This window comes from Mirounga leonina, unplaced genomic scaffold (genome assembly GCF_011800145.1).
Source record: "Mirounga leonina isolate KUSES-001 unplaced genomic scaffold, KU_Mleo_1.0 Mir_153, whole genome shotgun sequence".
Classification (NCBI taxonomy): Eukaryota; Metazoa; Chordata; class Mammalia; order Carnivora; family Phocidae; genus Mirounga; species Mirounga leonina.
In genome coordinates this window covers 19195757-19252096 of record NW_023270387.1, presented here as the reverse complement: position 1 = coordinate 19252096, position 56340 = coordinate 19195757, and the positions used below count along the sequence as shown (strand labels likewise).

The 56340-nt window shown below is 40.3% G+C and overlaps 4 protein-coding genes and 1 pseudogene across 4 annotated transcripts; 3 read left to right on the top strand and 2 right to left on the bottom strand.

The window, feature by feature from the left end:
* The first annotated feature begins 1057 nt into the window (after positions 1 to 1057).
* On the top strand, positions 1058 to 2004 carry LOC118013097 (olfactory receptor 10G7). Its single transcript, XM_035008746.1, has one exon. It carries the CDS (start codon positions 1069 to 1071, stop codon positions 2002 to 2004), a length of 936 nt encoding a protein of 311 aa, XP_034864637.1. The 5' UTR covers positions 1058 to 1068.
* Positions 2005 to 11659: 9655 nt separating this feature from the next.
* On the bottom strand, positions 11660 to 12595 carry LOC118013095 (olfactory receptor 10G9). The gene has a single exon (XM_035008745.1). It carries the CDS (start codon positions 12593 to 12595, stop codon positions 11660 to 11662), a length of 936 nt encoding a protein of 311 aa, XP_034864636.1.
* Positions 12596 to 25617: 13022 nt separating this feature from the next.
* On the top strand, positions 25618 to 26740 carry LOC118013094 (olfactory receptor 10G6). Its single transcript, XM_035008744.1, has one exon. The coding sequence runs from the start codon at positions 25748 to 25750 to the stop codon at positions 26738 to 26740; it is 993 nt and encodes a 330-aa protein (XP_034864635.1). The 5' UTR covers positions 25618 to 25747.
* Positions 26741 to 35518: 8778 nt separating this feature from the next.
* Positions 35519 to 36715, top strand: LOC118013093 (olfactory receptor 10S1). The gene has a single exon (XM_035008743.1). It carries the CDS (start codon positions 35554 to 35556, stop codon positions 36610 to 36612), a length of 1059 nt encoding a protein of 352 aa, XP_034864634.1. The 5' UTR covers positions 35519 to 35553; the 3' UTR covers positions 36613 to 36715.
* A 12746-nt stretch (positions 36716 to 49461) lies between these two features.
* On the bottom strand, positions 49462 to 50489 carry LOC118013091 (annotated as a pseudogene).
* Positions 50490 to 56340: the final 5851 nt, after the last annotated feature.

The window sequence follows — 56340 nt, the reverse complement described above, 5'->3', positions numbered from 1 at the left end:
AGGAAGGAAGGAAGGAAGGAAGGAAGGAAGGAAGGAAGGAAGGAAGGAAGGAAGGAAGGAAGGAAAGAAGGAAGGTGCTGTCTGAGCCCTGGAAAAATAGAAATCCTAGAAACAATAAAAATTATTTCGGACTACGTATTTTTCCTTTATTTTTAAAAGAACGTCGGTGTCTGTTTTATAGCAAATATAAATATTCGGTCTTGGAACTCAAAACTCAATCATGCAGTTTGGTCTTCTTTACTAACTGAGCAGATTGAATGCTTCACCGGCACCTCAAAATACATTCTGAGATGATCTGATGACACTTCAGAAGGAGTACAATTGATTGCTTAAAGTCCTGGAGGGAGAAATAATAAAAACTTAGAATAGAAATAAACAGGATGAGAGGAGGTGGGGAACATGATGGTACTCTGACCACTACTGCATCAGGTTGGGGTCAGATTTCACAACTGATTAGGGGGCTATGATCATGGCTTCCTGTAGAACAGACGAACCTGTGAGGCTAAATCCCTGCTAGGATTCTATCCTGACACATCTGCTGCTTCCCAGAGAGCTTTAGGAAGTCAGTTTTCTCAGCTATTATGGATGAAGCTTTCTTTAGAAATCTGTATTTATAGTGCAAATTCTCTGATGATGAGAGACTGCATCTATATATAGGGCAATGTGTGTGGACAATTGGCATGCTTGTTCTTGTGTGTATTTTGTGTGTTGGGGGTTTGTTAAAGAGGAAAAGAGAGAGAGAGAGAGAGAGAGAGATGTCTGGATAAAGACTTATCCATGGGAGAGCATGCCAATTCTGGAAAGTTGCTGGTTTGGGTATAACTTTTCTAATTCTACAGAAAACAGAATATACAATTTATCCCCCCCCCTTTATCTATTTGGCTGATTTGGGTACTGTAATAAGGAAGTGACCAATCTTCCTCAAAGCCCCATATAAAGCAAAAATGCCAATGACAATTACATCTTGTGTTTTACATCAGTGAAAATGCAGTTATCATGAAATATGATCTCAGTAAATGTTGAGTTTGCTTTCCTCCCATTAGGGACAGACTCCATAAATGAGAAGAAATGACAAACATGAGTGTAGTGACAACATTCTTCCTCATAGGGCTTCCGCATGCACCAGCACTGGACATCCCCCTCTTGGGAATCTTCTTGGTGATTTATGTACTCACTGTGGTGGGGAACCTCCTCATCTTGCTGGTGATCAAGGTGGATTCCCACCTCCACACCCCCATGTACTACTTCCTGACCAACCTGTCCTTCATTGACATGTGGTTCTCCACGGTCACCATGCCCAAAATGCTGATGACCTTGGTGTCCCCAGGAGGCAGGGCGATCTCCTTGCACAGCTGTGTGGCCCAGCTCTACTCCTTCCACTTTCTGGGGAGCACCGAGTGTTTCCTCTACACAGTCATGTCCTATGACCGCTACCTGGCCATCAGTCACCTGCTCAGGTACGCCAGCATGATGAGAGGGAGGACGTGTGCCCTCCTGGCCACCAGCACGTGGCTCAGTGGCTGTCTGCACTCTGCTGTCCAGACCACACTGACATTCCATTTGCCCTACTGTGGACCCAGCCAGATCCAGCATTACTTCTGTGATGCCCCTCCCATCCTCAAGCTGGCCTGTGCAGACACCTCCATGAACGAGATGGTGATCTTTGTCAATATTGGGGTTGTGGCCTTGGGTTGCTTTCTCCTGATAGTGCTGTCCTATGTGTCCATCACCTGTTCCATCCTGAAGATCCGCACCTCAGAGGGGAGACACAGAGCTTTTCAGACCTGCGTCTCCCACTGCATTGTGGTCCTTTGTTTCTTTGGCCCTGGTCTTTTCATTTACCTGAGGCCAGGCTCCCGGGATGCTGTGGATGGGGTTGTGGCAGTTTTCTACACGGTGCTGAAACCCCTTCTAAACCATGTGGTGTACACCCTGAGGAACAAGGAAGTGAAGAAAGCTCTGCTCAAGGTGAGGAGTAAGTCAGTATTCACTCAACATAAATAATAAAGAAAGGACAGATATGGTTAGCTTCTCTTTTATTTACTTAGAATTTAATTAAACCACCAACATGAACATTATACTTGTAAGGAACATTTCAATTATCCAATCTTAATTTTAATTAAAATTTAATGCATTTTTAATTTTTCCCTGTGCATTGCTTGCCAGAATCCCAGTATAAGCAGCCATTTTTCATGACAATCTAAGACGAAGGATGATGGCTTATTCTTCTCTTTCATGTTCTATCAAGTAACTCATCAGAAACGTAGTTTACTTTTACCCCCTATATAAATATTTTCCAGAATTGTTCTGCAGTATAATTCACTTATATTTTGTTTTGTGCAATTTAAATCAAACCTTACTAAAGATAGCTTTCTTTCCATTTTGAAACCTTTATATTGAAACACAACACGTATAATATTTGCAATTCATTATATAATATAGTATCTATATGATGAAATTTTTACATATCCAAATATCACACCAAAAATATTTGATTTTTATGAATGGCTTTATTCACATTTATGAGCTAATTAAAACTGTATAACTCTTGGGGTACTGGGTGGTACAGTTGGTTAAGCATCTGACTCTTGGTTTTGGCTCAAGTCATGATCTCATGGTCATGATTTCATCGTCATGGGATCAAGCCCTGCATCAGTCTCCACATTCAGTGCAAAATCTGCTTGAGATTCTCTCTCCCTCTCCTCTGCCCCTCCATTTTCTGATCTCTCTCTCTCTCTGAAATAAATCTTTAAAAAAACTGTATAGTTCTTTAATTTTTTCACTTTGACTTCCAAGATTTTTTAAAGTAAATATTTGTCTACCTTTGTGTTCTGTGCATTATTTCTACTGGATTGGTCACTGATACAACTAACTAGATTGTTGTTCTATATTTATAGAGTTCCTGACTTTTATCTTAAATGCAAAGCTTCTATTTTTAGCAATCTTAAAATTATTTCTATGAGTAAACACGGGACAAATAACAAATATATAAAAAAGAGAAAATAATCTTAGAACAAAAATTTACTGCCAATAAACATTGAAAGTATCTTCCAATTTTAGAACCAGATCCTAGTAACCAGACCCATGGAATTATATTGCCTGTAGTTCACACTAATATTCACTTCAATAAACCAGACTCATATGGCCTAATCTATAACCCTACTCAATTTTCAAAGGAGAAAACTGAAGACAAATTAGATCAAACTCTCTTAGCCATTGGGTTCACTTGGATACTTTCTAGTTTCTTGTAACGTCATACTATTTTACTTAACTCACAGTAGCACAAAACGTTATGGGACAGTTGCTGATAAGTCACGTGATAAGCAACAGCTACACCCAAAGAACTGACATAGTCTCCATATTAATGAAGCTCATCATCTGGTGAGGGGGAAAAACTAGTGTTTTTCATCCAGGGATTGTAATAAGTTTAATGGATACTCAAGGGAAACCCCATTAGTAGTCTTCACTTGGAAATATGCCAAAAGATTCAAAATTCCATTAAAAAATATCAAACAAAGCCATGTTGAAAGTAATTTAAATGTTCAATGATGATATATAAGATAAATATCAGTGTCATTTTTTAGTGGAAATCGTTATTGAAATAGGTGTAGAATCACATAAGTTGTATGCAATAAAGTGGAGAGATCCCTTCTACCACTTTCCTCAGTTTCCCCCAATGGCAACAATTTGTAAAACTGTAGCATAATATCCCAACCAGGATTTTGACATTGATCTAATCCACAGATCTTATTCACATTTGCCCTGTTTTATTTGTATGTGTGTCTGTGTGTGTGCATAGGTGTGTGCTAAGTAGTACACAATTGTAACACCTGTGTAGTTTTGGGTGTCCATCACCACAGTAAACATTCTGAACAGTTCCAAGACTGTAAGAATTTCTTGTGTGAGGATTTTTAGCTAATATAAATATTGACCACTGAATAAAGCTATCAAATATTAGTAATTAATTGTTAGAGGTTTGGATAAAACAACTTTGGATTTCTTTTATCCAACCTGCTAACATTTTTTACGTTCTCTTTTTCCTCTTTCCTGCCTAAATCCACCTACTTATCCATTCAATATGTAAATATGTATTAAGTGCTATGCACCATGAGCACAAAGATTAAAGAGACACAGACTTCCTTTTCAAGGAGCTTAGATCCCCAATATAAAAGAAGCATAAGGACATAAGAAGAGGGGTCAGAAAAAGTAGGCAAATCATGAAGGGACTTGTCTACAACATAAAGAAAAAGGACTTTCATCTTACACATTTTCGAAAGTTATTGAAATACAACAAATGTAACAGTAATATGATGGTATTTCCATTTAGAGATATAACTAATAGCAACATGAAAGATAGTTTGGAGGAAGGCAACTTGAGGGGAGCAAGGTCAACTAAAGAGCCTTTTCACCTGCATCTCAGAAAAGAAAGAAACACACACTGGTGACAACCCAGGTCAGGCAGTGGCAGCAGGCATTGAGCGTGGTGCAGTGGGTGGCAAATGGTAGCCAAGTGGGTGAGGAGGTCGGGTCAATAGAGAAGTTAGTATGCTTTGGCAGTTGTGACGACAAAGTAGAGAAAGTGCTAACAGTGAGTTCTGAGGGCATAATGAAGAGTCTAATTTTGGAACTGTTCCGGCTAAGTACCTGAAGAAGTTTCAGGTAAAATTATCTGGTTGACAGTGTAGCTTAGGAGACAAGGCAGGTGAAGCCTACAAGGTTAAGTAAGCAAGAGGACTGGCCACTACGTTCCTTGGTTTGTGCTGGACTTAAACATCCATTTCCTTCTCCCATTCAATGAGTAGCATAAGAAGGGGCCATAAAAGGAAAGGTAACCTCCACCCTTCTTACTTTTCCACACAAGCCCAAGAAACATAGTCTTTGGGAGATTTGTACAAGTCTGTTGTTGAACCTTACAGAATTATTTGTCACAATAACACCCAAAGAGCTTTACAGAGATTGTAAAGTCAAAGAGCCCCTGAGTTAGTGTTTGGAAGAGCAACTACTTCTCCATGGTATGGTCCTGGGAGATACCAAGGGATAGAAGGTCCCAAACTGCTGTTCTTCCAGGTCCCTAACGCTGTTGAACTATTCTGCTACAGAGAGTACATGTAAATAGCACCAGGAGCATATGTGAAGCAGAAGAGAAGAAAATGAAGTCAAAGAAGCACTAATGTGAATCATGAAGGGGGAGCTGGAGGGTTTGGGGAATGAAGGTGCACATAGTAGGCACACAGTGCACATAGTCACCATGGAAACATACAACCTGTGCATTTAAAGGCAGTGAAAACACTGTAACTCATACTAATCTAGACGGTGCACAATTGGCATGAGTATTGACGTATACATCAGTGGAGAAGAATACGAGTCCAGACCCACACATATCACTCAGTTGACTTTTAAATGCCAAAGCACTTCAAAGGGGGATATATGTGCCTTGAAGAAATGATGCTTAAGAAGCTGGCTGCCCATCAATAAAGACTGACTCTTGACTACCACTTCACTGCATACACAGCAGTTGTCTTAGATTGGATTACTAACCCAAATGTAAAATTGCTATTAGTAAGTTATTCTTCAGTGAAATAATATTTTAACTGCTGATAGAGCTTCAGCAGTGATACAGATCGACAAATATGGAAATAAAGTGCAAAGAGTGTGAGAAGATAACTGTCAAGCAAGGATGGTATCCTACTAAACGCAGAGAACAAACTGGTGGATGTCACAGGGGCGGGGCTGGGGGGAGGGTCCAAGAGGGTGAAGGGAAGCAGAAGGTACAGGCTTCCAGGTATGGAATGATCTAGTCACAGGGACGAAAGGCACAGCATAGGAAATACGGTCAGTGATATTGTAGCAGTGTTGTGTGGTAACAGATGGAAGCTCCGCTTGTGGTGAGCAGAGCATAATGGGCAGACTTATCCAATCACTGTGTTGTACACTTGAAACTAACGTAACATTGTGTGTCCACCATGTTCAATAAAAAATAAATACAACTGAATGCCGAGTAACTATCAAATATGACTGTGAAATAATGACACTTAGAGACATTAAAAAATGGAAAGTTTCTACCACTACTACAATCATATCAAGTAACTTAAAAATATACAACACAATAATAAAGCTTATCCTGAAACGAGCATTTGAGATACAGGAAGGAATAGAAAGTTAAAAAATCAAACCTATAAGTAAATCTGAATAACCATTGTATCATTAAAAATAATGTTCAGTTCTTGAGCTTAAAAAGTCATGATTTGTGACTTCTGGTTTCATCTCCAACATGTGAAGAGCTTGGAAGGTGTCCCTTGCCTTCTTAAAACAGGCAAATTGGGACACATTGAAAATCAAGGCTTTTCTTGGACCCATCAGAGAGCTGAGGTCACCGGGCAAATTGGCCTGGAAGAGTGACGTGTAATTACCATACAGCAGGCTGCCCACTGTGACCTTGCTCATCTGTGTTGATTTTAGAGTGTGGTCCACCTGTGAACAGTTTGTCACACTTCGTTACTGATTTCAAATACTCTCATATCACATTGTCACACATGTAAATGTGCAGGCAGCAGGCAGCCTTTGGAGGAGAACTAACTAGAAGGTCTCCCAAGTCTCACCCCTGAACAGCTCACTCCATGAGAGCCCTTGCCTTCTGTTTGTATCTAATAATCTGAAGTGCTAGCATTAGGGCATCTGACCCCCTGACACTTGTTGCACAAATTTAAATAATTTCAAAATTCTACTATGGCTTTCCACGGCCTGTGCTGACTGTGGGTGAACTGGAACAACAGAGTGATACCAAATCTGTAGGGTTTCACCAAGGCCTATTTGATCTAATATGTATGCCCCTGGTCACTTTGCTAGTATGGGTATCCAAACATGAGAACAAGGTCCCTGAAAATAGTTTGATAGAGATAACTTTGAATAAGGATATGACCCTAATACTTATTTTGAAAATGAGTTCTACCATTCTACCAAAGAGGAGGAGATATGCTATTGTCTTCATTTTACCCACAGTGAGAAAAATAGGGTCACATTGCAAACATTTGAGTTAGACCTTAGTCAGACTTAGTGCAGCCCACCTAATACTTCCTCATCTCTACCTCAGGGACATGGTAGGATTACACCTTCTTCTGGCCTTCTTGTGGTTGGGTGGGGGCAGGTCCTGGTCAACATGTATGCATGGTTTGGATACAGAGATTTTTCAGACAATAAAAAGAAATGTGAAAAGCCTTGGGTTTAGTCTCTTGTGTCCAAATGTTCTTCTTGTTAGAACTAAAAGATTCAACATGCAATATGCTTTGGCCTGGAAAACAGAAGCTCTGTGAATCACTGAAATCACCTTTGTATTATTCATACTCTATATGTACTAATTATTATGAGTTATGTGGTTGAAGCAAGTGTTTGTCATCTGGATATGTTATTTTCTTTATTTTCAGGTGGTAATTCACTCTACTACCTAATCTGTGTTAGATGTCATGTTGTTTACTGTAGCACCCCATATATACATTAGGACATTGTAAGATTCATTTGTCTACTTAGGTGTTTCCCATTGGACTCTGGAGTTCTGGAACACAGATACTGTCTTGATACCCTGTATTCCCTGTGGCTTAAATATAGGAGTCACCTAATTTAAATTGTTGAAGGAATTACTGCATTGATTAATTATTTGAGAAAGCACGAGTGAATGAACAAGCCTCAGCATTGGGATCATTATAAAAGTCACCCCATTCATTCTGGATTTGAGCCTGATTTTTTCTATATTAGTTATTTACCTCTTATAACTCAGCTACGACTTCTATAATATAGACAGTTCTCAACCACTAGTGAACTCAGAAAATTTAGCTTCAAGGAATCAATCAGACACATCATGCTATGACCAAGCCATATTTTCAAAATTCAAGTTAAAAGGGGAACAGCACCACTAATAACGAGCTTCAGTGGAGAAGTTCTTTTTTTTTTTTTTAAGATTTTTTATTTATTTATCTGAGAGAGAGAATGGGAGACAGAGAGCATGAGAGGGGAGGATCAGAGGGAGAAGCAGACTCCCCGCGGAGCAGGGAGCCCGATGCGGGACTCGATCCCGGGACTCCAGGATCATGACCTTAGTCGAAGGCAGTTGCTTAACCAACTGAGCCACCCAGGCGCCCCTTCAGTGGAGAAGTTCTATACTCCAGAGCTGCTATTTTGAGGAGAAACCCAGGAGAATACATTAAAATGTGGCACAATGTGATGAGACATTTGCTCAGATTTCATTGTTCCCCATGTGGAATGTAAACATCAATTCTCCAGTATTTTATTCTTTTTTATTTTCCCCTTTTGAAAACAGTACTAATAGCTCTTGGAGCATATTAACAACTCAATGAAGTATTTACAAAATAAGGTGTCCCAATTATTATTTGATAATGTAAAGGATTCATTATTGAAGTATTAAAATTATCCAACATTCTTCTTTATTTTCTGGAATTTCTTCATGCCATCCTACCTCTGTCCTCTTTCTCTATTTCTTCTTTTACCCCTTTTCCAATTACATGAAGAAGAAATGTGTGAGCAGAGACAATGGGAAGAACTTCCAAGTTTCAGGGTTACTTTTGTTGTGCCGATCATACCACAGAGAGACAAATGTTGAGGAAGAAGGAAAAAAGGTTTTGGTGTAGACATAGGAAGTTTGATGTGATCTCCAAATGGAAATACCAAAGAAACAAGTTATCAGGGACTTGAACTTGGAAATAGGAACAGCATGGAGGGAAAGGGGTGGCATCTGTTTAGGAATGATACCTAATATTATGAGTGTGGATCAGAAGTCGGGTGCCTCAAAAAGTAAATGTTTGGAAATAGAAAGGGTCTGTAGCAGGGAGAATATTCTAAAGAAATCACACCAAGATTGATGTCGGTGGACACTATGGGACTATGACAGTATTTTTCCCAGAGGAATCCACAGCTTCATGTGGAACACATAAGGAAACATCCCCATACCACGGGATGACACATTTGCAATCTCACTTCTGTGGAGGTAGAGTAGATCATGTGCTTTTCATAGTCTACGGGGGGAAATGTAGTTTCTAACAAAACCCCACATTTCTGTTATAAAATACACATAACTATTCAAAGATCTGTGTTTTGTTATTCCAATAATTACTGATGTTAATTGATATTGCTCTGCTCCCCCCAAAATGGAAAGTTTCTGAAATTAGTGATCATAATAATACAGTAGAATTTAACACCATGGGCTTTGATGCCAGATAGTCTGAAATTAAACCTTGACCATATTCCTTACTAGTGTGTGACTTTATCAGGCTATCTAACCGGCCTTCATTTTCTCATTTTTTATAGTAGGATAACCTATCTTGTAGGGTTCTTGTAATGATAAACTTATAAAGTGTCTAGCATATCCCAAGCTCAATAATGTTACTGTGTTTGCTTCTGAATTATTCTAGAATAACTTAATTCATTATAATTTTAATATTTCAGATACTTTCCTATAAATTCCTTAAAAACTAGTAAATATAGGGGTAGCAAATTTATTAAAATAGCTAATGAATCAGAATGATCACATTGTCCATAATTAGCTAGATTAAATTTATTATCTGTAAGGTGATTTAAAGAAAGCAACATTCATGTATTTTCAAAAACACTATTTTTGGGGCCCCTGGGTGGCTCAGTCGTTAAATGTCTGCCTTTGGCTCAGTTCATGATCCCAGAGTCCTGGGATTGAGCCCTGCATTGGGCTCTCTGCTCAGCGGGAAGCCTGCTTCTCCTTCTTCACTTCCCCTGCTTGTGTTCCCTCTCTCGCTGTGTCTCTCTCTGTCAAATAAATAAAATCTTAAAAAAATATACTATTTTGGTGTCTGGGATCATAGACAGAATTTATGAAGAGAATGATTCTGAGAATCAGGCTGTCTGACTGGTGGCCCCAGATTTGAACCTTAGATCTTTGAGAATTTACTGCCTGGGTGGCTCAGTACTTTAAGCGTCTGCCTTTGGCTCTGGTCATGGTCTTGGAGTCCTGGGATGGAGCCCCATGTTGGGCTCCCGGCTCAGTGGGGAGCCTGTTTCTCCCTCTCCCTCTGTTCCTCCCCATCCCGCTCATGCTCTCTCACCCTCTCTCTCTCTGAATGAATAAATTAAATCTTTAAAAAAGAATTTATTATGAATCAGTATCACTCAAACCACTTATAAACAATCATTTAATCTTCATAACAGTATTTTGAGAGAGGGTCATTTCTGAGATGGAAAATTGAAGTAAAGAGCATAAAATTATTTCCAAAGTTATTTGAGCCAAATTTGTTTTTGTTTGGGTGCAAGTATAGCATTTCATCCATTCTATGTGGATGCCCACAAGTATGGGCCATGTAGCTATTAAATGGGTATTTTCAGGGTCTTTTGTCCTCTTTAGACTTTTTTTCTGATTTATAAAAGAAATGTTGAAGTCCCATGAACAGGTTACTTAAAGATATTTTCATTTTTCTACCTTCTACATAGGAAACATCATTGGCCCCAGCCTGCAATGTGGGGTGTTCTGGTTCCAAAGCAGCTTATAATTTGGTGCAGCTAGACTTCCAAGACCCTAAGATGGTAGGTACAAGAGCTCCTTGGGCAGATGACCAGCCACCACCAGCTGTGGTAAAAGAATCCAATGTCAAATGGTTCGGTGCTTACTGTGGACATCTGGTCAGGTAGCTCTGGAAATCAAGGTCAGAATATGTGATGGAGACTAGTGGTTCCTGTCCTTACCTTCCTCCTGCTCTGCCTCACCCAGCCTGGGAAACAGCAGGGGTCTGGCAAGGAGGCGATTGTCAGTTCCTGAGAGGAGCATGTCAGCTCCATAGCCCATCCTGGCAGACCCACCGAGAGAGTTAAGGAGCTGCTCAGAGCTTAGAGAACTCTTTCAGAGGTGCCTGGCTGGCTCAGTCAGTTAAGTGTCTGCCTTCGGCTCAGGTCATGATCCAGGGTCCTGGGATTGAGCCTCACATTGGGCTCCCTGCTCAGCGGGGAGCCTGCTTCTCCCTCTCCCTCTGCTCTTCCTCCCACAACTTGGTCTCTCTCTCTCTCAAATAGATAAATAAAATCTTAAAAAAAAAGAACCCTTTCAATGTTGGAACAATTAACATGGTCACAATATGCCAGAAATATGCCAGAAAGAGGAGTGATCACACTGGGACCCACACACACACAGCCACTAACAGACTGAGAAGGCAGTCACACTGTAACCATGAGTAAGTGACTCTGATATTTGAGGCTCTCCTTGGACACTATGCCCAGGAGTGTAACTCCCAAGTTGTGTACATAAGCCTTCAGGAAAAAATTTTAAAAAGCATATTATAAACTTAGGTATATGAATAAAACAACCCTTGTGTCTGAGTTCCAAGCACAATACATAATTTTTAAGAAGGCAAAACAATATTATATGTGAACTGTAGCTCAGTAAAATGGAACAAAAAGATAAAAAAAAACACAGAGAAAAATTTGATAGACCAAAATTTAAGCAAGCTCATCATCAATAAAATTTAATTCCGATTTTAAAAATTCCTCAGAAAATCCATGAAACAAATATTTCTGAGTGGATGGTTTTGGAGAACACTTAACACTGAGAAACACACATGTAATATGTTGCATGTTGATGCGTAAGTTATATTAGTGTTTTTTTAGAAAAATGAGCATATCTACTTTCTAGTGTTTATTTGCTCCGGGAATATGTTACTATGTCTATAAGCTTCCACAGAGCTTTCTTCACTTCCTTGTTCCTCAGGGTGTACACCACAGGGTTTAGAAGGGGTGTCAGCACCGTGTAGAAAACTGCCACAACCCCATCCACAGCATCCCGGGAGCCTGGCCTCAGGTAAATGAGAACACAGGGAACAAAGAAACAAAGGACCGCAATGCAGTGGGAAGCACAGGTCTGAAAGGCTCTGTGTCTCCCCTCTGAGGTGCGGATCTTCAGGATGGAACAGGTGATGGACACATAGGACAGCACTATCGGGAGAAAGCAGCCCGAGGCTACAACCCCAATGTTGACGAAGATCACCATCTCGTTCATGGAGGTGTCCGCACAGGCCAGCTTGAGGATGGGAGGGGCATCACAGAAGTAATGCTGGATCTGGCTGGGTCCACAGTAGGGCAAATGGAATGTCAGTGTGGTCTGGACAGCAGAGTGCAGACAGCCACTGAGCCACGTGCTGGTGGCCAGGAGGGCACACGTCCTCCCTCTCATCATGCTGGCGTACCTGAGCGGGTGACTGATGGCCAGGTAGCGGTCATAGGACATGACTGTGTAGAGGAAACACTCGGTGCTCCCCAGAAAGTGGAAGGAGTAGAGCTGGGCCACACAGCTGTGCAAGGAGATCGCCCTGCCTCCTGGGGACACCAAGGTCATCAGCATTTTGGGCATGGTGACCGTGGAGAACCACATGTCAATGAAGGACAGGTTGGTCAGGAAGTAGTACATGGGGGTGTGGAGGTGGGAATCCACCTTGATCACCAGCAAGATGAGGAGGTTCCCCACCACAGTGAGTACATAAATCACCAAGAAGATTCCCAAGAGGGGGATGTCCAGTGCTGGTGCATGGGGAAGCCCCATGAGAAAGAACGTTGTGACGAGGCTCACGTTTGTCATTTTCCACGAGTTTCATGTGTCTCTCTCTGTGGGAATAGAGAGAGCACCCAGTAGTTAATTGAAAACTGAACACCATTTTCATGTGGCAACTGCATCATTCATGGTAGATAATTCTAGAGTTAAACTCAATTTTGCTTGTTATGAAACGTATTTGGTAAAGATGATAGAATGATTTCATCATCTTCTTCTTTGTTCCTCTCTCTCTCTTTCTCTCTCTCTCTCTCATGCCCACACAGAAACATATGCATGCACAAGTAGAGGAACACCCAGATATATGTAGGAGAAAGTCCTAGAAATCCATTGTATTAATAAATCTCTAGTTATATATCATAAATGACCACAGACTTAGCAGCATAAAACAATGCAAATTTCCATTCTTACAGTGTTTGAGTCAGGTGAGCTGAGTGTTTGGCTTAAGGTTGATATCAAGACATCAGCTCAGTCTGGAATCTCATCTGAGGCTTGGGTTTCTCTTCCAAGCCTATGGAGATTGTTGGCAAAATTCAGTTCCTTGCAGGACTGAGGTGTCCGTCTTTCTTGGTGGCTGTTAGCAGGGATCATCCCTCTCAGCTTTAGAGCCCACCCTCAGGTCCTAACCACCTCTGATAACGTGGCAGCTTAGTTTTTTAAAGCCAATAGGAGAATCTGTCTCCAGTTCGCTGTGACAAAGTTGATGTAACCGAATGCATCAAAGGAGATATCCCATCACAGTCACAAGTCTCACCCACACTCAAGGGGAGGCAATTCAGCAAGGAGTGTATACCAGGGGGGCAGCAGTTGGGGCAGGGGGTGCTTTTGGAATCCTATTCTCTCTCCAGAGTTTATGGGGTGACTTAAAGAACCAAGAATTTAATTGCTGATAGGGCTGCACACCAAAAGTCCTCAGTACCTGAATAATTCTCTGGGGTCCTCATATGTAACTTGGTAGTAGTAATACCAGCTAGAACTAACTACTAAATGAAGTCCATAGTAAAGTGTTTGACAGTTGAGAACTTCACAAGAAATGATAATGAATCATACAAAATTGTTATCTTGTGATACAGAATTGCCTATCTATCTATCTATCTATCTATCTATCTATCTATCTATCTATCTATCATCTATCTACCATCTATCTAACTATCTATCCATAGAGAGGGGGAATGGGTGGAGGAATAAATTCTCTTTGTGTTGTAGAGACTTCTCAGTTTCAAAGCTAGATCTTTGAGGAAGATTTCATCGCTGGTATTGGGACTGGTTCTCACTACAACCACCACCTGCTTATAATGGGAGTTCCCTCAGAGAAGGTGAGAATCTCACCTCTATGATATGAGACCAGTTATCTCCCATATCATTCAGAATACCAGCCTTGTACACTGCTGTCTCCATGCTTCTCTTACACTAGACTTACATATGTAAGCTTACATAATGGATTTTATGAGGCTCTAAGAACATAAAAGTCATACCTGTTCTCCCAAACAGAATCCACTGGCAGTTTTCTAACATATATCCTTCTATCCTAAATATCTAGATATTTAGGCTAATTTGGCTTTGTTAGAGATAATATCCCTCCCTCCATCTTCCACTCATACTCATAAATTCAGACAATGCCCTTATAAGAGAAGACATCTCCCTCAAGTGTATGGCTCTTATTTAAGACCTACTACCTGAGACAGGAAGAACAGAACCAACATCAGAGGAAAGGATATCACCAGCTTGATGTCAAGAAAAGTTGGGCTTCTGTACAATGAAAAGTGAGACAGAATTGAAGTTTTTTATTTAATCCAAATTAGTCTTGAGTTCATGATCATTATTAATTATTCTTTGAGGGAAGACTATTGAAACCGGCTCCACAATATGGGAGAAGCCAGGATCTCTGTTCTCAGCAAAGCTTAGACAAAATGTATCCTGTGTCTAGACAATGTGGCTTAAGCTACATCTAAGCTGTAATTTTCATGGGTAAAGGGGAGTGGGAGGTTCAGGCTTCAAGGTATGGAATGAATAAGCCATGGGCATGAAGGCACAGCATAGGAACTACAGTCGATGGTATTGTCACAGTGTTGTATAGTGACAGATGGTAGATGCACTTGCGGTGAGAGGGGCATAAAGTACAGAGAAGTTGAGTCACTATGTTGTACACTGGAACTAATGTAACATTGTGTGTCAATTATACAAACAAATATACAAAAAAATCTCAAGGTATATTTTTCAAAAGGAGAATAACAGAGACAGAATTATCGTAATCACCTGTATGGATATCAGAATTTAAAAAATAGTACAAATGTATCTGAAATTTCTACTTTACCAGCAGGATCTCATACCCAGGATATCTTCATATTCAGATTAGGTGAAATATGAACCTTTTCATCAGGGGAATTGCAAAGTAGCCTGAGATTTAAGGCAGGACTATTGATTAGAGGTGTCAATGTTCGACTTGTTTGCCCATGCTGCAGCAATTTGGTCCCTATTTGTAGGCCTTTAATTAATAATTGTGTGTGTGTGCAGAGAGAGACAGAGAGACAGAGAGAAAGAGAGAGAGGAGACAGACCGACAGAGATGGGAGACGGAGAGAGACAGAGAGACATAGACAGAGATAGTGAAAACATGAGACTGGATAATCCAATGTAGAAGGATGGCTAACAATGCCCAAGCATCTTATCTCTCAGTGGAAGTTCAAGAGGGAGAGCAGGAAGACTAAGAGAAATCTACCATTTTAAGAACTCACCTTACAGTATATGATTCATTTCAGTATAAAACTCATCTGGTTTTTTTCTTCAAATTTTTCACTATCTATGTTGAGGCAGTAGTTTGCAAGTTATTACTAAAAAAACAGTGATTCTTTGGTGAGAGTGGTTCATTTCTATCCAAGGACCCAACTATTTGAAATTCAGGGAATGGAAACATGGCTCTATGGGTAGGAAATTAACTTGATTTAGTGTCTCAGGGAATAGATTCCTCTTGGGTCTATAGGTTCCTTGATGAGCAGAAAAACAAGAAGAAACTAATGAAAGGTTTTTAATAATCATACATATATTTCCCACTGTGTTTGCTTTTTAAACCCTCCTGAGAGGAGTTCATGTCTTTCTGAAACTAGTATTTATACCTAAGAGGAAGAAAGGAGGACCCAGTTACCCTTTTCCCGCAATAGTGATGCACATAAACACACAACTGCTGTCTCTCAACTTAAAATTGTCCAGGATTCAGAAACGGTCACCACCTGTCCCCACTCTCCATCTCAATGCAACTCTCTTCCACCATCTTTTTAAGCTGTGTTTAAAACATCTAAATTTCCAAACTTTTTTTATTGTTTAGAGTTTCTTTGCTGAAGGAAATAGTTAAGTATACATAATTATTTCCCAGCTGTATACATAATAGATTGCAATGCTGTCATAACTTTTATGCTCTTATAAGCATGTGTAAACACTTAATATATTTAAGTAGTTCTTGATTTGTAAATAAGCTTTTCATGAACTGTATTGATTTCTTTGTTTTGAGGTAATAGTCTTCTCATTGGTTTGTCAGGACTTTTACAAATTAAGATAATTAATTCAAGTTATTAATATTAATATTAATATTGCTGGCTTGGATGAAAGAAAAAATTCATCCCCCATAGTGTTGGTACAAATCTGTATAGTTACAGTGCCTTCTTTAGGAAAGCAATATGACAGGAGTTATTGAATTTAAGATTATGTACACTCTTAATTCCAGTAATTCTGCTCCAGGAATCTATTCGTGATTATAAAAGCACCAGGGTATACTGTCTTCATTCAAACATGTGTGTTGATACATGGTTTCTAGTGGAAAAACAACTGAACCAAGTGAAAAACGCTAGAAAGAATAAATCCTGTTGTTGTTACATCATGAAATCTTAAGCAGCTGCTGAAAAATTGAATTACAACCACATCAGTTAACTCTGGGGGGCTTTCATGGGATATTTTCAATGGGGGAGGGAACATGATGCACAGAAATATGGTTAACATTGTCTCATTTGTGTAAAGCAAATCAACACAAACTGTATATTACAGGGACATAGAGAAAGGAGTAGAAGGATATAAATGAGGTTATTAATCTGGAGTTGAGAAGTGGTGGTGTGAAAAACAAACAAAAATTTTATAAAGATGAGAATAATAATATAACATATATTATATAGTCTCATTACATTATTGTATTTATAACAACCAGAATATGAAAGAATTGGATCTTGTTCTACTGACCTGTAGGGATGTCAACATTATAATTTTAAGTAAAAAAACAAGCTAAACAAAAATTTATATTTCAGTTGAAACACATTCTCCCCTCACAAAGGCACTCATGTAACCAACACTTAGAAAGCCAAAGAATCAAAGTTGGAAAAGGAACAGGAACAAGAAACTGGAAAGCCAGGCAGAATTATTGTAAAATCCTGCTAATGAATATGTAGTCATGTCCACTGATGTCTCCAAGGAGGGCTCCAGTCCACAACAGCTTACCACCACCCCAGGCATGAATCCTTTAACACACTGCAGGATGCTGTCACCCTGCCTTTCAAATCTCTGTGTTGTTAATCCTGTCATGGCCATCCTCTGAATCATCCTCTCTTACATGTGCCTTTTGTTGCCCTTGTTTCTGACCCAAAGTCTAAGTTGATATATCTTATTGGTCAAGTCTAGATCCCATGTCCATGTTCCACATTTGCTGGAGGGAATGGGAAAGCATCTGGTATTGTTTCTACAGCAAAATGCAGCCCCACTTACAGGAAGAGGGTTTAAATGATACACAGCCAAAATATATGAACAAATAAGTATGCCAGTAAAGATCCATGACTGTCCACCGCATTGACCACACACCATCTGTCTACATCCTTCCCTGCCTACTTACACACACACAATGTCAGCACCTACCACAGCACGACTGTATTCCTCGTGTTACTCCCTTCACACAGGGAGCCATTCTGATACATCACCATTTATTCCATCCAGATCCAAATCTATCATTGCTTCTGAGGCAAGTCTAACTCGACATCATGTGCCCTATGGACAAAACAGTAAAATTACCATGAATGCATCTTAGATATAATAATGGACTGAATGGGGGGGGGGGATAAAACATGGAAACACACACATATGAAAGTGATGTGGAAATACGCCTAGAAAATACAAGACTTATTCTGTAACTGGTTATGAGGGAATAGCTAACATTAAGGACTTCTGTCTTCTTCAACACATTTGTCTTATCAGGACACTCAGCATGTCAGTGTTGCCAATGGGGTGAATCACACCATTGTTTCTGCAAGACAAAACCATATTTTGGATCTTGCCAACATATGCTTCAGTCATTTATGATTCATTCTTTTTTTTTAATTTTTTTTTAATATTTTATTTATTCATTTGACACACAGAGATACAGAGAGGGAGAGAGAGAGCATGAGCAGGGAGAGAGGCAGAGGGAGAGGGAGATGCAGGCTCCCCGCTGAGCCAGGAGCCCGATGTGAGGCTCGATCCCAGGACCCTGGGATCATGACTTGAGCCGAAGGCAGACGCTTAACCATTTATGATTCATTCTTATGTCTGGATGTAGTCATATGCAGGGCTTCCCATGGAATTCCCTAGATTCACTGTCTGGGTAAGGAAGAGGGCAGAGTAGAAATATTACTGCCTTATGTGATAGTGCAAATATTTTTCAGCAGGGGATAAAAGCCAGTAATTCTACAGTTTTGTGTCATATGACAGGCCAGATATTTTTCATCACGTAGTGCGCCAAGAAAATGAAACCCTGGAGAGCCCTCCCCCCATGTGGAAATAGGACACTAGGGGACGTCGTGTCCTTCGTCCTATGTCAGTCTGTCACATAGATCCTCGGAATTACTTATTTGGTACTTCAGGAGTAAAATGAAATAAAAGAAACTTGAGCACAGTACAAGCTGACATTGCTGAACATTATCAAATTGGACCAGAGTTTGTGGACTAGCCTAACTCACCACAAGGCAACTAGATGACCGGAAATGTCACTGAGGTGGCAGTTTGTTTCCATAGGTTTTACTCCCATGGTACAGTACACATAGGAATTTGCAGGACACCTGGGCTATCTTCTATTTCCCACACACCAGCTCCTATTAGCATGAGGTCACCAGTATTGTTAACCAGCATAATATCCTGTGTGTTTGTGAGTGAACAAGTCACTACAATGAAATTGTTACACAAAAATCATGATCCAAAACTACACCTGTTACATATGTGATAAAAAATTAGCTTTCAGGGGCGCCTGGGTGGCTCAGTCGTTGAGCGTCTGCCTTTGGCTCAGGTCATGATCCCAGGGTCCTGGGATCAAGCCCCGCATCGGGCTCCCTGCTCCGCGGGAAGCCTGCTTCTCCCTCTTCCACTCCCCCTGCTTGTGTTCCCTCTCTCACTGTGTCTCTCTCTGTCAAATAAATAAATAAAATCTTTTAAAAAAAATTTAAAAAATTAGCTTTCAGTAAATCTATACAAAGTGTAGGGAAGGATTTCTCTTTAAAAGACACAAAAATAATTAAATAGAAATTCTCAATTTTGATGTGGTTGAATTATCAAAAGACATTATAAAGACAGAGAACAGCTAAGTTACACTTTGAGTATATTTACTACACATAAACTAAGTGGGAAACAAAAAGTACCTGTAGTTGTATTATGGAAAAATATATAAATCAAGAAATAAAGGAAACAAATAAATATAATAGGTAAAAGCATATGGGCTTTTCAGAGAAATGGGAAAAGAAGAAAGGTTGAAAAAGCAAAGAAACCATGCTCAACTTCCTTAGTAATCAGGGAAATGCATATTAACACTACAATAACATATAATTTCACGCTTTCAAGATTGGAAAAAAATCAACTCTGAACATAATATATACTAGCAAGAATGTGGACCCCACAAGCTCTCTTAGCTCCTAGTTAATGTGAATATTGGTGTGGACTCGAGATCTCCAACAAAGGTACAGATCTGCACTTTGCGTGGTCCAGCAGACCCTCTCCAGGGACCTACCTAGATTTTGTACATGTGTGCTTCCTACCATGTATAAACATATCCTTAGCAGCTCTGCTTACATGTAGCAAAAAAACGTGCACAACTCAAGAGTTTTTGGAAAGAGAACAATGTGAAAGGAGAGAGAGAAGAAAAATGTATTTTATTCATAAAACAGATACCACAGAGGTAAAAAAAAAAAAAAAAAGGTGAATTAACCACAGCCATGAAAATCGGTGAGTCTCAAAAACATAACTTTTAGGTAAGAATACTGCTGTATGATTCCATTTATTTGAAATACAAAATAGAAATGAATACATATTTGGTAAACTGACAAAAGAAAGTCAAGGGAAAAGGTAATAGAAATTCAGGACAGTTATTATCTCTCATGGGGAGAGCAGAGGATGCCATGGAAGAAAAGGACAAAGATGCTACAGTGGTTCTTGTAGCATTTTATTCCGAAATTGGATCATGGTTACATGTATTGTGTTTTATTATTATTTATATATGTGTGTGTGTGTGTATTTTGTATATGGAAATATTTTATGTACACCAGTTTGTATTTGGAAACTGTTCCAAATGCGATGTCTCTATGAGGTGGAGGTGCCGCTGTGCTGATTGGCTGTGTAGGTATATTCTAGCAAGACCACGTCTAGATCTGGAGCTGTGAGATTGGTCACCATTTCATTACGCTTGCACTATGCAGTCCAAGCCACTGTGCAGTCCAAGCATCAGTCAACCAATCAGTAAGGAAACGGTGTAAGGCTACCGTCATCTGACCAAGCTAGCACGATGCCTGCAGAACTTCTGGAAGGCTCATAGTGATAATTTATCCAAATGTTTAAGGGCAGTCTTTTCTCCTTGGTCAGATTCTTTTGGAATTCATTTTCACCTGACTGAAACTAATGCGGGGAAGGTGGTGGTGGCCTGGGAGGGAGAAAGGGCATTTGAGGTGTGAGACTGAGGAAAACTTCCTTCCTCTTAGAAGGAGAGGCTTTTAGATCTCCAAGCAAGGCAAGAACAGCCTCACCAGATGGAGCAGGAGGGATTTTTCTGGGTAGGGAGATTCAGTGTGGGGTTGGGGAGTCAGGTACTGCCCCATCCAAATCCTGCCACCATACCCACTCCATTTTTCTCAGAACTCTGTCCTTTCTCATTCCCTAATTTTACATGAGAGCACTAGCAAACTAGGACGTTCATCTGATATTATAGTTAATAATCCACAGTCAAAGTGTGTGGGGTTTGGTTTTTGTTTTTTACTGTTTCATCCCATTCTCCACAACAAAATAAGGCATTATTTTATCATCGTAATAGAAGGCCACTGGGCTTCAGTATCTTCTTTATTTAAACATATGAAGATTGGAGGTTCTCAGACCCTCCCTGTAAGTTGTTACTTACATTGAAATTGTCACCCCCTCCTGGAAGACCTTCCATGGCCCCATCAATAAGGAAAATCAAATGGGAAGCAAAGGGAGCTGTAGGGCAGAAAAACAGCCACTCAGGCTTCCTAATATAGATAAAAGGGCTTTCCTGACATTCCAAGGCCAAGGATCCACATCAGAATTTGGAACCAAAGCCCCAGTTTGTAATCAAGTGTTCCTTTGCCTGGTTTCTTTCTAAGTAAATATTTATTCCCATCAGAGATACCAGAGAACTTACAAGCTCCCTGTGACAGGGGAAGATGAGGTGTTTGGAGTCTTAACTTCCTTACATCTTCCTCTCTATATGTAGAATTCTCTCTCAGCAGAACCCTAAATCTCACTTTAAATCTGTATCATGAGGAAGTATAGAAAAACTAGGAATTCATGTCCTTAAAATAGGAAAATGTACTAATAAACTGATGTTGACTTTTTATAATTTCTTAAGTGGAGAATGGCTCATTCAAAAAATTGACCAAGTGCATAGCTGGGTCTCACAACGTGTTACATAAAAATTGTACACTAAAAATGGTTCAAGGTAAATAATTGACACATGCTAGAAAACAAAATGTTTTCAACAGATATTTATTGATCTATATTTTTCCAGCATTATTTCAGAATTACACGTTCCTCTATTCTCATACATGGGGGATTTCTTATCATATATTGATATAGACTTATAGATTTTATCCAATACCTAAGCAGTAGAATCTTTCACCTCGAAAAAGTCCTATTCTCTTTAGAATGCAGGGTTTTTTTTCAAGTTTAAAATGGGGGTGTGCTCTAGATTCTTTCTCTAAAGTGCCTTCTAGCTCTAAGTGTGTTTGACTTTTTTTTTTTTTAAAGTAGGCTCCACACCCAACGTGGGGCTTGAACTCACAATCCCGAGATCCAGAGTCACACGTTCTGCAGGCTAAGCCAGCCAGGTGCCCCCAAGTGTGTTTGATTTTTAAGGGATTGTCAAAATTACATACTCCATCTAGCTTAGTCTCTAATTTGCCTATTGGATGATCAAGATATTTCTGCCTGAAACAGTGTTGTTTGTCCTAGGAATTTACTCTTTCAAGCTGAGTGAAATTCAAAGGACACTTTTAGGTAATTAACATATGGCATTCATGTAGCATCTTTGGCTTTAAAGTTCTTTCAAATTCCCTCCCCACACTTCTATGGGATAAACAGATAAGGCAACATTATCTCCAATTTACAAGTGAGAAATAGGAGGCGTGATCCTTCCTGACTCCTGATCAGGTCCTGCTCTCAGCAGGATCCTATGCTTCAGGGACACCACTAGCAACTAAGTAGACTTCCTGGAAGAGCCCTGGCTCACATTTTGCTGTTAACAAAGCCCCACTGCACCTTATTTCATGCAAGTTAATTCCCCTGAAGGGGGAAGCAGAAGTGATGTCAGTGTTGGCCCCCACCCCATGGGGACTACAGGAAGGAAGAAGCTGCTTGCCAGAAAGTGAGATCCAGAGCTCAAAGCCCAGGGACATCGATGCCAACCCTTTGAACAAAGCTACAAAGAGGAGGGATGCGCCCAGAGAAGTGTACAGAAAGATCACAGGGATGAAGTCAAGCTGGGGCGTCTCAGAGAGCCCAGGGAACCCGTCCAGCTCAAGAAGGGGCTTCCACAAGAAACAGCACAAAGCAAGGAGCTGAAGCAAGCAGTAGGCCATGGCCTCATGGCAGAGTCACAGCCAGGTAGAAGCCGTAAGCAGAGAAGACTCCAGAAGGCAGGCAGAGGTGGAGTGATGGAAATTCTTCTGAGACACATACTTATTAGAAGTATGTGAGAGGTGTTGGGAACAGAGAGCACAGCTAATATCTCCTAACAGCCTGTGCTTTACAAATACATGGTGCGAGGGGAGGACTTTTATGCTCTGCTCACCGGATTGCCTTAGTTTTCTGACCCAGATGAGTTTCAGTCAGGGTCTAGCTTAAGCCTAGTTCAGCTCATCCAGGGTTTGAAATGGCCAGAGAACGCTAGTATATGGGTACTAACGTCTTTTTCCCCAGGACTGCGCCTGGAGACTCCTTCTTTTCCCATCACATAGATGAGTCTATCGATTGTTGATAATATCATGTGATCCTGACTAAATTGTATACACCATGTAACTGGAGCAGTTTTAGTTTCTAATGGGGGAAAGAGAGAATATTTTGGTTTTCCCAGGGGAGAAATTATTATTTCTATGTACAGAGAAGAAATTGTAAAAATGAATGAAGATGGAGATGGAGGACAGTGGGGAGACAAGAGAAAAAGTACAGAACAAAAGGGAATTGGGGCTCGCAGGAAAATTGATCTTGTATGTGTAAGAACTAAATTTAAAATGTGAATTGATACGGATGTGGGAGAGATTGCGATTTCTTTTTTTGGGTGGGAATCTACACCACCTCCTCTCTCTCTCTGTCTTTTGTGTGTGTGTGTGTGTGTGTGTGTGTTTTTAACAGAGGAGAAACTGAGACTAAGGATATTAAGAGATTTGTTCAAAATACTGTAACTAGTAAGTAGTGATAGTCGGTATTGGAATTCTTATGATTTCAGGAGCTACATTAAGACCTAAGTGATAAGGGTGCCTGGGTGGCTCAGATGGTTAAGCGTCTGCCTTCGGCTCAGGTCATGATCCCAGGGTCCTGGGATCGAGTCCCACATTGGGCTCCCGGCTCAGCGGGGAGCCTGCTTCTCCCTCTGACCCTCTCCCCTCTCATGCTGTTTCTCTCTCGCTCGCTCTCTAAAAAATAAATAAAATCTTTTAAAAAAAAATTAAAAAAAATAAAATAAAATAAAAAGACCTAAGTGATATTATCCTGGATTCCGTGTCTAGATAACAGGGACATCCAGACAGAAGAGAATGAATTTATTCAATAGGATTTAAGAATTTTTCAATTTTTCAGTGCAAGGGGAGCCTGGGTGGCACAGTCAGTTAACATCCAACTCTTGGTTTTGGCTCAGGTCGTGATCTCAGGGTCGTGGGATCAAGCCTGGTGTGGGGCTCTGGGCTCAGCGTGGAGCCTGCCTGGGTCTCTCTCTCCTTCTGCCCCTCCCTTCCACTCTCTCTCTTTCTCTTTCTAAAATAAATAAACATACCTTAAAAAAAATAGAATCTTCCAGTGCAAGATATGCCACAAATACAGGATGAGAAGAAAATGAGACAAAGTCCCTTTGGAGCTCACAGTCTAATGGGGGAAATCAGACGCTCAGAGGGTGAATTGCAGCATGCTTCGGGAGCCCAGGGAAACATGAAGGACTGTGGAGGCTACAAAGACTGAGTGACCATTTGGGGGAAAGGGAGAAAAGGCTTTCCTTAGTAGATCACACATGAATGAGATCTTGAAAGATGAGTAGAAAATTTTCAGGCATCAGCAGAACAAGTCCCTTCTAGATTAAAGGGACTGATGTCAAAGGAAACAGGAAAGAATGTCTGGCCATAGCACAAATTTGTGGGATGGAGCACAGAGAGGGGAGGCTGGAGAAATAAGTCCACACCATATTACAAAGCTCCTTGTTCTCTAGGCCATGCCAGTAATTTTACACCTTGCCCTTGGGTGCTCTGGTGCCAATAAGGTTGGTAAGCAAGGAAGAGTCTGGGAAATCTCTAAGAATTTTCTCTGAAATTCTTTCAGAATAGATTTGATAGCTCTATAGTGAGGGATTATTTAGTTTCTATGTGGTTTAGACCTTCCCGAGGGTGACCACCTGTCTCCGTTTGCCCTGGACGCTCCTAGGTTTAACAAGGGAAGTCTCATGACCAGGAAACTGCTCAATCCCCAGAAAGCTGGCACAAGGGCGATGACTGAATTTGCCTAATAATGAGGACCACACCACATAGCTGGTGGGAAATAACAGCTGATGTTGACTGAGTGCTGCTATGGACCAGGTGATTTTATTTAATCCTTACAACAATCCCATGAAATGGGCACAATGATTGTCCCCACTAATAGAATTCAGCAAGGAAAGGGGAAATGGCTTTTCCAAGTTTACCAACAAGTATAAGTGGAAAAGCTGGGATTGTTAATTCTGGTCTGACCTCTGAGGCCATGCTCTTAAGATACATGTTTCCTTAGTGAATGGACAGATGGATGGGTGGGTGGATGGATGGATGGATGGATGGATGGATGGATTGACAGATAGACTGCACTTATCCAGAAGCAGAGAGAAAAGATGACAACAGGTGCCTTGTGGATGAGATTTTGTATTGCTTCATTATCTTGAAAAATTTAAAATGGCATGTGTATTTTTGAGATGCAGTTGATGAAGATGGTTATTTCTACCTACAACTTCATTCAGTGTGTGGCCCAAGTAATGCATGCTTAAAAATCTATGCTGATTTTTATTGGGCACATCTACATTAGGAAATATAATTTCAACTCTCATGTTGTTAAATAAATAAGCTGTTACTTATGTCTCTGATATTATGCCATAGATCAGAGATCGAAGTGGAGGAAAACAATGGGATAGCCATTTCTTCATGGATTGATTTAGGCTTTATATGACTGTACTTCTTCCCGACATGAAGAGCTCTATGTATGGTCTTTCCTTCAGTCTCCTGAATTACATACACATAATCTGTCACAGAACCTTGGACAAAACAATCGCTCCCCAGAACCAAGCAGAACTCCAAAAATCAAGGGTTGGGCAGGTGGGTGGGGGTGAGGGGTGGTTGGGTGTGGGGATGACAGAATGATTAAGAACAAGAGCTGGAGCATGATCTGTCTCTTCCTGAGACCCTTTTGTGTCCATGCTCGGGAATGACACAGAATATGTGTTCCATGCCTACAGAATTTAATGGGCCTTGAGCTTTCCCTTCCGCTACTTCTTCTGGCAGATGTGAACAGCAAGGAAATGCACAGTGGAAACCAGACTGCTGTGTCTCACTTCATTTTGGTGGGCCTGCACCACCCACCACAGCTGGCGGTGCCACTCTTCCTGGCTTTCCTAGTCATCTATGCCCTCACCGTCTCTGGCAATGGGCTCATCATCCTCACCGTCTTGGTGGACACCCAGCTCCACCACCCCATGTACTGGTTCCTGTGTCACCTCTCCTTCTTGGACATGACCATCTCCTCTGCCATTGTCCCCAAGATGCTGGCTGGCTTTCTCTTGGATAGCAGGGTTATCTCCTTCAGAGGCTGTGTAATCCAACTTTTTTCTTTCCATTTCCTGGGCTGTACTGAATGCTTCCTCTACACGCTCATGGCTTATGATCGTTTCCTGGCCATTTGTAAGCCTTTACATTATGCCACCATTATGACCCGCAATGTCTGTAACTTCCTGGCTTTTGGCACCTGGCTGGGAGGCACCGTCCACTCACTCTTCCAAACAAGCTTCATATTCCGGCTGCCTTTCTGTGGTCCAAACCGGGTAGACTACTTCTTCTGTGACATTCCTGCCATGCTGCGTCTAGCCTGTGCTGACACCACCATCAATGAGCTGGTCACTTTTGTGGACATTGGGTTCCTGGCCCTCACCTGCTTTATGCTTATCCTCACTTCCTATGGGTATATAGTGGCCGCCATCCTGCGAATGCAGTCCATCGATGGGCGTCGCAACGCCTTCTCCACCTGTGCCGCCCACTTGACTGTTGTCATTGTTTACTATGTGCCCTGCACCTTCATTTACCTTCGTCCTGGTTCTCAGGAACCCCTGGATGGTGTGGTTGCTGTCTTCTACACGGTCATCACTCCCTTGCTCAACCCCATCATCTACACACTCCGTAACAAAGAGATGAAGACAGCATTGTGGAGGCTGGCAGGTGGCAGAGATGTGCACCCTCACTGACTCATGCATCGCAGACATGCAGAAGACACTAAGACTTAGGACACCAGATGGGACACTGATAACTGGGGAGATTTAAGGCAGAAAGGAAAGAAGGATCCATGCAGAGAGTAGAAGACTCCTAGGTACACAGATGGAAACTCTGGAATTCTTCCTGCTTTCAAACAGGATTTTTTCATATTTCTTCCTTCAAATCCAATGGGAGTCAGGCAAAGCAACTCAACAAGGATGGAAGCTTGCAGAAAAGATCCAAGATAAGTAAAAATCCACATGAAAAGTCTGATCCTCTATGGGCATCAATCTACATGTTTAGTATTGCTTCTAATCCTTGAGCTGATTCCCATATTGCTTTTTCCATGTTACAAATAACCTTCATGCAAAACATGACGTTTGACCTTGACATCAATTTTGTGAGGCAGGTTTTATTATTCCCATGTAGCTGTGGGAAACAAGTCAAGGGAGAGCATGGCCCTCCCTGTTTTCTACGTAACTTCACCTCTAGGGAGGGTGTTTTGTTTTCAGGTTTGTTTTGAGGTTTTGTAGCCCTGAGAGTGAGAAAAATAAAGCAGAGAGGAAAAGCACTAGCCTGAATGTTTCTCCAGTGTTAAAAATAGTAACTAAGAACATACTACTGTTTAGAGTTTGAATTTTCAGTGTGCTTTGCCTTCCTTCTAAATTTGGCTTCTTGTTTTAAAATTCAAATAACTCTCTGGCTTCGTATTTTAAACCTTAAGTTATTGATCCAAGTAAGATTTTATATTAGAGAAAGAAGCAAATTGGAAAATTGTGTTAGCTTTCATTTCCCAAATGACTAGCTAATTGTCACATTACCCTTGTCACACACACATGCTTAATATGCTACCTTCTAAATATACTAAATTCTTACATGTACTTTATCTTATTTCACAAGATCCTTTATACATATAGATATACTATATGTCTGCATATGTTTTATATATGTGTGTATATGTAACACACACAGACAAAATACAAATTCCATTAATATGTCTGTTAGCACAAACTTTTTGAATAGCTGCATTTTAAAAATACCTTTAAATACCTGGTAGGAGGGCACCTGGGTGGCTCAGTTGGTTAAGCGACTGCCTTCAGCTCAGGTCATGATCCCAGGGTCCTGGGATCGAGTCCCACATCAGGCTCCCTGCTCTGCGGGGAGCCTGCTTCTCCCTCTCCCACTCCCCCTGCTTGTGTTCCCTCTCTCGCTGTGTCTCTCTCTGTCAAATAAATAAATAAAATCTTTAAAAATAAATAAATAAATAAATAAATAAATAAATAAATAAATAAATAAATAAATACCTGGTAGGAGTACTCTCCCATATTTTCTATTCATGTTTAGATTATTTCCAGCTATTTTCTTATAGTTATTTAGGTGGATTTATAAAAATTTTGTATGTTATATATATTTTGTGTATTTTAGTGTATTATATATTATATTTTTTAGAAATATTTTGATTTCTGTGTTTTGCTGTCATGATCTGATAGTCATCCCATCTAAGTTACATTTATATATATCTGTTCAGATCACTTATGTACTAATTTTTAATTTTAATATTCAGCTAAGAAATCTGATTATGCTTATTTCTAAATTCCTGAAGAACATTTCAATTTACCCCTCTTTTACTTAATGTCTCTAGGACTCATTTTCTTCATCTGTAAAATAAAGTTAAACAACATAATCTCTAAACTACCTTCTATTTTGATATTCAAAAGCTCTATAATTGTTCTAGTCCCAGTGTTTCCATAAAATGTTCTTACAAATTGGTATATACAGGAAATGTTCTTAACAGAGAGACGAGAAGAGAGGAATCACAGAAAAATAGCAACACTGGCAGCCACTAGCCAGATTTTTTCATATGCTAGAAGTGATAGACTATAGAATGAACAGTTTTATCAAAAATTTGCTTCTGTTTGCATTTATTGCATAGTTTGACTATTTCATTGCTTTCAAAGGGCAAAGAGAGAACTAACTGAAGGAAGTGAGGGATCTTGATTTGAACAGCATGTAAAGAATATTCTAACGTATCTGAACCATGAGATAGTGGACTAGGCATTTCTGTGAAGTAGTAATGGTCTCATTCTGAAAGGGTCATGGAGAAATTGGTGGGTTGGTAACCGGTTCAGAAACAGTGAGGATGTTGTGCCATGTCGCATGTCCCAGGGTTGATGCCTACTGTTAATAGAACACTTTTAAAGATGTGGACTTGACATGCTGAGCATGAGATGAGAAACTGAGCCATCTTGCTAATAAGTGGTGATGGTGGGATGTAAGCCCAAGTTCATCTGACTCCAAAGTTCATGCTCTTTCTGCTGTGCTCTTTCAAAGATGCTCATGGAAAGCACAAAACCCCATAACACAGGCCTTCTTCCTGGGGGCTCACAGAAGAGGGAAGTAGCGCACTAGGCCAGTGTGGGAACAGGGTCCCTACCACAGTACACTGTCAAGGCCACTGGAGTTCACAGAGGAGCCAGGACACTCTTAAACAGAGTAGGAAAACTTCCTGCGGGAGAAAAGCTTGATCTAATCTCAAATAGTGCTTTAGATTCTTGCTTCTCAAAGTGCAACCCATGGAATAGCAGCATGAGCATCACGGGGGAGGAGTCAGAACGGCAGAATCCCGGGCCCTACTCCACGCCTGGGGGATTAGACTCTGTATCTGAAGATTCTCAGGGGATTCAGATGTACATTAAGCTCTAAGAAGCTTTGGAGATATTATCAGGTAAAAATGAAGGTTGATTTCTGCAAGGTGGACTAGAGCAGAGTGAGAACAGGAGGAAATTGTGATACATTTAGGAGAGAATGAAGAAATCTACTTGAATAGAGCAGCGTACTGAATAGAGGAGGGGTGGAGGAAAGAAGAATAAATAGACAACACTCTGTCAGATTTTAGGTAGTCTTGAATTGTGAAGTGAAACCGTTATGGAGCACAGTGAAGAAGTGTGCAAGGGTGGGATGGCTCACATTGCCAGGGGGAGCATTGAGACACGCGTGGCTGGGATTTGATCAGGCAGCGGCGGGCAGGAAATTGTCTCATTCAAGGAGACAGGAGACAATTGAGGAAACCTTGTGGGAGACCATTTTTCTAATCATCCAGCTGGGATGAAATAAGAGAATAATGGTAAAGGTTGTGAAAGTTAAGATGCAGATACAGATAGAGATACATTTCAGAACTGAAGGCTGTTTACACTGGGATCGTTCCCTTGCTCTCAATAAAAGCATTGCAAAAACAAAAAAAAGTTTGAAACAAAAAAGATAGAAAAATTCAAACAGAACTTTGATATTGAGCTTGACCCACTCAAGAAACTAGAAAAGGTGTGTGCAGAAAGACAATTCCTTACAATTTAAAGAGACAAAATCCATAAACCATACCAAAGAGCATACCATAAACCTCAGGAATTGCCGTTCTGATTATTCAGCCCAAGCTTTGGGAGAATGTGTAGAGCTCAGACTACAAAATCTCACTCTGGATGTGTAAAGCTTGGGACTATTAGGTTCCTGCCAATGAAATAAAGGCAGGCTCCAGGCAATAATTTATCCGAGTTTGATAAACTTTTCCATGCCTCCTAGAAAAAAGGCCTTGCCCATCACCATCTGAAGTTCTAAAATCTTTTTAAAAAGCAGGATAGTAAAAGTCTGGAAGAAATCAAGTTTTGCAAGTTCTTCAGTAGGAGTTGGATTTTCCAGCCTCTCTTGAAGATAATGTATTTACTCGGATAGGACATGAGCGCTTTCATCCCCTGGCTCTACCTTGTGTGCCAAACGCAATGAGTAATTTCTCTACTGAGGAATTCATACAGAAAGGAAGCTGGCAATAGTAAAATTCTGTGACTTTTAAAGACCTGCACAGTATCTTATAAGTCTTTATATGTCCCATGAAGCAAACTGCACTTGGAGGTGACCTCTTAGAAAAAGGAAATGTTAAGGGCGCCTGGGTGGCTCAGATGGTTAAGCGTCTGCCTTCAGCTCAGGTCATGATCTTGGGGTCCTGGGATCGAGTCCCGCATCGGGCTCCCTGCTCCTTGGGAGCCTGCTTCTCCCTCTGCCTCTCTCTCTGTCTCTCATGAATAAATAAATAAAAATCTTAAAAAAAAAAAAGAAAGAAAAAGGAAATGTTAAAAAACAAACATTGGACTCAGATAAGTAAGAAGAGGAGCAATTAACCAACCAAGTAAAAAGATGGTCATGGGGACAAATGATCCAACTCCAAGCAGGTGAGTCACTTCCGCCTGAGCAGCATGCCCTGTATCACTGTGACTGAGACTCTCTCATCCTCATGACTGTGGGCTCTAAAGCTCACCTTTCCCCCTGAATCTCTTCTTGTACCACTGCTGTAGGGAGAGCATCTGGTAGCCTTTGCTCAGCTATTTTGATCGAGTATCTGAAATATAAAAGACATGTGTTTCTAGGTCCTCAGGAGATACACATACAGCCCAATGCAGCATAAAGCACTACTAAGAGGAATTGGCTATTTACAAGGAAGGAAAATGTTATGTTCAGATATCAGAGAAGAACCTAAGTTGCCTTGAAAAGTTTTGATTGGGCTTCAGATGGTGGAATATCCATTTTCTTTTTTTAAGATTTTATGTATTTATTGAGAGAGAGAGAATGAGTGAGCGAGAGAGAGAGAGCACATGAAGGGGAGAGGGTCAGAGGGAGAAGCCGACTCCCCACTGAGCAGGGAGCCCAATGCGGGACTCGATCCCGGGACTCCAGGATCATGACCTAAGCTGAAGGCAGTTGCTTAACCAACTGAGATACCCAGGCGCCCCAGAATCTCCATTTTCTTAAGTGGAGAATGAAGAAAGCATCATATGGAAAAATTGAGAGAAGCATGACAGATATTCGTGTGACCAATTAATAGAAATGAAAATATATCAAGTGTGAGTGTTCAAGTTATTAACTATAGTGATTGTAGAGAAAGTAGAAGGGTGCATGGTAGAACTATTTCAAAGATGGGCATGAAGTCATAGAATATTGGATGTAGAATTATAATAGTGGTCATTCAGCAAGTAAATTATTTCGCAGTTACTCTAGCACACCTGGAATCCTTGTAAAACTTTACAGCTTAAGTATTTTTTAATCCATTTACATATGAGAAAACTAAGTCTCAGAAACTTCAAGAGACTTCATAACAAGCTAGTCCTCTTGCATGGAGCCTGGATTTGAACACAAGTCTACCTCTTTCCAGAACACCTACTCATTTCTTGTATCCTAGTGCCTTGGAGATGGTCAGCTGCAATCCCTTCGTTTCATGGGATATCACCTCATTCAGATTTCAAATTGTGTTCTGCTTTTTTTAAAGATTTTATTTGTCAGAGAGAGAGAGAGTGTGTGCACAAGCAGGGGGAGTGGCAGGCAGAGGGAGAAGCAAACAGAGGTTGGAGCAGGCAAGACTCTGGGATCATGACCTGAGCCAAAGGCAGACGCTTAACCCTCTGAGCCACCCAGGTGTCCCGTGTTCTGTTTTTTTATATTCCCTATGCTGTGCCTTTTATTCCCATAACTTATCATTTTTTTAAACTTTGCTATAAATTGAACATTTCAAAATAAACAGGCTTAAAAATTAGAAGGAATGTAAATTTTTTATTATATTCATCCTTGAGCAAACAATATCTTTCCATTTATTTAAATCATGTTTTGTGTCACTCAGCAGACTTTCCTTCTTTAGATTTCTTTCTTTAACAGTTTATTAAAGTATACATTGCAACCATTAAATTAGCCTATTTCAGTATACAATTCAATGATGCTTAGTAAATTTACAAAGTTACACAACTATTACCACAATCCAATTTTTGAACATTTCCATCACTTTAGAAAGATCTGTCTGACCATTTGTGCTCATTCCCCGTCTCAGCCCAGTCCCAGGCATCCACTAATCTACATGCTCTCTTTAAAGACTTGTCTTGACAGGATGTGTTATCAAAATGAAAGCATACAATGTGTGACCTTTTGTGTCTGGCTTCTCTCTTAGCCCACCATTTTTTGTTTGTTTGCTTTGGTTTAGTTTGGTTTTTTAGAGAGGGGTGGGGGAAGGGAGCAGAGGGAGAGGAAGAATCTTAAACAGGCTCCATGCCCATTGCGGAGCCTGATGCAGGGCTCGGTCTCACGACCCTGAGATCATGACCTGAGCCAGTCATCAAGAGTCAGACGCTTAACCAATTGAGCCACCCAGGTGCCCCTAGCACACTATTTTTGAGTTCTATCCATTTCATGAACTGCATTAGTATTTTGTTCCTTTTTATTGCTGAATGATATTTCATTGTGTGAATATACTCTTTTTTTTCAATCCATTCACCAGTCAATGAACAACAAACATGATTGTTTCCAAGGCTTTGGCTATTATGAATAATTCTGCTATAAACAATCACATTTATATGGACACACGTTTTCATTTCTCTTGTGTAGCTTCCTAAAAATGGAAATGCCAAATCATTAGGTAATTTTATGTTTAACTTTTTAAGTAACTGCCAAACTGCTTTCCAAAGTGGGTATACCACTTTGCATTTTCTCTAGCAATGTATACAGGTTTCAGTTTCTCTACATCCAGTAACACTTCTTACCATATGTCATATATATATATGACATCCATTCTAGTGGGTGTGATGAGAGAAAATCTTAAACTAAATTGGTTAAAATATCAGGGATACGTATCTACCACTGATATAAAGGACATTATGATATATTGATCTACCCAACATTGAAATGGGCTTTCTTGTGAAATAGGGATTACTCCATTACTGCATTGAATAAATTAGTGAAAATGAATAAATGTAAGGTCATATGTTATGTGTCCTGCTACATTCTAAGTAAAATAATAATTATCACAAATGATGATATCCCCATTTTTAATTTGAGAAATGGAGGAACGGAGAAATTAAGCACCATGATCCCTCTCGTTCTGCTAATGAGTGCCTGCCTGACCAGGGATTTAAATTTAAGTTTATAAAAATCGAAATAAACTTGCCCTCTTAATATTTCAACTGCTTTATCCCCAAAATGGTCATGGGAAACTAGAGAAGGCATAAGATATTTTCCCTGTGTTCCTCGTGAGAAGACGTGACATACGCACGTGGAACACTAAAGTCGTCGAGACACTACATGCTTAGGTATTTATTTATAGTTATCGTGAATACCATAGGTTTCAGGAATGAATAAACCAGTGTGAGATAAAATATTCATAAAGGGCTTGTAGAGGAATTAATTTCAAACTTAAGTACAGAGAGTAGATTTGTAAGAGATTAAATGAATTTCATTCATGTTCAAAAATGGAATGCAGTGAGGAGATCAAGGAGAGATTATGGCAAATTGCATAGAAGATGAGGCAAAGAGCATCCCTACATAAGAGATATTTCTTTAGGGGATTGTAGGAGATAAAGATTTTGTGATAATAATGGAAACAATGTATAGGTAATTTTGAATATCAGAGAGCGATACTTTTTATGCCTTAGGCAGTGGGGAACAGTAAAGAGCAGAGAAAAATTAAACAATGTTACTGTAAGAAGACTGACAAAGAAGCTGAATACAGAACCATTTGATACATTCGGGAACTGGGAGAGAAATGGAACATAAAACCATTGTGAAAATATAGGTATAAAATATTCACATGCAGGGTTAGGTCCATGAGAATTGAAGCTACAATAGAAATCAAGAGTTTATTTTTTTAAAGATTTATTTATTTATTTGAGAGAGATTGAGAGAGCACAAGGAGCAGTGGGAGAGGGACAAGCAGACTCCCCACTGAGCAGGGAGCCCAATGCGGGGCTGGATCCCAGGACCCCGATGCGGGGCTGGATGCCAGGACCCCAGGACCATGGCCTGAACTGAAGGCAGATGCTTAACTGACTGAGCCACCCAGGTGCCCCTAGAAATCAGGAGTTTAAAGAAATTTTTCACATAATGCAATCTAAATAGGTTTAGGAGATAAAGGATGGAAAGAATTGAAGAAAACTCCTAGATTTCAATTCCAGCTCAACAATAAAGGCACAGGTATACATTTTCCAAAAGGTTGAAACAGAGATTTACAGGAACAGCAAGAAATGTACTTAACAATTTGTCCTTCTAGTTATTCAGCCAATTCTCTAAGGCTTTGTTGTCATACACTTGAGACGTGGCTATGGGTGGCCGTTAATTCCGAAGAACTCCCTGAGTGAAGAATGGATGGAACTGCTGGGTTCCTGGCTGATGTAACAGCACCCAAAGTCTGGGCAATTCACCTCCAAGGATGGGATATAACTCCTTAGTGTCACATGGCAATAAGAGCCTGCTTATCCACATCTGCAGTATGGCAGAGTAAATTAGGAGAGTGTAGGCATCACAATTCTGAAATATTTGCAAAAAAGATATGGTCCATGAGAATAAGATTTCCAATCCATATTTATATTGCTGTTATTTAGGGAATGCATTTCTCCAAGTAATTGTTACAGTCCTTTATGTGCCTCAAAGGATTGTGGATCCCCCATGTTGAAAGATTCATTTTTGGGGGCGCCTGGGTGGCTCAGTTGGTTAAGCGACTGCCTTCGGCTCAGGTCATGATCTGGGAGTCCTGGGATCGAGTCCCGCATCAGGCTCCCTGCTCAGCAGGGAGTCTGCTTCTCCTTCTGACCCTCCCCATCTCATGTACTCGCTCTCTCTCATTCTCTCTCTCTCAAATAAATAAATAAAATCTTTTTAAAAAAAAAGAAAGAAAGAAAGTTTCATTTTTGAAACAACCACAAGAAAACACTAGAACATGTCAAAAGAGTGAAATGAACCTGTATATCTTTCTCTAATTTATGGGGCAAGACCAAGCCGGCATCACCCAATGGCTAATGACATTTCAGCCAAGAGGAATGGCTGTTTATTATGTTTGTTGATGTCAGTTTTGTTACAAAGGGGGATAACTAACCACTTTGTGTGTGAAAAGATGGCCATGGAGACAGAAGACCCCAACCAGACTGTGGTGAGCCACTTCTGTCTGGAAGGTCTGATGTACACAGCTGAACATCCTACCCTCTTCTTCCTCCTCTTCCTCCTCATCTACAGCATTACCTTGACCTGGAACCTCCGCATTTTCATAACTGTGGGCTCTGACCCTCACCTCTGCTCCCCTATGTACCACTTCCTGGGGCACCTCTCCTTCCTGGATGCCTGTTTGTCTACAGTGACCGTGCCCGAGATCATGGCGGGCCTCCTGACTGTGGATGGGAAGGTGATTTCCTTTGAGGGCCATGCTGTACAGCTTTACTGCTTCCATTTCCTGGCCAGCACTGAGTGCTTCCTACACCCGGTCATGGCCTATGACCGCTACCTAGCTATCTGTCAACCCCTACACTACCCAGTGGCCATGAACAGATGGATGTGTGCAGGACTGGCTGGACTCACGTGGGCTGTAGGTGCTGTGCACTCTGCCATCCACACCTCCCTCACCTTCCGCCTGCTCTACTGTGGTCCCCACCACATTGCCTACTTCTTCTGTGACATCTCCCCGGTGCTCAGGCTGGCCTGCGCAGATGCCACCGTTAATGAGCTTGTCATGTTGGCCAACACTGGCGTTGTGGTTGCAGGTTGCCTGATCCTCATCATTGTATCCTACGTCTTTATCGTGGTGGATCCGCACCGCCCAGGGCAGCGCCGTGCCTTCTCCACCTGCACCTCCCACCTCACAGTGGGGCCTCTGTACTACGAGCCACCTCTCTGCATCTACCTGCAGCCTCACTCCGGGGAGGCAGGAGCTGGGGCCCCTGCTGTCTTCTACACAGTTGTCACTCCCATGCTCAACCCTTTCATTTACACTCTGCGGAACAAGGAGGTCAAGCGGGCTCTGCAAAGACTTCTAGGACGAGGCTCGCGAGATCCTCCAGCAGGCAGCCCACCCTCCTGACCTGTGCTGGGACTCTTTATTTGCCTGCCAAGAAAACAACTGTTCCCATAGCAAGATGGGAAGGGAAAATCATTCAAGTGGGAATCAGTGCGACTGAGTTTCAGCTCAGCCACGAACTTTCCCCCCCTCCCTTTGGCCAAGTGACATTTCTCAATGTCTCAGTCACAAACTCTCCATCTATAAAATGGAAGGACAGTGTAGGGGTTGTCTGAGAGTATCTTCAAGATCTAAGTTCCATGGCTCAGAGGTATGTGAAATGCTGTTCATACCTTCACTTGTTTTAATAAATGATTCTTTATTTCATATGCAATAATTTGATTAAATAAATATCAGTATTAAAGAATACTGATAACAAAATGAAATGAACAAATAATAAATGAGACTTTACCTATGTATCACCTAGCTTGAGAGAACAAACCACATTTTTAAGATGGTAAAATACAACTACACAGAGAAAAGTGACTTGCTCAAGGTCACTTAGAAAGTGTCATTATCTTTACTTTCCCATTCAAGATGGTACATAACAAAGTAGTTGAAATAACATGGATTTTGAAGTTAGAGCTACCAGTATTCTAATCCTGATCCCACCAGTCAGTTAGACGTAGAATCTTGGGCAAATTTTATAGTACTTGGTGTCTCAATGTCCTCTATTAATAGTAAGGTTAAAAATAACTACTTTGTAGGATTTTATGAGGACTAAATGATATAATTATGTTAAGTGCCTAGTGTAAAATAAATGTTCCCTTTTTTTTTTACCAAGTCTGCTAAGCATGTCAAAGAGAGTTTATTATATAAGCTAAGGTTCAAAGTATCTCTGAAGAATTGGCAGGGTTTTGATATCTTCATTGAACACGGAGGAAGCATCACACAAAATATATATATTTCTAGACTCCAAGGTAACAAATCATAACTCAAGGCTTTAGTTAGAGCAGCTTGCCATATAAGTGGGTGGAGCAGTGCTGTGTTCAAAAAAGTCTGTGAATGACCCAGAAGTACTCTATGGACTGAAAAAGGGCCTTGACTGTCAGACTAAAGAGTTTCTATTGATGTAATGTATGGTGATCAACATAACAATAAAAAATTTTAAAAAACAGTTTGGATTATGCACCAGGCATTCTGCTGCTTTATTTCTCCTGTTCTTCTATAGGAAAAAGAAGCAGCCACATTCATAAATGCTAAAACATGGGATAAGTAAGAAGAGAGAGGAAAAGAGACAAATGGTTGAATGACCAGTTAATTGACCATTATAACATCCTAGACATGAGAGAAACAGTGTCTAACTTGGGTGATATCATTGGAGATGGAGAGGCATTTTACAGAATTATGTTAGAGGTATTGTAAAGGGAACAAATCGAAAGAGTGTTAGCATTGGAATAGTGACCATAATCATTTTGAGCACACATATGTACAAGGTACTGTGCCTGTTACTTTATATTATTCCTCCTTAGAACTATATTTTAAGACAATGTTATTAATCACATTATACAGACAAGGAAACAGACTGAAGGAGGTGACATAACTTTTCCAAGGTCATGGAACCAGTAATAGTTGAAGCCAGGATTTCAACTCACATCTGTATCACTTCAGAGACCCCACATTTCAATTATACCAGAATACCTTAGAGAGAACTAAATCTAGCCTTCACTGTTTATGAACTCCCAATTACATTAGAGGTCTCAACATCATGCTAGACCTTGAACCAAGGGCACTCCTCTTTGAGATAAGGATTCCCTGATCTTTAAATAGTACCTCATCCTCCATAAAAGCAGGATCTGAACTGGCATTTCCAGAAGGGAAAAAATACATCAAAAAAAGGAAGAAATGCATTGAAGATGCAGCACTCAGCCAAAATTCAGAGCTAATCTCCTTTGTTCTAGTATCTCAGAGTTACTGATATATCTGTAGGAAGGCCAGAAGGAACCCAGAGAAGTTCATTATTCCCATAGAGTAGGTTTTAAGAATATAAGGAGAGCCGGGCACCTGGGTGGCTCAGTTGGTTAAGTGACTGCCTTTGGCTCAGGTCATGATCCTGGAGTCCCGGGATCGAGTCCCGCATCGGGCTCCCTGCTCGGCGGGGAGTCTGCTTCTCCCTCTGACTCTTACCCCTCTCATGCTCTCTCTCACTCTCTCTCTCTGAAATAAATAAATAAAATCTTAAAAAAAAAAAAAAAAGAATATAGGGAGAGCCAAACATAGAATGGGAGGCAGAGCTAAAACAAGGTATGGTTCTGTCCTAAAGCATTCCTCTATCTCGTCAAATGGCTGCTTTGTTGATATAATAGGATACATCACAGAAGAAGACTGTGCCTATAGTATTCCAGTCCCTTCTTCTCAACTTTGGCCCTAACCCTTCTATACCTGTCTACCCAGTGAGAATCCTTCGCTCTCTCAAACTCTGCTCCTCCATTTCATATCTGACCCGGTCAGCATGGATTCTTCATCACACTGATTTATTATAGCTTCAACAATGGCACTAAAGCTATCCTGTCTTACATAGTTATTGAATGTGTCATGTGCATAACTGGATTATAAGAACTTTAAGAGCACAGACCCCTTATACCTAGTATATGTCCCAACCAAAGGTTAACTCTATAAAATATTTGTTCAACTCAATATTCAAGATCTGAAAATCAAACAAGAAACTATCCATTCTTCACAATAAAGGTATCAAGTCAGAAAATTGGTTTTTCATCCAGTAGGGAAAAGAGACAAATTGTTCCTCCTGATTATTTTCACCTTTTAGATATTTTGATCTTTAGGGTGGATTTTTAAATTTAGGAGACTTGGTATATTTATAACATTACAGGTTCACTTGAAATTTAAGGGAAACAGACTAGAGAATTACTCAGTATTAATTAAAATGAAAGCAATACTTAACAAAAGGAGGACAACTGCATAGGGCTATCATTTTCTCAGCCCCCTGGCAATGCCAATAGGGCGTAGACTGATATTCCCTTTTTTATGAATATGGAAAAGGGACAGGAAACAAAAGCATTATTATTTAGGTGGGATAACTTGCAGAGAAGAACATGCTACAAGAGTGACTAAGCGTCCTTACTCTTAGTCATCTATGGCATGGAGCTTCTGAGGGAGAAGTTCACCAGTACTCCTGAAGGTAGAGTGTGCAAAGGAAATTGATCAGGTGGACTAACTAGCCTCATCGAATGAAGGACTTCCATGGCAGCAATGCCATTCAAATAATGAATATGCAAGTGATATATGATTTCAATAACGTTGTTTTAATAATGTGAAAATCTGTAAAACATATAGTTGTATCCCCCTCACAAGCAATGCTAGAATTTAATAAAATAATATTTGAAAATATTTTGTTACTTAGTTTTTATTGCCAAGCTTATATCCACTTCCCATTTTAATGATTGCTAACGGTTGTGCTATGTAAATTAGGGTAATATTTGAAAACATTAAAATTGGGGGAGCACAGATTTAGAGAAGCTATGACAAGGTAATATTTCCCCAGAATGTTGTAGAAATGTGTAAGCTTAGGAGTCAGATGTTCAAGAACCAGTTTTACCACTCTTTAATTAAGGGAGGTTCATAAGGATGCCCCAAAGTTTGAGTAGGACTCCTTGAACTTAGATAATTCTCTCTCTCTTTCTCTTTCCCTTTCTCTCTCTCTCAGTCTCTCTCTTTTTAAACCCCTCAGTAAAGGTTTATAAATTCTGAGATATTGAGGCAGATTGTATTTTCCAAAGATGACCACAACAGTATCATCCATCCCAAACCTTCTTGAAAAGAAATGATGACATTTTTCCATCAAGAGGTAAAGGGGTCCTTCCCCCCCACCTTTTGAATTTGGAAGATGCTAGGTGACTTCTCAGGCTGGATCACTATAGGCAACGCAGCCTCTCCCTGGCTCTCGAAGGCACTTACTCTTGGAACTACTCACCATGCTCTGAGGAAGGACAGACAGCCATGGGCCACGGGAAGAGATGTTAAGGCCCTGGGCCCTCAACAGCTAAGTTCTCAGAGACAACAGTGAGTATGGGCTTACCAGCCATAGGACTGAGCCATCTAACCTCAGGCTGCCCCAGGGAATACCAAGTGAAGAAGAGATGAGCCTTTCTCATCATACCTGGCGCAAATTCCAGACTTGGGACTAAATCAATGATTGTTGTTGTTTTAAGATACTAATGTTAAAAAAAAGAAGAAGAAGAAGAAGGTAACAGGAGGGGAAGAATGAAGGGGGGAAATCGGAGGGGGAGACGAACCATGAGAGACGATGGACTCTGAAAAACAAACAGGGTTCTAGAGGGGAGGGGGGTGGGAGGATGGGTTAGCCTGGTGGTGGGTATTGAGGAGGGCACATTCTGCATGGAGCACTGGGTGTTATGCACAAACAATGAATCATGGAACACTACATCTAAAACTAATGATGTAATGTATGGTGATTAACATAACATAATAATAAAAAAAAGATGCTAAATGTTGGGATGTTTTGTTACATAGCAAAAAATTAACAGAACACAATCTGTGCATGGTCACTGCTACTAACATATAGACACAGACATGAGCATGGTGTCAACCCCAGGTATCCTTCAGGAACCACTGGTTCTACTTTCAAATAATTTACCTATCTTTATATTCTGTTCCCTCATACATCTTATAATAATAGAAAAAAATAATAGAACAAACTAATTCCAAAGTTAGCAGAAGGAAGGATATAATAAAGATTAGAGTAGAAATAGATTATATAGAAAACAGGGAAACAAGAGAAAAAATCTACAAAACTGAATTGGGGTTTTTTTGTTTAAGAGTTTTTTTTTTTTTTTAAGATTTTATTTATTTATTTGAGAGAGAATGAGAGAGAGCACATGAGAGGGGGGAGGGTCAGAGGGAGGAGCAGACTCCCCGCAGAGCAGGGAGCCCAATGCGGGACTCGATCCAGGGACTCCAGGATCATGACCTGAGCCGAAGGCAGTCGCTTAACCAACTGAGCCACCCAGGCGCCCTTAAGAGTTGGTTTTTTGAAAAGATAAACAAAACTGACAAACCCCTAGCTAGACTAAGGGGAAAAAGAGAGAAAAAACTCAAAGAAATAAAATCAGAAATAAAGTAAGAGACTTTATAACTGATGGCCAGAAATGAAAAAGATCATCCGAGACTATTATGAACAAATATAGACTAGCAAATTTTGTAATGCATAATAAGAGGCTAAATTCCAGGAAACATAAAACTTACCAAGACTGAATCATGAAGAAATAGAACATCTGAAAGATCTGTTAACAAATATGCAGGTTAAATAAGTACTCAAAAACCTCCCAACAAAGAAAAGCCCAGGACCAGAAGGATTCACAGATGAATTTTACCAAACATTTAAAGAAGAATTAATAACAATCTTTCTTAAAATCTTGGGTAAGTCAATGGCAGATGGTAAGCATCAAGTTCCTTACTGTGGGAAATGGCAACTTACAAACAAGCAAGGAGAGAAAGCAAGTGGTACTGGACTAGAACTGGAGTCATCAGTATGGACTCATGTTTAACTGAATATAGCCACAGATGACTGCATATGGACATATTTATAGATATGTGTAGGTACATATATTTCCTTGTTCTGTCAGCTTAGAGAGCCTAGAAGCAATGATACCCTAGTAGCAGCAAGTCCATCTAGTACCTAGATCCTAGTTTCTAATGATGTTCTGCAATAAAAGAAACCAGGAAAGGAACTTGGGCAAGAAAGATGAGCCTGGAGCATCTTGTGGTACCAGAAAGCAAAGAAGTGCTGAACTATACACACACACACGCACACACACATATACACACACACATACACACAGATATGGTTATGTCAAGGAGACAAAAGAGCTGGGATACCTGGGTGGCTCAGTGGGTTGAGTTTTTGACTCTTGATTTTGGCTCAAGTCATGATCAGTCATGGGATCGAGCTCCATGTTAAGCTCCATGCTCAGCAGGAAGTCTGCTTGGGATTTTCTCTCTCTCTCTCTCTCCCTCTACCCTTTCCCCCATCTCAGATAAATAAATCTTAAAAAAATAAAATAAAAAGAGACACAAGAGCCAATTGAAAGGGTTCTCAATAGCCAAAATTGAATAAATTGAGCAACAGAATAAATAAAGCAGTAATGGATTATAATTTAAAATATGAAATAAATGTCCATCAGTCCACCATGATATAAATGAATGATTGAATAAATAGATAGATAAATAAATAAAATGGAAAATACCTGTTGCAGAAGCCCAAAGAAAACAGAAAAAAAGAAATAATAAAGATAAGAGCAAAAATACATAAACTATAGACAATATTTATAATCCACATACCCAACAAAGGACTTCCTAGAATGTATCTAGAATGTATTTTTTATTTTTTAAATTTTTTACAAGATTTTTATTTATTTGAGAGAATGAGAGAGAGAGAGAGCATGAGAGAGGGGAGGGTCAGAAGGAGAAGCAGACTCCCCGCGGAGCAGGAAGCCTGATGTGGGACTCGATCCCGGGACTCCAGGATCATGACCTGAGCTGAAGGCAGTCACTTAACCAACTGAGCCACCCAGGCACCCTTAGAATATATTTTTTAAAAGAAAAAGAAAGAACTCTCAAAACTCAATGGTAAAAACAACAAGAACAATTAAACATTTCTATTAGAAAAAGGGCAAAAGATATGAAGAGACAGGTCACTGAAGAGGACATATACCTGCCAGATAAGCACATGAAAATATGTTCAATACCATCAGGAATGAGGGTAATAAAAATTAAAACCACAATGAGATATTTCACATCCATTAGCATGACCAAAATAAAATCCAGTGGCAATAGGAAATGATGGCACAGATGTGCAGAAGCTGGATCATTCATATATTGCTGGAGGGAATGTAAAACGGTACCACAGCCACTCTGTTAACTAACTAGAATTTAAATAAAAACTTGAAATAAACAAACAAACAAACAAAAACATAGTAGCTAAAATTTTCTCAAAATCAGTGGAAGACAGATTCAAGAGCTGTACCAAATTTAGCATAAATCCAAAGAAATCCATGTCATGGCTCATTATAGTCAAACTTTTGAAAACTAAAAACAAAACAAAATTTTCTATGAAGGTAGAGAGAAGTGACAAATAACCTACAGAGATATAATGATTAAGATGACAGAAGATTCCCCATCTGAAATAGTGAAGAAGAAAGGGGTTTAGGGGCGCCTGGGTGGCTCAGTTGTTAAGCATCTGCCTTTGGCTCAGGTCATGATCCCAGGGTCCTGGGATTGAGCCCTGCATCCAGCTCCCTGCTCCGCAGGAAGCCTGCTTCTCCCTCTCCTACTCCCCCTGCTTGTATTCCCTCTCTCGCTGTCTCTCTGTCAAATAAATAAATAAAATCTTTAAAAAAAAAAAAAAAAAGAAAGAAAAGAAAGGGGTTTCAACGGAAAAGAAAGAACTGCCAATTTTGAATTCTTTTTTTTCAAGTTTTTATTTAAATTCCAGTTAGCATACAGTGTAATATTAGTTTCAGGTGCAGAATTTAGTGATTCAATATGTACATACAACACTCAGTGCTCATCACAACAAGTGCGCTCTTTAATAATCTCCATCATCCATTTCACCCATCCTACTGCCCACCTCCCCTCCAGTAAGCCTCAGTTTGCCCTCTATAGTTGAGAGTCTGTTTCTTCTCTTTTTTTTCCCCACTATGTTCATCTGTTTTGTTTCTTAAATTCCATATATGAGTGATATCATATGGTTTTTGTCTTTCTCTGATTTATTTTGCTTCACATAATACACTCTAACTCCATCCACATCATTAAAAATGGCAAGAGGGTGGGTGGCTCAGTTGGTTAAGCGACTGCCTTTGGCTCAGGTCATGATCCTGGAGGCCCGGGATCGAGTCCCACATCGGGCTCCCTGCTCGGCAGGGAGTCTGCTTCTCCCTCTGACCCTCCCGCCTCTCGTGTGCTCTCTCTCTCTCACTCTCTCAAATAAATGAATAAATAAAATCTTTAAAAATGGCAAGAAGGTTTTTTTTTAAGATTTTATTTATTTATTTGACAGAGAGCGACACAGTGAGAGAGGGAACACAAGCAGGGGGAGTGGGAGAGGGAGAAGCAGGCTTTCCACGGAGCAGGGAGCCCGATGCGGGGCTCGATCCCAGGACCCTGGGATCATGACCTGAGCCGAAGGCAGATGCTTAGCCACTGAGCCACCCAGGCGCCCCACAAATGGCAAGAGTTTTAATGGCTGAGTAATATTTCACTATAAATATATACCACATTTTCTTTACTCATTCATCAGTTGATGGGCATTTGGGCTCTTTCCATAATTTGGCTATTGACAACACTGCTATAAACATCAAGGTGTGTGTATCCCTTTAAATTGGTGTTTTTGTAACCTTTGGGTAAATACCTTATAGTGCAATTGCTGGATCATGGGGTGGTTCTATTTTCAACTTTTTGAGGAACCTACATACTGTTTTCCAGAGTGGCTGCACCAGTTTGCATTCCCACCAACAGTGTAAGAGGGTTCCCCTTTCTCCACATCCTTGCCAACATCTTTTGTATCCTGTGTTGTTAATTTTAGCCATGCTGACAGTTGTAAAGTGATATCTCACTGTAGTTTTAATTTGTATTTCCCTGATGATGCATAATGTTGCACATCTTTTCGTGTGTCTCTTAGCCATCAGTATGTCTTGTTTGGAAAAATGTCAACTCATGTCTTCCGTCGATTTTTAAACTGGATTGTTTTTTTGGGGTGTTGAGTTTTTGGTTTTGTTTTGAGAGAGAGAGAGAAAGAGTGTGTGTGTACACGCGAGCAGGAGGAGGTACAGAGGGAGAGAGAAAATCCCAATCAGGCTCCTCGCCCAGCTCAGAGCCCAAGTCAGGGCTAGATCTAAGGACCCTGAGATTGTGACCTAAGCTGAAATCAAGAGTTGGAATACTTAACTGACTGAACCACCTAGGCATCCCTGGTGTTGAGCTTCATAAGTTCTATAAGTTTTATAAGTTGAGTTTTATAAGAATATCCAATGGAAAAAAGACAGTCTCTTCAACAAATGGTGTTGGGAAAACTGAACAGCAACATGCAAAAGAATGAAACTGGACCACTTTCTAACACCATACACAAAAATAAATTCAAAATGGATGAAAGACCTAAATGTGAGAGGAGAACACAGACAGCAACCTCTTTGACATCGGCCGGAGCAACTTCTTACTAGATGTCTCCTGAGGCAGGGGAAACAAGCAAAAATGAGCTATTGGGACTTCATCAAGATAAAATCTTCTGCACAGTGAAAGAAACAATAAACACAACTGAAAGGCAACCTTTGGAATGGGAGAAGAAATTTGCAAATGACATATCTGATAAAGGGTTAGGATCCAAAATCTATAAAGAATTTCTCAAACTCGGGCGCCTGGGTGGCTCAGTTGGTTAAGCGACTGCCTTCGGCTCAGGTCATGATCCTGGAGTCCCGGGATCGAGTCCCGCATTGGGCTCCCTGCTCTGCGGGGAGCCTGCTTCTCCCTCTGCCTCTGTCTCTCTCTCTCTCTGTCTCTCATGAATAAATAAATAAAATCTTTAAAAAAAAAAAAAAAGAATTTCTCAAACTCAACACTAATTTTGAATTCTATATCCAGCAGCAATATCCTTCAGGAATAAAGGGGAAATAAATACATTTCCAGATGAAGGAAATCTAACATAATCTGTCTTCAACATACTGACCCTTTCAGAATGGCTGAAATAGTATACAGAACATAAAGGAAATGATCACAGGAGGAAGCCTGGAACTCCAGGAAGGAAGAAATACTGACTGTGGAAAAATAGAGATAAATAAAATAGACTTATCTTCATGATTTTTTAAACTATTTTTTGACATTTGAAGCAAAAGTAATTATACCACCTGATATGATACTCAATGTATGTAGAGGAAATACTAAAAACAGTTTTTTAAAATGGAAAAGAGTAAAGGGAAGTAAATAGAAACAAGTTTTCTACACTTTACTCCAAGTCATAAAATGTCAATACCACTAGACTATGTAAGTTACATATGTATATTGTGCTAACTAGAGTAGACAGACGGAAATACTTCAAATCACTAAGTATAAATCAGAATTGAATTCTGAGAAGGTTAAGTAATTGATAGGAAGGCAAGAAAAGGAGAAGCAGAGAAACAGAATATATCAAGAAACAGCGGAAACAAGTAGAAAACAACACAATGGTAGGGTAAGCCCTCAGACATCAAGAGATCAGTAATGGTCTAAATAAATGAAATGGAAAGGCCAATTAAAAAGCAGAGATTTTTGGGGTACCTGGGTGGCTCAGTCGGTTAAGCAGCTGCCTTCAGCTCAGGTCATGATCCCAGGGTCTTGGAATCGAACCCCGCATTAGGCTCCCTGCTCAGTGGGGGCCTGTTTCTCACCACCTCCTGCTCCTTCTCTCTAGCTCTCTCTCTCTCTCTCAAATAAATAAATAAAAATATTTTTAAAAAGCAGAGATTTTCAAGGTTCATTTAAAAACAACCCAAATATGCTACCTACAAGAAACTTGCTTCAAATATAACAGTGTAAATAGGTTGAAAGTAAAAGAATGAAAAATAATAAACCATAAAAACATAATAAGTTGTAAGAGTTGTTTATATTTTCTTAACACAAGTCCATTATCAGATATATATTTCCTTGGTTTATGATTTAACTTTTCATTTTCTTAACTGTGTCTAATGATTTAATATTGAATAGAGCAATAACCAAATCAGAAAAAGTCACAGACATGGAAAGGACAGCATAGGGGATATAGTCAATAATATTGTAACAATATTGCATGGTTGCAGATGGTAACCACATGGTGATTATTGCATCATGCATAGAATTATCAATTCACTATGTCATATACCTAAAACTAATATAAACTGTATGTCACCTACACTTCAATTAGAAAAAAGAAAATAGGCACAATATTTAAGCACATATTTCAAAAAAGATATATAATTGGCTAGTAAATATATGAAAAAATGCTCAGTATTATTCATTAAGGATGTGCAAATTAAAACCAAAATGAGATACTAGCACACCCACCAGAATGGCTATGATTAAGAAGACAGATGTTACCAAGTGATGGCAAAAACTTGGGGGGAAAATTGTCATATATTGTTAGTGGGAATATAACAGTAGTAGAGTCTCTTTTGAAAACAGTTGGGCAGTTTCATAAAAAGTGAAACATAGACTTTTCATTTCGCCCAGCAATTCCACTTCTCATACTTTCACTTAACTCACTCAGAAGCACAAAGGCATTTATCAGTGCCCAGAGATCCACACATCTCCTCTCCTCCACTACTACCTCTGGATCCAGATATCTTTGTTGACTTATCTTGAGTCTGAACTACTTTTCAACAAAGGGTGCTGGAATAATTAGATATCCAAATGCAAAAACTTTTACTCAGATCAACAGCCCACACCATATAGAAAAAATAATTCAAAACAGATCATGAATTTAAATGCCATAATACTTAGAGAAGAAAACATAACAGAGAAATCTTGGAACTCTGGGATAAGCAAAAGATCTCTTACATATGACACCAAAAGCTCAATCCATAATAAAAAAATGAGACGTTAGAATTCATCAAATTAAGATTCTCTGCTCTTTGAGAGACACTATTAAGAGAATGAAAAGACAAGACAGATTAGGAGAAAATATTTAAATCATATGTCTGATATACTTTGCATTCAGAATATATCAAGAAATCCCAAAACTCAAGACTAAGAAAACAAACAACCCTATACGGCCTATGAGAGCACACACATTGTCTGTCTTACTTACCACTATATTTGTTTAACAATGTTTAAAACAGAGCCTGGTGCAGGATAGACCCTCAGTCTCTATTTGTTGATGAAATAACTATATTGTTTGTGCCATTAAACCTCTGAGACAAAAGGGACAGTAAAAATCATAAAGGGAAAATGCTGACTACTAAAAGAATAGAGATTTTTAGGTCTATTTGAGAAAAGGACAAAAATTCTTCTACTAATATAACCTCTCCTATTATCTATATCTCCTGCCCTGAAGTCCCAAGAGGCAAAAGCCAGTGTAGGTTCCTTTTATTCCTGAAGGCTCTAAAAGGTTATCTTAGTTTCTTGTCCTTAAGATCTAGGATCAGAAGTAAATCTCCCTTTACCACACTCCCCTGAGACCAAAGACCACAGGGAGAAGAGCATCTTTCTATTTTTATCTTCGTTGGGGAAACAAAGGAATCTCCCTAAACAAAGTGCCCTACAGCAGTCTAATCGACCTCTCTCATTTCCACCACAGCCTTTCAATAGAGGTTTATTGAATGAATGAATGAATGAATGAATGAATGAATGAATGAATGAATAAATGGCCAAATCTCAAGTCCATCAAAGTCCATATATCCATGACAAAGCTTCACAGGAATTCCAGACATGCCTCAGTCAAAAATCTCACAATTTACCATTTCTGGATTTACCAATATTCAACCTTTTATACTTAAAACTTTATAACTTCTGAAAAGAAGCTAGAGAATGACAAATGAACTCTTTTTCACTTTCTCTGAAAAGATAAAGGACTGATCCTCTTCTTCCTTATATTCTTTTTGTGAAGTGATTTATAAATAATTAACTTCATTTACCCTATTATTTGAATCACTTGCATTTCTTTTTTTTTTTTTTTAAAGATTTTATTTATTTATTTGAGAGTGAGAATGAGAGAGAGAGAGAACATGAGAGGGGGAGGGTCAGAGGGAGAAGCAGACTCCCTGCCGAGCAGGGAGCCCGATGCGGGACTCGATCCCAGGGCTCCAGGATCATGACCTGAGCCGAAGGCAGTCGCTTAACCAACTGAGCCACCCAGGCACCCCGAATCACTTGCATTTCTATTTTGATTTCTTACTGTTCTCTCCATAGCTTCATACACTGCATGCCCTTACTAGGATTTGGCATCTATAACTAACACAGTTTCCATTTAGGAAAACATTCTTTTCTTCAAAGTCTTACTCAGTGCAATTTTAACATCTTTGTTCCTCAGACTGTAGATAAAAGGATTCATCACTGGCCCCACGATGGTATAAAAAACTGTGGATACTTTATCTTGATCCAGAGACCCAGCAGGAGAAGGCTTAAGATACATGAATGCTGATGATCCAAAGGAGAGAGAAACAGCAACTATGTGGGAGCTGCAGGTACTGAAGGCTTTGGACCTGCCCTCTGTAGAACGGATGTGGAAGATGCTGCAGAGGATCAAGGTGTAAGAAATGGAGATGGTGAGACTGGGCACAATTACGTTGACGCCCACCACAGTGAAAACCACCAGCTCGTTGATGTAGGTGCTTCTGCAGGAGAGCCAGAGGAGAGGAGGTATGTCACACATGTAATGATTGATGAAGTTGTCCCCACAGAAGGTGAGTCTCAGCATGCAGCCGGTGTGGGCCATGGCACCCACAAACCCCATTACATACGCTCCTGCCATCAGCATGAGGCAGACCTGATGGGACATGATGGCCTTGTAAAGCAGGGGCTTACAGATGGCCACATACCGGTCATAGGCCATTGATGTCAAAACACAGCACTCATCAATAACAAAGACGGAGAAGAAACAGAGCTGTGTCATGCACTCTGCATAAGAGATGACACAAAGCCCATCAGCAATCTAGGGATTATGACAGACGAGTAGCAGAGATCGATGAAGGAAAGGTTGAAGAGAAAGTAGTACGAAGAGAAAGTAGTACATGGGAGCGTGCAGGTGAGGGTTCAGACCAATCAGAATAATCAAGCCCATGTTCCCCACCACGGTGGCCACATAGATTCCTAAGAAAATGAAGAAGAAAGGCAGCTGGAGTTGTGGCTGTTGTGTTAAACCCAGCAGGATAAACTCAGGTCACTGAAGAGTCATTTCCTGAGGCCATTCTTCCCTAAGGCATATCTGTGAGAACAGGACAAAGGGTTACATTACAATGAGTACCCAGCACTCTCCCCCCAAACCCTCCATATTGAGATTGAGACCCAGAATTAACTCAAACCCACCCTGCTGTGTGCCTTTGTTGTCCCCACTGTATAAAGGCTGAGAGATTGTTCAGAGATGTCTATCAAACACACTAACAGGTAAGGGCCATATGGGTAAGACTGAGTAACCCTGTGACTAATCAGGGCTACATTGTCTCTGCTCCACTTCTGCTTTGAAAGTCCACCAGCCCCACCTAATAATCAATGGCTGCCTCAGCAGAGAGGAGATAACGTCCTCTCGAATCTTCCGCTTCCATTGCTGAGGCTGGGAAGAACAAGAACAGGACAGATAAAATTCAACACTCACCCTTCTGCATTGGGACTTCAATACTGGGCCTTGTGAACCTTTCTCCCTTATTCCCAAGGAGACACATGTGGCTCTGATGAATTTTAGAGGTGAGCAGCCCAGAATGGAGATTCTTCTTCTTTGTTACTGTTTTTGTTTTGACTGAGGGAGCCAGAGCACAGACCTCTGATGAGCGATGACTTACAGATCATGATTTCTGATAGTGGCTTTGCCCAGTGTTTTTCTCCAGACTAGGGGCTAGTAAATAGCATCTGCCAGTGCTAAAAGAGCCTTCTGCTAATATGACCCCAGGGGTTTTCATGAGTTAGGAAATCCTAGGGACCTGATTAAAAACTAGAAGACAGGTTCTCCTAGTGTTTTCCCCAGAGATAAGACTTTGTAGCAAAAAGAAATTACCTACTGTGGATTATAGCCCAAGTTCATTATAGTAACACTGATTTCTTGGCATATACCATTTTACACACCTTTTGGTTTGTTGCCAAATCGGACACATCCCCAAACAGAAAAGCAAATGATCTTTCCTGCATCCACAGCCCCTATTGCTATATGAAATACTATACATTATTTGTTTGTTAATGTGTCTTCCCACAACACATACACATACATTCATACACTCACATACATTTGAATTTAAGTTCTGTTATCTGTTTTCTTCGGCACTATTTCTGCAGCACCTAGAGTAATATGCAGCATATATAGTAGGTACTGAATAAATATTTGTTTAATTAAATGAATGAATGAGAATCCCTTTTTTCCAACTTTCCTAGGCCCTGACTACAACAGAATTCTTGCCGCACAGGCAGAGGCTTACATCCCATCCATGTTTTCTTTGCACACCTGAGTGTGGATGTGAAAAATACCAGTAAAGAATGTGAAGGCCACTGCTGAACTCCTGGTGTCCATGTAGGAGCACTTCAGATCAAAGTTATTGAACTCAGAAAAAATATAATTTTCCTCCTCCCTCGATGTCACATAGAGGTCTGCCAGAGGCTCTCAGAGAGGTCCCCATGTCTCTATGCTTTCAGAGTTTGACATGTTTAGATTTTATATGTATAAGTGAAATCATGCACTATTTGTCTTTTTATGTCTGACTTATTTCACTTAACAGAATGTCCTTCAAGTCCATCTATGTTGTCCCAAATGCAGAATTTCTTTCTTTTTTTAAGGCTGACTAAATCATAAGCATTTTTTTTAGAAGTTAGCTCATTCTAAGATTAATTCTTCTTCTCTAAATTCTAATCAGTAAAGAATATACACAAAGGCCTCTAGTCAGATAAGATAAATGAATCAGCTGTAGCAATGGTCAAGGGGACCATTATCTGTAGAAAGCAGAATTCTCTAGCAAATATTAGATGGGAAAAATACACCTTAATCTTAAAGCCAAATCAGGCTTCCCACGTATTCCCTCTTACTTGATCCGCTGTAAACAAAAGGAAAATTGTGGACATTCCCCACAAGCAGAAAAGGAATTCCATGTACCAATCTATTTACCCTGCAGGAGTAAGGGTGGGGAGATAGTGCCCGCAAAGAGTCATTTTTCTATTAATAAATGAATCGGTCCAAAGAAAAGGATGGAGCTGCCTTCTTGCTTTTGAAGCACGATAGCTCCACCTACTGGTAAAGGGATGGCCCAAAGAATTTTAGCCGGACTCCAGATTACTATTTCTTTCTCTTCACTTACAAAATCAGGTTAAGGGGGGATTATCCAAGATTTCCAGAATGTGGAGAAGAAAAGAAGTCCCTTCCTCCATGGAAATGTAAGAGAAAGAATAAATACTTGGGGGGGGGCGGAGCAAGATGGCGGAGGAGTGGGAGACCTGGATTTCGTCTCCTCTCGGGAATTCAGCTGGATAGGGATCAAACCATTCTGAACACCTACAAACTCAACAGGAGATCGAAGAAAGGAATAGCAACAACTCTCTGAACAGAAAAGCGACCACTTTCTGGAAGGTAGGATGTGCAGAGAAGTGAATCCGAGGCGATATTCGGGAGGATAGACGGCGGGGGAGGGGCCTCCCTCGGCCGCTTCTGGCAAGTGATAGAACCACGGAGCACAAAATCGGAACTTTTAAAAGTCTGCTCCGCCGAGGGACGTCACTCTGGTGGCTAAGCGGGGGGTGGAACCCTCCGGGACAGTGTGGTCTCAGGACCCTCGGGGTTGCAGAAAGACCGGGGGTGCCTGAGTGCGGCAGAGCTCCCAGGTATCGGAGCAGGGAAGCCGGCTGCAGAGGCGGAGCCCAGGCGCGGGCTCTCAGCTCGGGGTGGCCCTAAACCGTGATCCGCGGCACAGTCGGGCCCCTGCTCCTCCAGCAGGGACCGGACAAGCGGCAGATCCGGGGAGACTCACCTTCCTCCCCCGGGAGGAGCCGCGCGGGAGTGCACCGCAGGGATCTGCTGGGTTTGGAGACTCCACCCGGGGTCGGGAGCCAGAGACAGAAACGCGCGGTCACAGGCCGGGTGAGCACGGAGTGCGGCCGGAGAGCGGGGAGCCGGGAGTGACTGACGGCTTTTCTCTGGGGGTTCACTGAGGAATGGGGCCCCGAGTTCTCAGCTCCTCCGGGGCGAAGATTGGGGGGCCGCCATTTTCACCCTCAGCCTCCAAAGCCGAGCGGAAAGCTTGCAGGGAACAAAAGCTCCTGAGAGCAAACCTGAGCAGATTACTTAGTCCAGACCAGGCAAGGGCAGGGCAATTCCGCCTCCGGCAGAGACATTTGGAAACCACGGCAACAGGCCCCTCCCCAGAAGGTCAGCAAGAACAGCCAGCCAAGACCAAGTTTACCGATCAATGAGAACGGCAGAACTCCAGCGCTAGGGGGATACTGCACATAGAATTCATGGCTTTTTTACCATGATTCTTTAGTCTTTCAAAGTTAATTTTTTTTTAACTGTCTTTTTTTCTTTTTTTTTCTTTTTGAATTTTTCTTTTTCCCTTTTTCAACCAACATCTTATCAATCCCTTTTAAAAAAAAAAAACATTTTTATTTTTCATTTTTAGAGTCATATTCTATCCCTTCATAGTAGTTACCCGTATTTTTGGCTTATATATATATATACGTTGTTCTCTCTTTAAAATTTTGAGATAGTTTCTTCTAACAGGTTAAAATATACCCTAAATCTCTAGTATATGGTGTTTTCTATTCCCCTGCCTGACCACATCCTCTCCCTTTTTTTTTCTTTTTTCTTTTTTTAAATCCTCTTCTTTCTTTTTTCAAACAACTTCTTATCAATTCCTTTTATAAGATCTTTTATAATTTCCATCTTTAGGGTCATATTCCATCCCTTCGTCATATCAACCCTTATTTTTGTACATATATAAGTTTTTCTTTCTTTAAAATTTTGGGAGGCACTTTCTTCTAAAAGACCAAAATACACCCCAAATCTAGTGTGTGGCACTGATCTATATACCAGCCTGATCATATTTGATCACATTCTGGTTTTTTTGGTTGTTTTGTTTTGTTTGTGTTTGTTTTTATCTTTATCTTTTTCTTTCTCTTTTTTTTCTTTCTCTTTTTTCTCTCTTTCCCTTTCTTTTCCCACTGCTTCAGGTCTTTTCTGATTTGTTTAGAGTATATTTTCTGGGGATGTTGTTACTCTGCTAGCATTTTGTTCTCTCACTAATCTATTCTCCTCTGGACAAAATGACAAGACAGAAAAAATCACCTCAACAAAAAGAACAAGAGGTAGTACCGACTGCCAGGGACCTACTCAATACGGACATTAGTACGATGTCAGATCTAGAGTTCAGAATCATCACTTTAAAGATACTAGCTGGGCTTGAAAAAAATATGGAAGTTATTAGAGAAACCCTTTCTGGAGAAGTAAAAGAACTAAAATCCAACCAAGTAGAAATCAAAAAGGCTATTAATGAGGTGCAATAAAAAATGGGGGTGCTAAGTGCTAGAATAAATGAGGCAGAAGAGAGAATCAGTAATATAGAAGATGAAATGATGGAAAATAAAGAAGCTGAGAAAAAGAGAGATAAACAACTACTGGATCACGAGGGCAGAATTCGAGAGATAAGCGATACCATAAGATGAAACAACATTAGAATAATTGGGATCCCAGAAGAAGAAGAAAGAGAGAGAGGGGCAGAAGGTATATTGGAGCAAATTATAGCAGAGAACTTCCCTAATTTGGGGAAAGAAACAGGCATGAAAATCCAGGAAGCACAGAGAACCCCTCTCAAAATCAATAAAAATAGGTCAACACCCCGACATCTAATAGTAAAACTTACGAGTCTCAGAGACAAAGAGAAAATCCTGAAAGCAGCTCGGGAGAAGAGATATGTAACCTACAATGGTAGAAACATTAGATTGGCAACAGACCTATCCACAGAGACCTGGCAGGCCAGAAAGGACTGGCAGGATATATTCAGAGCACTAAATGAGAAAAATATGCAGCCAAGAATACTATATCCAGCTAGGCAGTCGTTGAAAATTGAAGGAGAGATAAAAAGCTTCCAGGACAAACAAAAACTAAAGGAATTTGCAAACACGAAACCAGCCCTACAGGAAATCTTGAAAGGGGTCCTCTAAGCAAAGAGAGAGCCTAAAAGCAACATAGACCAGAAAGGAACACAGACAATATACGGTAACAGTCACCTTACAGGCAATACAATGGCACTAAATTCCTATCTTTCAATAGTTATCCTGAATGTAAATGGGCTAAATGGCCCAATCAAAAGACACAGGCTATCAGACTGGATTAAAAAACAAGACCCATCGATATGCTGTCTGCAAGAGACTCATTTTAGACCCAAAGACACCCCCAGATTGAAAGTGAGGGGGTGGAAAACCATTTACCATGCTAATGGACACGAAAAGAAAGCTGGGGTGGCAATCCTTATATCAGACAAATTAGATTTTAAACCAAAGACTGTAATAAGAGATGAGGAAGGACATTATATCCTACTTAAAGGATCTATCCAACAAGAAGATCTAACAATTGTAAATATCTATGCCCCTAACATGGTAGCAACCAATTATATAAGGCAATTAATAACAAAAGCAAAGAAACACATCGACAACAATACAATAATAGTGGGGGACTTTAACACCCCCCTCACTGAAATGGACAGATCGTCTAAGCAAAAGATCAACAAGGAAATAAAGACTTTAAATGACACACTGGACCAAATGGACTTCACAGACATATTCAAAACATTCCACCCCAAAGCAACAGAATACACATTCTTCTCTAGTGCCCATGGAACAGTCTCCAGAATAGATCACATCCTAGGTCATAAATCAGGTCTCAACCGGTACCAAAAGATTGGGATCATTCCCTGCCTATTTTCAGACCACAGTGCTTTGAAACTAGAACTCAATCACAAGAGGAAAGTCGGAAAGAACTCCAATACATGGAGGCTAAAGAGCATCCTACTAAAGAATGAATGGGTCAACCAGGAAATTAAAGAAGAATTAAAAAAATTCATGGAAACCAATGAAAATGAAAACACAACT

What these genes read in the sequence shown, in the direction of transcription:
- LOC118013097 (XM_035008746.1), top strand. Translation starts at nt 1,069, where the DNA reads ATGACAAACATGAGTGTAGTGACAACATTCTTCCTCATAGGGCTTCCG.
- LOC118013095 (XM_035008745.1), bottom strand. Translation starts at nt 12,595, where the DNA reads ATGACAAACGTGAGCCTCGTCACAACGTTCTTTCTCATGGGGCTTCCC.
- LOC118013094 (XM_035008744.1), top strand. Translation starts at nt 25,748, where the DNA reads ATGGGCCTTGAGCTTTCCCTTCCGCTACTTCTTCTGGCAGATGTGAAC.
- LOC118013093 (XM_035008743.1), top strand. Translation starts at nt 35,554, where the DNA reads ATGGCTAATGACATTTCAGCCAAGAGGAATGGCTGTTTATTATGTTTG.